Here is a 72089-nt window from a genome sequence, read left to right as displayed (position 1 = left end):
GAGCTTGAAGTATGCTTCTGGAAGATGCTGGTCCTCCTATTAACCTTGCAATGCAAAAAATGTTCACCAAATGGATGAATAGATTGAGTATTTTCTCATGTTTTATTTTCAACAGAACAGTTAAAAATGCAAGCTTTTAACAAAATCCAATAAATATTGTGAACCTGGCCCGGGCACAGACAGGCAGACATCTTGCTTTGCACAAACCACCACACGTTTATTTACAATATTTACACTTAATTGGTCACCCAGACCCCAAATAATGGTCACAAAGACCCAGTTCAGTGCACAGTACCCCAAACAGTCCTGGCCACAAATGCCTTTCTTCGGCCACCTCCACTCTCCTCTTGCTTCTTCCTCCTTCCACCCGACTCCAGCCCCGAATGAATGGAGACGGCCCCTTTTATAGATGACCCGGATGAGCACCTGGTGTTCCCGGCATTCCTCCGCCATTGCCGGTTGTCCTCCCGGCTGCTCTCCGGGCGCCGTTATAAATCTTCCGCCACACCAGGAAGTGCTGGGGCAACAGGTCCCCAAGGCACTGGGGTGCCTCCTGGCGGTGACTACGGGCCCCTACAGGGAAAGGCTTCCATGCCCTTGACCCGTGGCCCCAAAGCAACCCGTGATCCAGGCCGGGCTCTGACCCTCTTCCGGTCCCTCCTGGCGTCCCGGCCGGGTCATGGCCCCTGGCATCCCTGACAATATCTTGTAGAAAGTCACAGACACTACACTGTCCACAAGTAATTAGATTCGCTGTCCTGAGAAGTTTAAGGTCAAATGAGACATTCAGTAATTTGCATATAAACTAATTTGCTGTCATCTACATAAATATGTTTTAATCAACAATGTTTCATATTTTATGTAAGATTCTTTCTAACCAATTACACTCTGTTTACTTTTTTCTGGTAAAAGGTTTTGGTCAATCAAGACCAAACACACAAATTGTGTAAAATTCACTGTAAAACATGATGTATGGACAAAACTGGAAATGTGGGTACGCACAAAAAAATTCAGATGTATAAAACTTTCCCTTTATAAATCCCAATCATTGTGAATTTTAACCCACATGCATGAGCACACAGCACTACTCCCAGAATTTAGCCTATTTGAATATGCAAATCAATATAAATAGCTTCTTCCATTCAGTGTTTTGTTAAAAGAGAATGGTAAAAGCACATGGAAAAATTTCTGTGAATGCGAAATTGAGATCCCGCTAAGTGAAATGGAAGCAAGCAAAACATACTATTTGGCGACTTGAGCAGTGGTATAAACAACAAAAGGAAATTGATGGAGTGGCTCAGTGTAGTGGAGGCACTTAAAAGTTCAAGTTCAGGAAGCCACACAGTGCCCGAAATAAAAAAAGAGGTGGTCAGATATCAAAGTTGACTTGAAAAGGCAAGTTGCAGCCCACCATTTGAGTATCAACACCACTGAAGGTGGTAGTGGAATTTCTGCTCTCACACTCTTTGAGCAACGACCTGCTCCAATTAGTGGTGAGACTCTTATAAATGGTATTTTACCAGTGGGTGAGGGGGAGTTTTGATTTTTTTGCGCTTACCATTGTCTATACTCCATTTGAATGTTTAATAAGACAAAGAAGCAGACAGCAAATGTGGTATTACTATTAATTCTGTTTCAGACAACATTATAAAATGTGATGGCGATGATGCTGCTGTCCCGAGCCCATCTTCAGGCACCCCTGCCTTGGAAACCGCCAAGGTGAACATCTGGCCTTGTGCTGATAGATGCTATTCTGGAGTCACAAAATGCACTAGTGGATGCTGTAATAGATGTGGAGAAAGGAATTAAGGAATATGAATGCTGTACTATGTGATACTGACCACAAATTAAATGAAATGGTTAAGAAATAAATGCTGCATCTGTATACCTGTTTTTACATTCTGCTAATTACATTCAAATGAAGTTGTAACGCTATCCAATTTGGCTGATTATGTGATGGGTCAGGGTCAGGTTTACCATATCTCATTTCTTCAGGTACAGGCAAGCCACGATTGAGTGCCAAATTATGCAGCATACTATATGCTTGCATAATGCATAATGCGACACACTTTCTGTGGACTATAGGGCAGCACTATCCAAGCAGTGCCAAAGGCCCTAAGCTGCCTTGTAGTATGTTCTAACACTGCCTGAGTGGAGGTCATTATAATATTGCTCTTGTTCAGTCAGTGGGTTGGCAAGCAGGATGAGGAGCCACATCTTCAGCTGGTACCCACTGTTACCTAACTAATCGTGTTATATGGTTACATCATACAGATAATTTACAATTTTGACCGAAGGGGTAATATTACATGTCTTACCTTACTGAGAACCCAGCCTTTGCACACAACATGATTTTCAAGTTTGTTCCCAACACTACTATTCCCTGAATGCGGGCCAGAGTGGGACTCATTTTCAGCCAAGGAGTTTCATGCTTCAGACCGGCCCACTATATACAGTGTACACCAACATATTAGTTTTAAAACTCTCAGCTAACACTACCTCTACCAGAGGTGTGGGAGCTTGAGGATTATTTGCACTATCTTAGCTGTCCCTAGGATTGCGACTTTCTGGACAGAGATCTCTGAGTTTGTTCCTATATATATATATATATATATATATATATATATATATATATATATATATATATATATACTGTACATACATGTACTAAGTACTGTAAGTAGAAAATTAATTATGGTTACTCACCAACAATGACATGATGACTTGTCCGATAATGATGAGTTTAGTTTTACTGCACAACAAAGGAGAGCGTTACAGCTCTTCTAAAGGAGCCTCTTCCTTTCTTCTTCCGGCAGTCTTCAATCCAAATCCCTAAAGCAGATTCCATCAAAACTACTGCCTTATTACATCCACTTACAACTCATTTTGCACCCTGGTTAAAAGGACACTGCGGCCGTAGATCTTATATTCCTTTCCTACTTTTTAAATAAAAAGAATCGTAGCCTCATTGATGCCATAATGGCGTCCTACAGCGGTGTAGCTTTTCCCTTCCTTCAACATATCCAAAACATTTACCTTTTCGGCAATTGTTAACATCTTTCGTTGGCACTTGGGCACGGCCCCTGAAGCAGTAGCAGGAGCAGATCGTTTTGGAGCCATAATGAAGGGCTTGACTATGCACAAAGATAAACACAAAACAGCACAAAAGTTAATTCTTTACACAGCGAAACACGTTGATGCTGAATGAGCGAGACGAGACTTCCTGGTTAACGCCACAGAATCGAATTCAGTACTCTGTTGCTGAGCCATTCAGCACACAGGAACTTAACTGCGTGCTCTGATTGGTTAGCTTCTCAGCCATCTGCCAATAGCGTCCCTTGTATGAAATCAACTTGGCAAACCAAATAAGTAAGCATGTACAGGAAGTAAAAAGACCCATTGTCCGCAGAACCCGCGAAGCAGCGAAAAATCCGTGTTATATATTTAGATATGCTTACATATAAAATCCGCGATAGAGTGAAGCCGCGAAAGTCGAAGTGCGATATAGCGAGGGATTACCGTACACACAAATGGCACAGTTTTTACAGGAGGAACAGGTTTTTTTCTTTAATTCAGTATCTTGCTGTTCTGTGGAAAGATCCTCCTGACTTCCCTGTGACATTCCACTGGCTGTCCTGACAATTTTACACTGCATGGGGGACATCTTTAACTTCTCCCACTGAAATGCAAGGCTGCACAGTAATGTGTCAACTGTAGCTCTACTGTTAAACTTAAGCAGACATTTGCTTATTTCTTCCAGAGCTGAATTCGGAAGCCCATTTTCTCTCACATGAGCAAAGTTTCTAGGATACAGATGGGCAAAATATGAACAAAATTTTGCATTAGCAAAAAACCTTCTATGGATATTGTCAGTCACTCTGTCTAAAATGACATTGTGTAGGTGGTTATAGTGAAACTGAGCTAATCCTTCCTATAATGAGCTCACCTAAACACCACACAGTGACAGCAGCGCTTTATGTAGACACACTAGGCCTACCCCCTCTTGGCTCGGCTTCTGGTGGCACATAGAAACTGTAAACATTTTTATCCTAAATCAACCTTAATTAGAAAGTTTTCTGATCAGGTCAAAGCAGATTTATTTGTGATGCCAAATCATTCATAATCCCTGGGCACTTTTTATATAGGCAAATATTACAGCATATAATGCATAATAAACTTTATCACAATGTTCACTCAGAAAGTAATCCTACCTGCTCCCTTTGAAATGAAGGATTTATGGCTGCTGCTTGGTTGACTCTTCAGTATCACCAGCAGCAAATTGAGATGGAGGCTGCTGCTGAGGGGCTGGAGGACCACAAAAGTGTCTCATTTAAGCGGCATCAGTGTCACAATAAGCAGTGCTCTAAACGAAATACAGCACTGCCTGCAAATTACTGTTTAAGTTTATGAATCATGTAAATTAATTATGTGGCGTTATGGCATATAACGTAGTCTGTGTGATACAAACAAATGCTTTGCAAATTCGTAGCTTACTTACTTTTTTCACCATCTCCACTTAGACTTTTGCTCTCAAACCGAGGGTTTTTAATTAAAAAGCCACTCAGTTTGGTGCATTTGGCCGCATCATTTTCAAGTGCCTTCCATTTTTTTATTCTCGCCTTTTCAGCCCAACTTTTGCTTTTTTTTACCATCCATCTACTCTCGGGCGTCTCTCAGAGGAACGTAGCTCGGTAACTGCAGATCCTCTCTACTATAAGGCTCTGGGGTAACAGGCAATCAGCCCTACACACCAGCCTCTGTGTGATTGGCTGGTTGTGGTCACATGGCACACGTTAAAGCAGGTTACACAGTGAGTGCTGGCTGCCTGTACCTGTGAGTGCAGAAGTAGTAGGTACAGCATCGTATGTGACATGTATGTTGATTCTGATTTAACACCGGCCCTCGCGGCCCATAAACCCAGCTGGCCTGCCGGGAATTTTCCCGTTTGTCTTGATTAGCCTACCTGAATGAATGAATCATGAGTTGAGCCAGACCATCTTGCCACAACTTTAATGAGACACATTTTCACATCACTGATAATTTACACCTTAATAAGGTAAAATGCTTCCAATTTACATAAGCCAATTCATTCTCTGAAGGCGCCTTTATAGAAATGTGCGTATAGTTGACCTCTCAAATTATATTTGGAAAACCGGATTTTGCTGCAAATTGCGCAATAATGTTTGCCTGTTCAACCACAGTGCAAGGAAATCTTATATATCTGCTTGACAATAGGATAATACCATCCCATACAGCTGGCATGGCACGACTCAGCGATGACTGAAAAATACTCCATTGGTCAGCCAGTTCACATTGAAAAGGGTGGACAGAATTTGCAAAGGAGCAGGTAGAGCATGACTCCTCAAAATCTGCCTTTTTAAAGCCAGCCCCACTTCAGCACACAACTCCAATAGGATAGCTGTTGGAAATCAAAATCGACTTCCAGAAATCGAAGTCAGTCATCGGCATGGGACAAGAAATTAGTACAATCTATAAATACACACTCTTCTAATTCTTCCATATGCAATGTCTCCTAACACTAAAGCAGCCATGGTAGTTAGACTAGTTTAGCCATCCCATGCACCATTATATTGTCACAGATTGATTACAATCAAGTGAATTAAATTTGTAAATGATACACAATTAATTTTGGTGTATTTGTTAAAGCCCACTTCATGGATATGAATCTAAAAAAGAAAGGGAAACCACATAGAAACAGTAGATGTGCTTTGATGGTGGGTGCTGCCCATTTACAAAACAGAGCAGAAACGTGTGTACCCATGGTCTGAGGCTGCTGTCAAAATGTGCATAGCTTTACACCATATTTAGTTTTTATACATACCGGAGTCAGCGTGGAATATTCTTGTGCGTTTATACATGAGACCTCTGGACTACAAGATTTCATAATAGTACTTACCCTCAAGATGCCAACTGAACACCTTCTATGCTAATTTGATTAATATTTTAACTAAAACAAAGTCATTTCTGTTTTCAGACTCTTGGTGACTGTTGGCCTTGTGATATTATATTTGCATTGATATTTTATTTCTACAAGCGTCACCAAATCAGATCTCATGTATCTAATCTCATTATGGCATTAAAGTAAACTAAACATTTATGAAACTGTAATGTAACCAGATTTTCAGTTGCAGTTTCCTGACTGATGTTCTGATATTCTCCTTGAGGACTTTCTGATATTTAGTGGAATCAATTCTTCCCCGTATACTCGCCTTATATTTCCTATGCCACTAACTGCCATACATGCATAACAGATCCACACGAATACTTAATAGTTGGCAAGGTGTTCTTTTCAACAAACACTACTGCTTTTTTTCTACAAATAAATCTTTATTGCTTGAGGGCAAAGAGTTCAAATTTAACATTATCTGTCCACAGCACTTAATTCCAGGATGCCTCTCTCTTATGCAGGTGTTGTTTTGCATACTTAACACATTTTTTTGTGATGAGATAACAGGAGTGTTTCTTCTGATGGCAGTTCTATGAAGGCCACGTGCATGTAAGTAATGCAGCATAGTAGAGCGGTGCACTACAACTCCTTTCTCAGACAAACCTGCCTGTAGGTCCCTTGCAGTCATATACGATGTTTTGCTGTGCCTTCCTGCACAGTCCACGAGTTGTTCTATTTATCAGTTTTCTTCCTTTTCCAAAACTTTGTCTTAACTTCCATGGTTCTCCTGTCATTTTAATTCATTGGAATTGCTTTGACGTCATTTTATACAGTAGCCTTCCTATAGAGAAAGAGAGATTGGTTAGTTTAATTTTAAGATACTCAGTTATATACTTAGAAGAGTTCATAGCTATTTAGTATTCTAATGGCAATTTTTGACCAGAGCTAATACCTAATAAGCTAAGCCAGACCAGACCAGTTGTATTTATTATTTTTGACTTCAATATGTAATTTGGCCAGGATTGCCCCACCTTTTCCATGGAACTGTATTTTTGAGCCAAAATAATCCTGTCCAGGGTTGTGGGGTCAACATTGAGGAATTGTTTTGTTTTGGCAGAGTTCTATATTACTCTACTTTCCTCTTTTGTATTCTTTATTGTATAGACTTTAACAGAATGCCTCAAATCCCCTCAACTTACCACTGTTTATAAGGTATTGTACATTAGAACTTCTCCCCAGCTTCCCTTCTAAATTTTTAACCTCAGGCAGTTATATCGAGTAAAACAAGGGTGTTAAACTCCAGGCCTGGAGGGCCGCTGTTGCTGCAGGGTTTCATTCTAACTCTTTTCCTAATCAGTGAACTGTTTTCACTGCTAATTAACTTCTTTTAATAGAATTTAATTTTAATAGCCTTATTTTTAAGGATTCATTCCTCTGAATGTATTCCTTTCCTCATTAAATGACAGCCAAACAGAAATGAGATGTGAAACGAGCCAAGAGATGACCAGCTAAACTGGGATTTCAAACTCCAACCAATTTCACTCCAACCAATCTCTTAATGAGAAGCTGATTCTTGCCGTTAACTAAACCTGTTACTTAATTCCATGGCTTGTTGCTGCTCTTATTCTGCCACAGTGGACATTTCCAATTTCTAAGAACAAAAATGTTTTGGTGACCCAAGAGATCAACCTTACCGATACCATTGCTTTTCTTTATTTTGAGATATTGTGTGATGGGCACAGGTGAGCTGGTCATGCGATGGCTTGTTTTCTGTCTCATTATTGTTTGGCTGCTAATTAAGGAAAAAGAGAAAACTAAGGAGCCTGAGTCAAGTTAATTTAAAACTAAGGCAAAAGAAGTTAATCAACAGAAAAAAACGGCTCACTAATGAAAAAGATGGTTGAATGAAAACCTGCAGCCACTGCGGCCCTCCAGGACTGGAGTTCGACACCCATGGAGTAAAAGGACAAGCAGGAGTTAAGTTATGTATTATTGACAATATTCATAAAATAATAATAATATGGAAGCAGAGTCCATGTGAATATTGATAACCATACAACCTGATAATGCTAGATGTGTAGTTTCAGTCGGCATACAGAGTTGTACTTACTCAAAAGGCAATTCATCATTTCTAGTCAGCGTTCTTCAGGACAGGCCACATGCCAGTCTCAATATGGCCACCAAGTTGTGCTCTTCATTCTGTTGTTCTCTTCATGGCCATGGTATGAGAGAGGGAGAGGGAGACGGAGGGGTACAGCGACCAACTTTATATATTTCTGTCCAAATTCTTAAACCAATAGGGTATTGTGGTACAGAACACCAATCCCAAACAGTCAACTTTAGACCAACTGAATTCCAAACCACTCAGCCCCCAGTTGCTTTGTTTATGGCTTTGTGGAGCTGATAGACTCTCAGTCCAAACACAGTCAGCCTTGCCAAGCTGGTCTGATGCCCCATCCCTTCACTGCCTTTTTACATCTGCCCTGAAGTATTGGATACCATTAGTTTAGCTGAAGCTTGACAGCTAGGTACTTTATGGCTTTCCTGTGAGGGATGCCAAACCAGTTTGAGGTCCCCCCAACCCTGCAATAAAATTCACATCCTGAGACAGTCCTAAAGACTAATGGGGGGTGGTTAGTTAGACAAGAAAACATCGCTGTTCTCATTAAATTTGCTTTGTCTGACTTACAAATTAAATATATAAAACATTTATCGAAATATCACTCCACCACAGAGATCTTTATTTGCTTATTTTGGTTATTGTCAAGGTCGTTCTGGAACTGCTTTCTAGCACCTGTGTTAACACTGATGCTTGATGAATACAGGTTTAAACAGTAAGAATTATATACAAATGGCACTAAATCTGCACTAGTGATGGCTTCCATGTTATTAGGATTTACAAAAGCTTCTTGTTAATTAGATTTTTGCTGTCAAAGCTGACCATCAAACTCCTGAACTTGGGACTTAGTGTCACCCTTTGCAGCTGTACTTTGGACTTCCAAGCTTGCAGATTTCAGCATGTGCAGATTAGCTCTACCACATCTACCAGGCACTCCACAAACAAACAGCTTCAGCTTTATTATGGAATTGCCCACCAACATGATGAGATGGCCTACAGAGAAGAGTTTTATCTGCTGACTCAGTGGTGGCAGGACAAGAACATCACCCTTAATGTGAACAAACCCACTGAGCCGATGATAGACTTTTGGAAGCAGAACGAAGACCAGACATTCATTTACATCAGATGGGATTCTTAAGAGGGTGAGTAGGTTTGAAGTTCTTGGAGTGACAATCACTGACAGACTGAAGTGGGCATTACACATGCTTGCTATTGTCAGAAAAAGCCCACCAAACTCTTTTACTTCCTCAGATGTCTGTAGAAAGGCTAGATTTCTAACTCTGTTCTCATTATCTTTTACTGGTGCATAGTGGAATCCAAGCTTGCTTCAAGATTGCAAAGCACTGCAGATGGTGGTGATGGCAGCACAGAATAGTCCTGACACCCAGCTGCTTTTTGTTGAGGAAATATACAACACTCACTGTTTTACAATGGTAAATGTTATTATTAAAGACCTTAAGCATTTTTCACAGTGGGTCTTTCCAGTATACCCTTCTGGCAGGAAGTACAGAAACATTCACACTTGCACCAGTAGATTCAGAAAGAGACAGAGAAAGTATTTCTACCCACAGACTATACAAACACTGAACAGCCAGTCATAATAACAAATTCTGAATGTGTCCTGAAGTTTCAAGGTAAGGAAGTTATGCAGGCAGTGTGGTGTGGTGTAGTGGTTAAGGTTTTGGTCTTCAAACTTTGAGGTTGTGGGTTCAACTTCTGTTACTGTCACTGTGTGGCCTTGAGCAAGTCACTTGACCGGCCTGAGCTCCAACTGGAAAACCAAAAGAAATGCCACCAATTGTATTATAAATCGACTGGATGAAGCTGTCAGCCAAAAAAGTAAATGTAATGCTCATCAATCATAGTGCCGGAGTGTGGTGATGTGATGCAAGTTGATCATCACATGCTTCAACTGTACATGTGATAATGATGAAGCAATGAACCCATATATTATATACAACTGTGTCTATAATTTGCATTCTGTTTATGCTGTTTTTTTGTAATTTAGGCCCGTGTTTGTCTTTTTGTAAGTGTATAGAGTCATTTGTTTGTATTGTGTTACTGTCATCATTCTGAGGGGATATTTAAGTAAGAATTTCATTGTACCATATACATCTCTGTGCTCCATACTCACACTTAATGGAGCTTACAGCTGACCCCACCATCTTCTTGGTGTCCCTACCACTGGCAATTTCCTGCCTATAGGGCACCACCTCCCCACACTGAGTCTGAAGTCTAGCAATGTATGGGCAGAAAGTCTTGATTTCACATTATCAAAACACTCCAAGAGTGAAGAGTGAAGTGCTCCAACAAACTCAAAATATTTAACTGTATTCTCAAGAGCAACAGTGTTGTGAAAAACATTTGTTCTGTTATCGTATGTGATCATAGTTTGGTAAACATTGAGCTAAATGACAGGCAAAATGATAAATATTTGAGTGACAATGTCATGTGCAGTTCCTTGAATGAAAGTTTGACTTTCATGGAGTAACCAAAATGATCTTTCATGATCATAACTAACATACATTATTTAACTTTTGATTGCATTGTACAATACCTCAGCTAGAAGTTACTGGCTACCATAGCAGTATCTGATCTAATTGGAGTTTGTTTCCTTGTTTGGTCTTACTGTTACATTTGATAAAGCAGAGTAGGAGAGTCAGTGTGTTGTCATAAAAAGCATCACTAGAAATGAATTTTATGATTGGGATGGATTACTTTACAACAGGTCAAAGGTCCTTCTCTAAATAACATCCATGACTAAAGCCTGATTATCCACCCCAGCGTCATGGTGGACTGTCAGGTGCAAGACAGGAGCCAGGCCTGCACAGGCATACAGTCTATCACTGGAAACATTCATTTACTTATTTATACTGGCCACGATTTGAGTATCAAACTATTTTAACATGCACAACTTTGGGATGTGGGAACTGAAGTACAGGAGCCTGCGGTTATGGATGTAAAGAGTAATTACAGCAGCACATACTGTATACATGTATGACAAAATGTCACATAGCAAGAGCTGACAGAGAGCAGCACTAACAACTGCACCATCATGCTGCTCATCAAATAAACAGTATATAATAAATCAATGCATGAGACAAGAATTTTAAAAAAATGTCGCTGAAAAAAAAAAACATGAGGTAAAGATATTTTTCACTTAGCATCCTGTCACACCTGATTTTGTCCTCTTTGATGCAAAATGGGAAAAATATCTAGTTTCTAATCTATTCTACGTAGTCTCTAATGGTTGTGTCATCACATGTTGCAGACAATGCTTACAGCAAAGACATTTGACTGAGTGGTTGGTGATAATAAACATTGCACCATCTTGCAGGAAAGAATTCCCCAATGGGCTTCTGGAAGGGAGAGCAAGGCAGGAAGGAAGTCCATCATCATGTAGCCACAGGCTGCAACCCTCTCTGTGGCCAAATGAGATTAAAGCGAAATATAGTGTTATCTAAAAATCACAAAGATGGGGAAGTGTGCCCTCATTACTCTCCCTTCTCCTCAGACATGATGGTTTGGCAACAACACCAAGGAAATCCGTCAGATGATTTGTGGTGAATGACTCTTTTGTATGACTGTAGGCTATAACAACGAACTTTAAATCATAATGTTGCCAGTTCAATTTCTGTCCCACTGTTACTATGTGACTCTAAGCAGGTCACTTAACTTGCCATGTTCTTGTAAAAGAGAAAAAAAGTACAAAATTAAGTACGCACCATGGAACAGTAGACCTTAATGCAAACAGTGCTACAGTTAAAGATGATATACCTGAACAAGTGATACATAAAATTGGCATGATGAATTCTTTCTCATCAAAATCTCATCAAAATTACCAAAATGCAGATTTATAAACATCCCTTCATTTATCTCAACTTCAAATCAATAAAATTAGAATCAAGCATTCCAGATTAGGTGCCTATTAGTAGATAAGTAGTAGGGAATATGCAGGTTCTCTTGACTTGTGTTGTGTCATCATGCCAAGACCAAAATGTCTCTCTAAAACCTTCAGAAAGAAGGTTATGGATGAGTCTACCAAAGAAGCTGAAAAGAAATCACTAAAATTATTTGAACTCAGTTATCAATTAGAAATCAGTCATTCCACAGTGAGGAAAATCATCAAATAAGTGGCGTTGATTTTGAATGACTCCTGGTTTGTCCAGGATAGGCTGGCTCAGGAAATTCATCCTAAAAGTTGACCATTTGATATGAAAAAGAGTCTCCAAGAACCCCATAAATTAATTGCAGGGTGTGTAAGTAAATCTTAAAAAAGTTGGTGTCAGAGTACATACATCTACAATCAGAAAGAGACTGCACAAATTTGAACCTTCAAGGAAAATGTGTCAGGAAAAAGCCTTTTCTGTTCAAAATGAGCATATGAACAAGACTACAATTTGCTATTGAACATCTGGAACAATGTGCTCTTAACAGATCAATCAAAGAAAGATAGATAGATAGATAGATAGATAGATAGATAGATAGATAGATAGATAGATAGATAGATAGATAGAGTTGTTTGGCTACTGTAACAATAGGCATGTTTGGCGCAAAGTAAAGACAACATTTTATGTCAAGAACGTCATATCAACTGTGAGGCACGATAGTGGAAATGTTATAGTTTGGGGTTGCTTTCCTGCCTCTGGGTAGCTTGCACTCATCAAGTGAACTATAAATTCTGCATTATATGAAACTGTGCTTGAGCAGAATGTTAGGCCAATCGTCTGAAAGTTGAAGTAGAATCAGAAATGAACTTCCAAAATGATAATTATCCAAACTACATTAGCAAATCCTCCAAGGAATGGCTCTGAAATAATGAATAAAAGGTTATGAACTGGCCTGTCAAAGCCCTGGTTTGAGTCCCATTGAAATGTTGTAGGGCAGCGTTTCTCAACCTTTAAGTATATGCGACCCGAGTTTTCATAACAGTTTTAATTGCGCCCCCCTACGTTTTTTTGAAACCCTAATAAAATGTATTCCTATATTTTTTGCTGCCGATACACCACTACAAGTTTTATTATACCTACTTAACTTTTATCGACATTTATCTAACTCTAGATTTATTTTTCTAGTATCAGAATGTAGTTTAAGTTAATTTGTTTTGGTTTCAATAGATGTATTTTTCATATTTTCGATTCTTATTTTCTTTTCTTCACATCTTTGCACCCCCTTTTTTGTTACTTCTAACAAACCGCCATTGTAGGGGATTTGGAAGGGACAGTACATGTAAGAAAAACCACAAACATCTTGCAACTGCAGGAAATGTGCATGGAGGAGGGGTCAAAAATGTAACCAAGTCAATGTCAGAGACTGGTGGGCAGTTATGCAGAATGTCTACAAGAAGTCACTTCTGTTAAAGGGGGCAATACCAGTTTCTGAGGTCAAGGGTGGTCTACTTATTCCCCAGTATACCATTAAATGTATCAATATTTTTTCTGTATAATTGATTGAAAAGACACATTTTCCTTGTGTTTTTATTCAAGCATACAGCCTTTATCTGTAGGCGCTGTTTGCATGTAGTTCTACTGCTTCGTCTGTTCAGAAACAGTATGTTGAGAAATTTAACTGTTTACACGGGGAGTGTAAAAAAAAATTGTAGTGTCTGGTCACGTAAGTCAGACAAACATATCACAATATCCTTTTCGAATATTGCAGCATACTTTTGAGCAGGCACAATTATGTGTCTGTCTTTTCTGGGAAAAGCTGAAATAAGACTCTTCCCTACGTACAGTATATGTTTATACAGTATACAGTACATAGTAACAAAAAGAGACAAGAGATGATGGATCTTGATGAAAGGCCAACCCTGTATATTATAAATAAAATAATTTTATTACAATTTCTAATTAAATAAAGATTTATCAATGCATATTGGGATGCTCTGAAATAGAAAATAAAGCTTGGGAAGCATATTCATCTTGACAGAATTGATTCTCCTTGTTAATGTGAGATTGAGAGTAGACCATCTGTTCACATCTTGTTTGATTTTTTTCCACACTGATAGCAAAATTGTTTTGAAAAAGATATTTATATTTACTTGTGATATTCATCTGTTCTGATAAAATAAACAGATAGATGTTCAGTCTAGTATTCTGTGCTAAAGAGTTCACTGGAAAAAGCACACCTTTATTCAGATTGATTTTGAGTCAAGAAATCTTCTAAAATTCTGCTAGTGCATTAAAAACTACTGGTAAAGATGTTTGTGGGTCTGATATATATATATATATATATATATATATATATATATATATATATATATATATATATATATATATATATATATAGTACCATATCATCTGAATAAAGTGAAATTTTCTGTTCAAGTCCTTCTCTGATAATCCCCATTAGCTCTAAAGCATTTCAAAAGTGAATGGCCAATGGCTCTATAGTAGTTTGAGATCACATTGTTAATTCAGAAACAGGCTTCTGAACTGGTATAAATAAGTTTTGTCTATGCACATGTTTGAGCCAAACACAAATTTGTGCAATGTGGTGAATAGGTAGTCTCATTCAACGTTGTCAAAAGCTTTTTCTGCGTCCAAAGATAACAAGATGTTTAGTCTGTGTGATTTTATGGGTGAGTATATAATATTAAACAGATGTCAAAGGTTTGAAGCCAAGTGTCTGCCTGTAATAAATGCAGTTTGGTCTTGGGATATTACAGAAGGAAGCACTTTCTCAATCCTTCTAGCTAGAACATTGGAGCGCGTCTTAACATCATTATTCAGAAGTGAAATTGGTCTATATGATGCACATTGCAAGGTCCTTATTTTAATTTGGAAAGACAGTAATTAATATTTAGTGAAAAGTCTGAGTTAGAATTTTGTTGTCTCTAGTATCCATAAACGTTGCTAACAGTAGTGGAGCAAACTTAGTTGAATTTTTTTTTTTTATAAAATTTCACTGGATAGCCACCACAGCCTGCTGCTTTCCCACACTGGAGTAAGTTTATAGCATGCAATACTTCTGTGCGTGTCAGAGGTTAGTCCAGTTCCTCTATACTAGCAGTATCTAGCTGTGGTATTTGTTTTGCGTCAACAAATTCTTAGATTGTGTCTTATCTTCTTTAAACTGAGTAGAATATAAATATCTCAGGCATTTTTTACTAAGTTAATTTACATATGTGAAATGAAGCTGAAACTTTGTGTGATGGGCTGCCTGAAATTAATTAATTCACTGATTAATGAGTTTTTATACAAAGTAAGATGAAAATTGTTTTTATTGAAGACATACACATTCACAGATTAGCACAACAGCTATTGAAAAACATGTTTAGTGCAGCAGTCATAGGAAATGGCAGCACCTTCTGAGGAACATGCTTAGTGTTACAGACCTGGTGTTTCTATCTCATCAGATTATATAGCATTCTAAGAATTGTGAAGACTGTGAACATGCACTAAAAAGCTTGCATATTGTAATCGTTCTAATTAGCCAATAAAATGTATCATTTTTTTTTTAATTTCTCACTACATCCATAATGGCTAATGCAGTACAACACCCTGGTACTAAGAATTGTGAATTAACAAATGAGAAAACTGTCATGTATTCATGACAAGAGCTGATACCTACTCTATGTGGTTTACCAGCTAGTGTTACACACTATTATGGTTATTAAGGAATTTTTCATTCATTTTACAGGAAGCTTTAAAATTCATCTAGCATGAACAAAAGTGGAAGATCTACAGGACAGCAGTGAGACCAGCTATGTTATATGGGCTGGAGATGGTGGCACTGACCAGAAAGCAGGAGACAGAGCTGGAGGTGGCAGAGTTAAAGATGCTAAGATTTGCACTGGGTGTGACGAGGATGGATTGGATTAGAAATGAGTACATTTAGAGGGTCAGCTTAGGTTGGACGGTTGGGAGACAAAGTCAGAGAGGCGAGATTGTGTTGGTTTGAACATGTGCAGAGGAGAGATGCTGGGTATATTGGGAGAAAGATGCTAAGGATAGAGCTGCCAGGGAAGAGGAAAAGAGGAAGGCCTAAGAGAAGGTTTATGGATGTGGTGAGAGAGGACATGCAGGTGATGGGTGTAACAGAACAAGATGCAGAGGATAGAAAGATATAGAAGAAGATGATCATCCTAATGGGAGCAGCCAAAAGAAGAAGAAGAAATAGAAGTTCTCTTGTCTGAAAACATACAAAGACAGTTTTCTACCTTTTCAGCCTATGTACAGTAAGTCAACGTATTCTGTAAAAGAGAGGTTCATTGACATTAGCATTCTATGCTGAGCAAAATCAGTCATCTTAAGTCTAGTTTAGGTTTTTCATTATTTTTTGCACTTCCTCTGAATAAATAAAGCACATATAATATATGTAATGATTCCTATTATTCCCACAATATATACTGAAAAGGAAGAGAAATGTAACATTTTCAGGAATGAGAACTTTCATTATAGCATATTGTACTTTCTGATCAAATTGTTTAGCCCTTTGATAAGCAATGCAGCGTAATAGGATGGAAAGTCCTGACCAATAAAATAAACACATTTTTTGTTCCCGGATTTGTTACTTGCTCCTTTATGTGTTTGATTTGAATGTCATCTTATGTTGTTCTTTGACACTGGAGCATGAGTGATGCCTCAGACCTGAGATGTCTGACATATGGCTGTTGTATCCCTAAATAAAATCCCTACAGATTTTATTTTTTCTCCAGTCATCTGGAATTTTTTTGTTTTTTCTGTCCCCCCTGGCCATTGAACCTTACTCTTATTTGATGTTAATTAATGTTGATTTATTTAGTTTTCTTATTGTGTCTTTTATTTTTCTATTCTTTATTATGTAAAGCACTTTGAGCTACTGTTTGTATGAAAATGTTGTTGTTGCTGTACCCTGACACCTTTAAACATTTATCACACTTAGCAAATGCAACTTATTTCCTTTCTCATCACAGCTGTATGTCTGATTTTATTTTTTCGTATTTTTAGTTTTGAGAATGTTACATTATGTTATTCTAATGACTTTTTCATATTTTTCAGAGTTGGAGTCTCTCCTTTCACCTGCCTACATTGACCTGCAGTCCAACTGTATCTCTCTGTGTGAAGCTCACTGTCTGCATCATCATTGGCTTCCATATATCGTGACCAGTAGGACACTTTCCATACAAGTCCATATGCACCAAATTAATTCATTAGGTAGCAGAGATTTAGTGATGTTATAGAAGACAATAGACAAAGCCATCAACAGTAAAGATCTACAGATTCTGGGAACAGTGCTAAATTTAAAGTTCTAAACAAAACTACATTTGTACTCGGAAAATTGTAACTATCAGAGTACTCAAAAGCAAAGCCTTTCCTTACTTTTCCAACATGGTGAATGTGTATGGCGCAATGATATTGCAGGTTACGTGACACCTACACCATGTGACTAGCAACTACATAGCATCATATTGGCCAGACACACAAAATGGCAGTGCCCATGAAAGCACTAAACACAAAGTGGAGGCATCATTGAAAGAATAATCTTACAAAAAGGTAACAAATTGATGGTATTCAAATTGAAATAAAATAATTATTTTCCTACTTCTTCTTTCGGCTGCTCCCATTAGGGGTTGCCAATAAATCCATCCATCCATTATCCAACCCGCTATATCCTAACTACAGGGCCACGGGGGTCTGCTGATGCCAATCCCAGCAGGCACAGGGCGCAAGGCAGAAAACAAGCCCTGGGCAGGGCACCAGCCCACTGCAGGGCACACACACACACCAAGCACACACTAGGGACAATTTAGGATCGCCAATGCACCTAACCTGCATGTCTTTGGACTGTGGGAGGAAACCCACACAGACACGGGGAGAACATGCAAACATGCAGGGAGGACCCGCGAAGCAAACACGGATCTCCTAACTGCGAGGCAGCAGTGCTACCCACTGTGTCACCGTACTGCCTTTGCCAATAAAGAAATAATTAATAAAATAATTAATAAGTTAAAAATCAATAATGGGATAGCATTTGCACTTGACACTGTGATGGCAGACAATGCCTAAAACACTGCCAGCTGGAACTCAAAAAATAATGATTCATATTAATCCAGTAACTGAAAAAAAAGGAAAATATGTTTTGAAAGGCTCAAATTATTGTGGCCCTGCGTCATATTCCTTGTCCACCCACACCACTAGAGTGCCACTTAGATGAACTTATTCCAGAGGAAATCAGAGAGCACAAGTTTTAGACTACACTGAGGCCGTCCACGTAGAACTTTAGAGCCCTCTAGCAGCTCCTAATTCGGATGCCAAACCCAATTTTCTAACATGGAGGAACATGAAACAAACAATAAGCAGACTGGCACAGCGTGAGCTCTGTGTCTCTGCCACCGGTCTTCAGCACAGGTGGCATTGTGTCCTGCCATAGGAATACAATAAAGGCCACAAACTGTTCAGAAATTGGCATTTTTGCCAAAAGCTGATACTTAACTGGTTTTGAACAACTGATAAACAACATAAATCATTATATACTTTTTTTTTTTAATGATGATACAATTGTCATGTAATATTAGGTAAAATATTGTTAGGGATAAACAAGCAAAAAATTATGAATATCACAGCACTTTTTTTGTTATCAGCTTTACTTATTCAGATTTGTATTTAGTTCTGTTTATTTGTTTAAAATAAAATGAAGTCATTGATGGAACTTTCTGCTTCTATGCACCTTCTCTTGCCTTAGATTTTAACTGAATGTCACCGTTCAAGTGTACATACAGTATTTGCACTATAGTATATTGAGATAATTATCATTGTCTTAAATATTTGTGAGAATTATGGTTTGTGATAACAACAAGCTATTAATAAACAACCATTGAATTGCTTATGAATGTGAAGGATGTAAAGCTAAAAACATCATTTCTTAATGCTTAGAACACAAGATTAGAACCCTCACCCATCTTTGATGGTGTAGGACCGTACTTGCAACTTCTCCCCATGTCTCCCACTTCCCAAAGTCAGTTTTGTCAGCTACTTAAACTTGGCCATGTGTGAGGGAGTGTGTCTGCACGCTATACGTGGGATTCCTGCGCTGCACTGCCACTCTGTCTTGTCTCTAATGCTGCACCTAGTGGAGCTGGGCTTTGGTGACCCTGAACTGGATTAAGTAGATCTAATAGTAGAAACTTGCTTGTAATCTGTCTGTATAAACCAAAAATCGGTCCTAGGGGCCCATTGTGGCTGCAGGTTTTTGTTTCAACCCTTTTTCATAATCAGCAATAACAATTGATAACACAGATCTCATTTCATTAGCTGGCACTGTATGTTTTTCTGTTCTCTTATTCTACATTTTGAAAAGCACTGCAGCATGATTTTTACATTTATAAGACATCCATCCATTATACAACCCGCTATATCCCAACAACAGGGTCACGGGGGGTCTGCCAGAGCCAATCTCAGCCAACACAGGGCGTAAGGCAGAAACAAACCCCGGGCTGGGCGCCAGCCCACCGCAGGGTGCGCACACACACCAAATACAATTTAGAAATATTTCTATTTTTGCTACAGATTTAAATGCTTAATTCTCTTTTGTTGATTTCATTCTGCCCTTTCCCTGTGCAGTTTGTTTCCTTCCTTGTATCTTAACAAAGATAATTAAAAATGAGCAGAGCAGACACCCAGGCATATAACGCTGAATCGTGAAAGGCTGCAACTACTTTACAGTCAACAACAACAACAATATTTATTTATATAGCACATTTTCATACAAATGATGTCGCTCAAAGTGCTTTACAGGATGAAGAAAGAGAAAAAAGACAAAATATAAAAAATAAAATTAGGCAATACTAATTAACATAGAATAAAAGTAAGGCTCGATGTCCAGGGAGGACAGAAAAAAACAAAACAAACTCCGGACAGATGGAGGAAAAAAAAAACTAAATCTGCAGGGGTTCCAAGGCCACGAGACCACCCAGCCCCCTCTAAGACACTCATTTGAAAATCTAAGGTTATGATTTGTAGTGTAAGGTGAATGGTATTCTTAAAAAATCAAGGCTGGGGGGGGCTGTCAAAAGGCAGGGCCTGTTAAAGCCCATTGCGGCACTTCCTGTGTGATTTTGGGCTATACAAAAATAAACTGTAATGTAAAATAAACTGTAAAATATAGGACGGAGCGAGATTATTTATGGCTTTGTAAACCATAAGCAGTATTTTAAAGTCAATTCTAAATGACACAGGTAACCAGTGTAGTGACATCAAAACTAGAGAGATGTGCTCGGATTTTCTTTTCTTAGTTAAGATTCTAGCAGCTGCATTCTGCACTTGTTGCAAGTGATTGATGTCTTTTTTTGGTAGTCCTGAGAGGAGTGCGTTACAGTAATCTAGCTGATTGAAAACAAAAGCGTGAACTAATTTTTCAGCATCTTGTAATGTTATAAGAGATGTAACTTTTGCTCTATTTCTTAAGTGAAAAAAATGCTGTCCTAGTTATCTGATTAATATGTGATTTAAAATTCAGGTCAGAGTCAATAGTTACTCCTAAATTCTTTACCTCCATCTTGACTTTTAATCCTAATGGATTAAGTTTAATTCTAATACCCTTATTATATCCATTTTTGCTAACCACTGAAATTTTTGTTTTCTCCTTATTTAGTTTAAGAAAGTTACTACTCATCCATTCAGAATCACACTAATTAGTAAATAATAGATTAATTAAACAATTGGAACACCTGGAAAAGGAGAATGACAATAAAGATGAAAATATTGTTTAAAAGAAAATAAATATATATTTTTTCCTGTATAACTGCTTAGTACATTTTAATGCATTTTTTAACCAAACTTAGTTTTTTGATTTCTGTATTGTTTCCAAAACACAGAATCTGGGAAATAACAGTTCACTTAATTAGTCCAGGAGTCCAATTAAAAACGGAAGCTGGTTGTAATAAAAACCTGTAGCCACAAGGGGTCTCCAGGAGTCTGAGAGCCCATGGTGTAAACAGTAAGTCTCAAAACAATTTGTAGACTCTGTTATAAGATTTAAAGATGTAATCGGTCTACTTTTGTGGTTCAGAGACTGTTTATTCACAGCCCAGGACAGGAAACCACACTGGATTAACTGCCACATCAGTTTTGTTAACAGTGACCATCTATGTAATTGAAATCAAACAAATCACCAGGCCCAGATAATATTTATTCTCGTGTTCTTCAGGAGGCTAGTGAGTACATATATAAACCCTTGACACATATTTTTAGGAAGTCACTGAGCACTGGAGATTCCGAAGGACTGGAAAATGGCAAATATCATCCCATTATATAAAAAGGGTGACAGGGCAGATCCAAGCAACTATAGGCCAGTAAGCTTAACATGCATCACAGGAAAATTAATGGAAGGAATTATTAAGGATAAGATTGAGCAACACATGGCAAGGACAGGAGTTATTCTGAACAGTCAGCATGGGTTCAGAAGAGGGAGGTCATGTTTTACTAACATGTTGGAATTCTATGAGGTTGCAACAAAAGGATACGATCAAAGTGGAGCTTATGATATTATTTATCTGGACTTTCAGAAAGCATTTGATAAGGTGCCACATGAGAGGTTGGGCATCAAGTTAAAAGAAGTGGGAGTTCAGGGTGATGTTTTTAGATGGGTGCAGAATTGGCTCAGACACAGGAAGCAGAGGGTGATGGTGCGAGGAACCTCATCAGAACTGGCCGATGTTAAGAGTGGTGTTCCACAGGGGTCAGTGCTAGGGCCTCTGCTATTTTTAATATATATAAATGATTTAGATAGGAATATAAGTAACAAGCTGGTTAAGTTTGCAGATGATACCAAGATAGGTGGATTAGCAGATAATTTGGAATCCGTTATATCATTACAGAAGGACTTGGATAGCATACAGGCTTGGGCAGATTTGTGGCAGATGAAATTTAATGTCAGTAAATGTAAAGTATTACACATAGGAAGTAAATATATTAGGTTTGAATACACAATGGGTGGTCGGAAAATCAAGAGTACACCTTATGAGAAGGATTTAGGAGTCATAGTGGACTCTAAGCTATCAACTTCCAGACAGTGTTCAGAAGCCATTAAGAAGGCTAACAGAATGTTAGGTTATATAACACGATTTGTGGAGTACAAGTGGAGTACAAGTCCAAGGCTACAAAAAGGGCATAGCAGTGCTAGAAAAGGTCCAGAGAAGAGCAGCTAGGCTGACTCCAGGGCTACAGGGGTTGAATTATGAGGAAAGATTAAAAGAGCTGAGCCTTTACAGTTTAAGCAAAAGAAGAGTAAGAGGTGACATGATTGAAGTGTTTAAAATTATGAAGGGAATTAGTACAGTGGATCGAGACTGTTATTTTAAAATAAGTTCATCAAGAACACGGGGACACAGTTGGAAACTTGTTAAGGGTAAATTTCGCACAAACATTAGGAAGTTTTTCTTTACACAAAGAACGATAGACACTTGGAATAAGCTACCAAGTAGTGTGGTAGACAGTAAGATGTTAGGGACTTTCAAAACTCGACTTGATGTTTTCTTGGAGGAAACAAGTGGATAGGACTGGTGAGCTTTGTTGTGCTGAATGACCTGTTCTCGTCTAGAGTGTTCTAATGTTCTAATGTGATAGCAATAGATACTTTGTATTATCTCTAACATCAAAGTTGTAAGGTTTTTCAAGTTTGTGTTGATTCTTGTCTGGGGGAAGTCCGCACATGAAATTCCTAAATACATTTCTTTGAGTTAAAAATTCAGAAAGCTTTAGCGTGATGTGACAGCTCTTCACTTATAAATGGCATGTGCAAAATAGACATCACTCACTTTTACATCATTGCATCCTGTCATCTCTCATCATCTCAAAAAGTTTTTCCTGGTGAGGATCACAGCGACAGCAGGCCAGGTAAGCCAGCCCATCCATACAGCCCTCCATTTTCAGACATGCTTATCTTGAGAAGGTTACAGGGAAGCTGAAGACTAATTCTGCAAGCATTAGGCACAAAGCAGAAACAATCCCTGGACACGCCACCAGTCCATTGCAGGGCAAACAGACAGACACACACACACACCAACGATCACAGACAAATGTAGCAACTTCATTTCAAAATGTAAACAGAAATCTTGACTTAATTTGCAGTCATTTATTTTCCACACCTGTTTATTCCAATGCACAGTCACAAGTGACAGCAAAAAGTACAAGAAGAAAACCAGCGCCCCCTAGCTGAAATGCCTGTTTTATTGCAGGGCAGACTCAATCTTGTCAAGCTAATTTAGAGAGGCCTGATTGTCTTTATGATGTTGGAGTCAAATCTTGAACCTTTGATCTGTGAGACATCAGGCCGAATAACTGTCTAACAGCTTCAGACCTACTGTAGGTAAACACTTGGAAAATGTCATTTAATGTAGAAAAGTTCAAAGTGTTACATGTGGGTAAAAAGAATGTCAGATTGGAGACACTGTCACAAAAGAAGCAACCTCTGAAAAGGATTAAGGGGATGATGTTGATACATTATTTTCATCATCTGAACAAAATGCAGAAGCAATTAAAAATAAATGGTCAGGTTATATCAGAAAAATTAGAATACAAATCAAGGAGCATAATGCTCAGACATTTTAATGTACTAGTTAGACTGCATCTGGAGTCTAAATACAAAGAGGACTATTTCATTTATGTTAGGTAGAATGCCCAGAGGGGACTGGACGGTCCTGTGGCCTGGAACCCCTGCAGATTTTATTTTTTTTCTCCAGCCGTCTGCAGCTTTTTTTCGTTTTTTCTGTCCACCCTGGCCATCGGACCTTACTCCTTTTCAATGTTAACTAATGTTGTCTTATTTTAATTTCTTATTTTGTCTTTTATTTTTCTTTGCTTCAGTATGTAAAGCACTTTGAGCCATTTTTTGTATGAAAATGTGCTATAAAAATAAATGTTGTTGTTGTTGTTGTTGTGTGCAATTCTGGTCACCAAGCTACAAAAAAGACATCAGCATTTGAAGCTGCATAAGGAGAGTGACCAGGTGCATCCCAGGACTTAAGGACATGTCGAACTCTGATAGACTTGGAGAATTAAATCTGTTTAGTCTTAAGCAGAGAAGACCTAATTCAGGTCTTTGAAATCCTCAAAGGCATTGATAAAGTAGATCCAGGTGATTTCTTTCAGCTTAACAATGAATCACATACTCAATGACAGCAGTGGACATTAAGGAGCAGTTCATGTAGGACTGAAGCCAGGAAGCACATCTTTACTCAAAAAGTTGTGGGAATCTTGATCAAAATACTGAGACATGCAGTTGAAATCTTGACAATCTTTAAGATGTATCTGGATGAGATAGTGGGACCACTTAGCTATTAATTAAACAAAATAGCTTGATGGACTGAATGCTCTCCTCCTGTTTGTCAAATTCCTTTTGTTCTTATGATCTCTGTTAAAGTTGCTAAGTGAGGACTTTTTTTTAACTGTACTGTATTTCAGCATAGGCTTGTAAGCAAGAGGGCACTTTACAAAAATATACAGAAATGAAAATTGGATCAATTAATATTCACCTAGGCCAGGGGTCCTCAATCACGGTCCTGGAGAGCCACAGTGGCTGCAGGTTTTTGCTCCAACCCAGTTGCTTAATAAAAAGCACTTATTGCTAAAGTAACACTTCTGCTTCACTTTAGTGATTTTGAGCCCTTATTGCTTAATTTTTCTTAAACAGCTATTTTAATTGCTCCTTATTATCAATAACATGCAAATGACAAGAGAGAGCAGCATTTCTCCATTTAGCTTATTTACATTTACACCTGTGTGTATTTATCTGCACTATTGGGTTTAATTAAATACTTAGAAGAAAAATGAAGAGAAAAAAGTGAAGGACTGAGAATTACTCGTCCATTTTAGCCTTCAAATCATTTGCATGATAGAAAGGGAAAGAAAATCTAGGATATGAGAATGACCTGACATAGCAGAGTTAATTTAATTTCATAGCTTGTTAGTGCTTTATTGGCAAGAATTGCTTTCTAATTAAGCAACCAGGTCAGAACAAAAACCTGCAGCCACTGCGGCTCTCCAGGACTGGGATTGAGGACCCCTGATCTATACAGTTCATCTATATTTGAAACTTGTGAAGATATCCATAACAATACTAGATTTATAATTAACATGCAACACATGTAGACTTTAAGTGAGAGTGCACTTCGTAAGAGTAAATTGGAATTAATAATGAATTTATTGATACCCACTTGCTACCCATGATCACGCTTGTGCATCTGAGACTCACCTTCCGGGCTCATCAGAGGTAAGTACTACCACTCCGGGGCACGAGGGTCCGCTGTTGCTAGAGGTATTATATCTCTTTCACACGCATTCCAAAGAAACAGCCTAACAAGGACAACTGACTCCGCCCCTTTTGGTCCAGCCACAACAAAGCCAAGGTGCTCTCGGCAGGAGTCATCTATTTCCATAAAGAGCAGACCACAAGATGGAGCTCTAAACCTTAAAAGTAACCGCACTACAGAGACTTGAAGCAACCTTCATCCCTACCTGTCTAAATTTTTTTTTTTTTTTTTTATACTAGGCTTCATTCGCAACTCCCCACTCCGCCCATCCACCAGCAGATCTACAAAAGCCCAAATCCAACCCCCAGCCTGCACTATGTGCCAGCCACTTCAGGTCTCTGCCACTCATATTTTGAAGACGGGGGCTGAACGCACCCCAAAGAGACGCAGTCACTCCTCTCAAACCCCATCTTAAATGGTGATACAATGGGAAACAAATACAGTTTTTTTTTACCTCCTCTTTGCTTGATCAGCTGCTGGTTTGCTGCTACTGCTGCACTTCTGTCATTTCACCTATGTCCATAAATTCGATATCTTTTCGCTTTTACCTTTTCATCAATATCGCATTGAAATTTTAATTCCATTTTTGGAGTTACATCGTGACAATGCAATGTATAACTGCCCTTGAGTGAATATCGTTTCTTTCTTTCTACATGAGTCTGGCAGTAGCATTCACACAAATGAGAAATGATTTCTCTTGCAGGATTTCATTTTCACCAAACAGCAAATCTTTTAATTCGTTCGGAGAGGCCTCTTCATTGGGAAGAAACACTACTTTTTTTTCCTTGATGGCAACACGATTTAGACGATCTACAAGTCTCTGACTTAAAGTTTAAATCCGAAAAATATATTCAATCTCTTTTTGCTGTTCTGTTATTTCACCGAGTAATAATTTCCGTTTGCTTGCGCTAATGCGATCTTTGCTATTTTTTTTTGAGACTTTCAAATTTTTGTACTTCCATTTTCTCTAACCAGCTCTGCATGTGTACCGCGGCAATGTTTTTGAATTCTTTACAACGTTTTACTTTGTCATCTACTCTTTATTTCCGGCTACCGGTGTGGTTAAATCTCTTGGCACCAAGACTCGTCTCGCGGGACGTGAAAGTGTATCTCTGAGAAAATCACGTCTCGTCTCCTTCCAACCTTATAAGATTTTTTTTTATAATAGAGAAAAATATTCATTCCACTGAGCAACTGCTTATTTTTGGGACTCTGCATTTATTTAAAGGGGCTACCAGGTCATCATCCCAGTAATTATTTTGTTGTCTTTGTGTTCTCTCAGCCGATGAAATCAATTACTTTTCAAACTTGCAAACACATTCACAATGAGATCATTTACATTTAAGGGTGAATATATTGTTGGAATTTTTGTTGTAAGCACACAAAAGGCACCACACTATTATTCAGATGGTCCTTCAGCCCAGGCTGGAACGTGTCAACAATAGCTACTGAATCACGATGCTGCACTTCATAATAACAAGTAATGCATGAAACATCTTTACAGATATTGGAGTGAACATAGACAGTACCAAGTACTATTGTCACAGAAGTAAATCAATTGCTATAAAAGAATCATTTATATAGAAACTGGTCCTAAATTATAGCAATTAGAAGGTTGCATTTATCAATGGATTTCACACTTCATTAGTTCACCAATCACAATAATTCTAGTAAGCGGTGGCACAGTGGAAAGCAGTACTCCACTTTTTAATTCGAGACATGGCTGTGCTTTCCAGTCCTGGCACTACCTCTGTGTAGTTTGCCTGTGAGCTTTCTACAGGATTCTCCAACATCACAAAGATTCACATCATGTTAGCTTAGGTGGCTCCATGAGCATAGATCAAAAAAAGAAAGAAAAAGAGAGTCCAGAAGTGTTCTTGATTCTAGCTCACTGTACTTAATACCTATTATGTTTGTGAACTTTTCACTTAGTAAATGTAGCCATGATAGTCAAAAGGGATTTATATAAATAGCAATATTCACTCAATAATGGATTCATTCCTTTGTCCCGTGTAGCTACAATAGAAATAGGAAGTTGATCAAATTACACCCAAATTAGAACAACATGTGAATGTTTGTGGCAGAAGAGCCTGGGGGTGAGAGAAATGCCCAGGATGATTCACGCTTCTAGGTTTCTGTCTACTCACACCACTGCACACTTCTTTCACACGCGCTTTTTTTTTTTCTCTAAATCCAGGAAGATTGAAGCCATTTAACTCATCATGAGGAAACTGTTGGCTGCACTGACAGCTCCACCCACGCTGCGGCTTGGCTAACGCTTGCCTTTATAAAGAGGAAAGCCTTCATGGCACGGCAGCAACTGCAGACAGGCAAGCATTCCACAGAGCATCCAAGCAGCAGCTGTCTGACATTCTGGTGAGAATTCTTTTTACTTTGAAATTATTTTCATGTTTACTGATAGCTTCAAAATCAATAGGTGTTTGAGGCTACTGTAATATTGTCTTGAAAGGAATTGGGCTCGTAGTTGTTAGCATCGTCAGGGCTAGATTAACTATCTGGGTTAGTAATATGGCTTACTTTGTTTAGAATCTGGACTGATCGTCATAAGGATGCAGGTTGACATTGCTGGCAGGTAGTAAATAAATTAAACTGCATCTCTTCTGAGTGGCACAAAACTTCAATTCTGTATGACATATTTATACTGCATATATAAAGCATTCTGGCTGTTAATGAATAACAATAATAATTATAATGCATTTTATTTATGTAGCACAATTCCCATGCTCAAGGCACTTGAAAAACACTGCAAAGGATATGTGCTTGTAAACAATCATTTTTCTATATCTGAATTTGACTGTGTTGAGTATTGCAGTATATTCCATTATGTGTGAAATATTTTCTGATCATCCTTATCATGCTTAACACTACATTACTGTATGTTAAATCATATAGTGTGTGCAGATGTGACTCAGGGTGAGAGTTTTAAACTGGATGCTAGCACCGAAGAACTCCAGTAGGGAAGGCGAAGTGTGACAAACTGTGTAGTGGGGAACAAAATACAGAGATGGAGTGGTTGCATGACCTAAAAAGCACATACTGTAGATTTGGTAAGATAAGCAACAGAAAGGAAGATCATGAGTGTGAGGTGAGAGAGGTAGATAAAGATATGGGGGAGAAGTAAGGGATGAGACTGGAACAGTGGTAAGTAGTGGAGTCATTCACTGAGGGTAGATCAAGATGAAAATGGTGATATCATCCAGGGGAATCATGGCAGAAAAGCTTGTAGAAAGAGAAGTGATGAGACCTGGAGAGCTTTTATTTAAGGTAAAAGTTATCAATCCAAAGGTTTGCAGAATAGTATAAGATTTGGATTACAAAATGGACATTCAAAGAGGCAGATTAAGATAGATAGATAGATAGATAGATAGATAGATAGATAGATAGATAGATAGATAGATAGAACTTTATATTTTCCCCAGGGAATATGTGGCTTTTTACAGAAGCTCTTTAACTAAATAAATACACACATATATATGTTCACACTATAGTCTGAATACACACCGGAAAGACTAAACACAAAGAAAATTTAAAAGGAAAGCAAACTTCTGACTTGGCAGTCACATCTCAGTGAGGCACTATTCAGACGCATTGCTGCTGGTATAAAGGAGCCCCCAAAGTGTTTCTTGACACATTTCTGATGAATAATTTGTTGGCTGAAAGCCCTCAGTGTTAGCGTGTCAGAGAGAGGATATGCAGCATTGTTCATAATGGCACTCAGGTGTGTTTTCATTCTCTCCTTTGCCAAGACCTCCGGGGGTCCACAGTGTATCTTTGCCCTTTTTATTATCTTGTTGGTTCAGTGGTCCACTCTTGAAGTGATGTTACCAGCCCAGTAGACCACAGCTTAGAAACTCACTCTGGCCATCACAGAGTTATAGAAGATGTGAAGGATGTCACTTCCCACATTAAAGGAATGTGGTCTCCTAAGATTCTAGATCAAGATGCTAAAAGCTTTCCCATCCATGACATTATCTTCTATATGAGGGTCAACAAGAGATGGATCTAATGTACATTTCCCATACACTATCTAGTTTGTGCAGAAGCTGACACAGGGCACACAACGTTAATAAGTGAAAGACGACTCTCCAAGCGCAAAAACTTACTATCTTGTTTATTACCCTCTGCAGATTTTCTTGGCTCCGTTTTGACAGCAAGGCTCAAGCTTGTCTTTCATGACTGTCATTAGCAGGCCCAGCTTATGGCTTTTACACATTTAATTACTAGGTGTCATCAATGAGCCATCCCATCTGTCTACTCCAAACCTTTTTACGAGTCATTTGATTCATTTACTCTAAACCAAACTGTCAGCATTTTGTAAAGAAAGCGTAAAGAAGTGTTACTCAGTTTTAGAGGTGTGCTATAATTCTGTGACATCAAAACAAGGGAAAACCTGCATAGTTAAATGCTTAATGAATCCACAAAAATGCAGGGTTTACACTTTCAGACAATTAAATTAGCATTTTGGAAAGCAGTAGGTGTCACAGGCATGTCAAACGGTTAAGGCACTACTTATTACTACCTGAGAGTGAGAAGCCCTTTGAGACTGACAGGAGCACAGATACAGGGTTCGAGAACACAAATACAGTATGAGGTTTCCAGCAATGGAAAAGAGATATTGTATGTTAGGCTCATGGGCTCGAATAGCTAATATAGAATAGTTAACCCCAGTGTGGCGCGGCACGGTGGCGCAGTGGTAGCGCTGCTGCCTCGCAGTTAGGAGACCCGGGTCCTCCCTGCGTGGAGTTTGCATGTTCTCCCCGTGTCTGCGTGGGTTTCCTCCCACAATCCAAAGACATGCAGGTTAGGTTGATTGGCGATTCTAATTTGGCCCTAGTGTGTGCTTGGTGTTTGTGTGTGTCCTGCGGTGGGTTGGCACCCTGCCCAGGATTGGTTCGTGCCCTGTGTTGGCTGGGATTGGCTCCAGCAGACCCTGTGTTCGGATTCAGTGGGTTAGAAAATGGATGGATGGATAACCCCAGTGTGTGTGCTGAAGGAAACGAGCTTGTTAACCAATTCTATTACGTGTGTCTCTTTCTGACCTCCCAGTTAATACCTATGCAGGTACAGCCACAAAGGTCTTTAACTTTTCTGTCTGGTGTTATCATCACTTTTCCTTTCTGGGAAACTGGACTGGGGTTGAGACACACTGGGCATGATGGCATAAAGAAATAATCTTTAATTGAGAAAGGGGTTTGGTAGAGCAATGGAGTGTGGGAGCCATTGAAGGGAGCACATCATCTACATTTTTAATTCTGTACCATCCATTCCTGTATTTATGTGTATGACTAGTGAAGTACTGCCTGTACATTGTAACCAGGGTTTTATTATGAATTATTTACTTGCACTTCTTTAGAAGTCTCCAAGAGTTAAGAGAAAGCCTCATCTGTGCTTCTTGTGTTAGTTTTCTGGCTGAATGGACATTATTTGGGGCATATAAGTCAAACACCACAGCACTGCTAATAATAAGCAATCGCTGCGACATTGGCCTCGCTCGGGAAAGCTTTGACAATTTTCACACATTCTCATGCACAACGCATGGCTGATTTAAGCATTGAAATTCTAGTCATCTTTTTTTTTTTTTTAATAATTTAGTAAATTTACATAGGATGTGAACTATTTGTCCTTAATTGCCATACTTAAACATACTTTGTTGGATCAAAAATGTCTGTTATTAGACAAATTTGATATCATTATGCTTTCTGAACATTTGAAAAGAATTAATCTATGTTACTTTAATTATTATTTATATTAAAAAATACTGTACTGTAATATTTAATGTAGTAAATATTTATAGTTTTAAACCCATCCATCCTTTTTCAGACCTGCATAATTCAATTAAGGATTAAATCACAATATCATATGGGGTGGGGGCATCCTGGGAAAAGGCCAAGAAGGATCAGCTGCACCTAACATAACTTTCTCAGACCAACTCAATCCACTTCAGGGTCACAGGGGACAGAGTCTGTCTGGACAGAATCAGGCACAACTTGTCAAGCAACCCTGGGTGACGTTCCAAAGCATTGCAGAGCGCACTCCCACGAGGCCTGTTTAGGGCTGACAGTTATTCTAACTATGTGCCTTTGGGATGAAAACTTCATGTAGACGTAGGGAGAACATACAAAGCAAGCCACCCAGGATTCAGACCCTGTCCCTGAAGCTGTGAAATAAAGGTGCTACCTGCTGAGCTAAACAGCAGTGAATATCATTCAGTAAAAGAAAAATGGATCTGCTATTGATATTTGCACTCTCACTCAGACACAGGCAAAATGTACAAGCTATAGAGCTAAAGACCTTTACTATTACATTTCTTTATCTTTTTACTTTTTTTTCTATTTTTCTCTATTTCACTGATCACTTCTACCACTTTCTTTTACATGCATTTCTATTACTCTTTAATTTAATATTGTTTTTTTTTTGTATCAGTATACTGCTGCTGGATTATGTGAATTTCCCCTTGGGATTAATAAAGTATCTATCTATCTATCTATCTATCTATCTATCTATCTATCTATCTATCTATCTATCTATCTATCTATCTATCTATTCCACTAACATTTAAATATTGTCATTGGGTCTTGCTATGATGAAGAATACTACATTTATCAAATAAAATCATTAGCGTGCAGCATTATTAACATAAAGTAATACATAATAACATACATATATTAAATACATCTGAAACATAATGAGAGATTGGCATGGAGCATCAGAGGAGCTGAAAGATGTTGCTAAGGTGAAAGTGGCCAGGTTGGTGTGTTGCTATTGTGATCCCCCCTATGAGAGAAAATGATGACCACAATAATGATGATGATTTGAAATCTGTAGTTTGATTTCCTTAAAGTCTTGTGAAATATTCTATATTCATTAACTCTTTGCGGGCTGAATATTTTTTCCAAAAAAACACTTTCTGAAAAGCAATGGTTTCACACAGAAATCAACATAAAACGTCTGTTGCTGCATGCTGTCGCAGCCAGTTTGACAAGAATGTGCGGTAGGCTTGCTGCCAAGCTGTCTTCACATAGCTGAGGCATTGCAATCTAGTTTCTACCTCTTATCATTGTTAAGTGGCACTCCTCCCTGGCGAACATTGCCATAGGCGTATCAGCTACATGAACCCGTTCAGCGCCATGATTAGCTGGGGACCAGTCAACTGAAGCTGGAACCTCACATTCGTTTTCGATCACTTGTAGCAAAATCAGAGTCCGACAAGTCATAGTCCAGTTCAGAGATAATTGGCAAAACGTCGTCTACGCAGTAGTTTGATTTATGCATTCACTTTCTCTTGCTAGATGTCAGTGCCATTTTTTCTGTTGTTTGCGCTTTGCTGCTCACAGGAGGGCAGGAAATCTTGGTCAAACCAATGAAGTTAACTTTCCTTCTAGCAACGAGAGTCCAGCTAAAACATAACAGTTGGTTTTGTCACAGTTTACAGTCGATTGCCATTGTCAACTCCTCCTATTGACAAAAGTCGACCTCAGCCCTGAAAGAGTTAAACACTAACTCTCTACCCTTCAACAATGAACAATTTAACTGTGAATATTAAAGGTGCCTTATGTTGAGAGTGTACTGCTTGTAGATTTTCAAATTTCTATTTCTGTGTTTGTTGAGATAAATGTTTCTGGAGCATCCTAACATATTTAAACCAGCAATGAAAGTGTGTGTGACATTCTCAGACTGTTGAAGCCAGTTGACAGTGGCCATCCTAGCAGCACCGGGTGCAAGGCAGAAACCAGTCTGGATAGGGAGCCCGTCTATCGCTAGGCTCACTTACACTTAAAAATGCTGCTTAGCCTAACCCACATGTTTTTGGGGATGTGGGGAGAAAACTCCACACAGACAGCAATGGCAAGAAACAAGATTCACACCCACACCCGTGAAGTAAAGGTGCTAACCACTGTGCCAACTTCTTTATCTTTGCAAACTTTTTGATGCATGCACTAATATATGCACTAGACTAGGAAAGAAAGAAAGAAAGAAAGAAAGAAAGAAAGAAAGAAAGAAAGAAAGAAAGAAAGAAAGAAAGAAAACAACTCCTTGGGTGTTGCCTCACTGTAATGGCATGCAGTTTTGTGGGAGTAATTACACACTAATCTGAAAGCTGGAAACGCGGCATTGAGGAGTACCATGTGAGGCAATGTGATTTCAAAGCAAAGTTCATAATTTGCTTGCATGGATCTCAGGGCTCTAGATTATGAACTTTTAACTTTTAGCAGCTGCCAATTGCCTCTAAAAAGTAAAGTGAGTTGAATCCAGCACTGTGTTTTCATTGCGCCATTTCAGTTTGATCTCTGAATGTGACCGAGAGAGATGAAAGGTGTCAGTGTCTTGTATTAAGTGAAACTGCAGAATGCTCGTCCATTCCCCACTGCAGCAGCAGGGATCTGTTAGCCACTTTTCTGGAGTATATCCACATGCTGCCATGGGGAGAGTGACCAACTACTGTAATTCCCACGGTGTGAGCAGACTATGGCAGTCCTTTTGTCATGACTTATAATTATAACTTTGGGCTTTACTACTTGTCTAGACCATGATGTTACTCACCTTGAAATATTCTGCTAATACTAGTCTATCCAGCTTTAGCTGAGACAGACGTAGAGGCGTGCTATAAGGTGCTCCTTGTGCTCAATACGTTAAATTGTTGCATGCAGAGTAGACATCTCTGCTCATCGAGTTCATAATGTATTAATGTCGTAATGTTCATAATGTAACAATGCTTGCAATTGTTAGATATGTGGAATTATAGCTATTAAATGTATGACCCCGCCAACTGGTCTTTTTACTCTGAATTTTAAAAGTCAAAGCTGCCGCTTGTACTAAAATTCACAATAGGAATAATAACCCAGTGGTAAGTGTGGAGAAGACCACGCTGTTATGCAGGCTGTGTGGTGGACTGGCTAATGTTTCAGATTTTAAACCCCATGGTTATCTGATTTTGTTCCTGCCTGTGCCTTACTGGGTGACCCCAAGCAGGTCGCTTAACCAGGCTGTGCTCCAAATGTTCAATAAATTTGAAACTCATAATAATTTATCCTGACCTTGCAAGTTTTCTGGAATAAAGACATCAGCCAAATGACAAATAGTAATTTATCAGTCTGCAGTTTCCAAAATGCCTGCGCGATCTGCATATCATTTACGAGTGCCTTCATTTGTAAATCATTCTTATGGAAACAATGCTATTTGTGGTGTACCTTCATTTAAACCTCAAAACTTAGTTTATGTGGCACCGGCTGACTAAGAGATGTGGGAAAAATATGTACATGCCTACATTCTCAAACCTGCTTAATCCAATTAAGGGTCATTTATGGCCGGATCCCATCCCAGCAGCACTAGGCACAAAGCAGGAGATGAACCTGGACAAGTGCCATACACACTAACCCACACTGAAGATAATTGAGAATTCCTCAAATAACCCAAACTACATGTTTTTGTGGATATGTGAGAAAAACTGGAATATCCAGAGGAAAAACTAAACAGAGAGTAAAATTACTGGCAAACCCCACAGAGACAAAAATGGGGTGCAGTATTTGAACCCAGCACACTGGATCAGTCTTACCACTTTAATCATCACTGGGTTACTGTTAGATCAAATGGGAAAGTAATTAATAATAATAACTGGAAATGACCACAAAAGTCTTACAGGTATGCAGCCTACAGAGTACAAATGGAAAATATGGCTCAGTATCTTTTCACAGTGCATTAACCTTAGAGAAATAAGCACACATGCTGACAACTTCTTCAAGAAATTTCTAACAGGATGTTTTTTGGTAAGATTAGCCTCTTTGCTACAAATAATTTTTTGTTTATGCGCAAACAAAAAGTAGGCAGCATGATGGCTGAGTTTGAATGCTTGTCTGCGTGGAGTTTGCACATTCTCCCTGTGTGTCAGTTGGGTTTTCCTTTGTATAGTCTGGTTTTCTCCTTTCACATTCCAAGTACATGCATTTTAGAATATTTAACAACTACAAAATGGCCCAGAATGAGTAAGATGGCTTGAGTGCACTGCAAAAAATGCCTCCCAGAAAATAAAACAAATATGGTTTTTAAGAAGTTGATGTCTAGCAAAATAATAGGCAAAAGAATAAAATAACAGGCCCAATTATGTACCAATGTGGCAAGAAATTTTGACGTGGTAAAACCAATTAGAACATTAATAGGAAATAAAAGATTTTGAATGTTAACACATCTTAAGTAGATAAAAAGAAAGCATATCCTGGTTTGCTCCTCATTACTGTTGATAATAGGTTTTTTTCTCTTGAAAATCTTGAAATTTGACTTAATATAAAAGTCAGATCATCTTGATTTAAGCAAAATAATTTTGCATGCTCAATGCTAGATGAGATGTTTAACCACCTGTGGCAAAATATGAGATATCTTCCCTCAAAATAAAGAAACGTATACTGGTTAAAATATGTGCGTCCAGGTTTGGGTCGCCAAGATATGCCAAAGTTGTTTTATGATGGTTTTAGGTCACCAGATAAATGTAAAAGACACACTTTTGACTGGCTGTACTTCAACATGGGCTTCTTAATGGCTGTAAATTCATTTTACTAATATCAGACTTTTTCTTTGTCAGAAATACCATAAAAGGAAGAAGAAAACAAGAAACATGTCAAAAATGAACTTCCTCCTTCTTCTAGTGACTTTTTCATTGTTCAGCTTTACTTTGGAAGCTGTAAGTATTGAAAAAAAAATGTTTTGAAAAAAATGTGCTAAAGTAAGGAATATGAGGTCAGAGTCACACTTAGCAGTACTTCCTCAAACAAAAACAATTTCCTCTTGGTTTTCTAAATTGAGATAATAGACTGAGATGCACTTTACTCCTTAATATTTAAAATGATAAGATTGTGCTGAGCCTCCTGGGGTCGATTGCAAGCTTTAACATAAATCTTTTCAGAATTGTTCCTTAATCTCTGTTGAGAGATTGTCCTAAAGAATCGGCGAACCTTCACAAATTGAAGTGGGACGTGCGTGCATACAAATGTATCTAACACATGAATAAGAGATGGGTACACAAATGTGTAATATTAAAATTAAAAATAATACCAACATATTGTAGACTCAGACAAAGCATCTTTAAATCTCTCAGGTCTCCTTTTCTCTCCAGCATTTAGGTTTTACCTCCTTAAGTCAAGTTCACAGGCTCACAGTAGACTTTGCTCTTCACTCGATTGGATTTCTTAGTGAATGCTTTTTACCCCAGCTGTCAACCAGTTACCCCTACATTATTTTATTCCTTTATTTTAATTATATCTGGTCTTGCAATTGATAGATGGCACAGTGGTTAGTGCAGCTGCCTCACAGGTTCAAATTCTATACCCTGTCCTATTTGTGGACTTTGCACATTCTTCCAGTTTCTAGCTGGTTTTTCTCTGGGCGCTTGAGGTCTTCGCCCCACTGCCCAGCATGTGCATGTTAAATTGTTTGGCTATTCTAAATTGGCCAAGTGGGAATTGGTCGTGCAGTGGGCTAATGTCCACTCCAGGGCAGGATCCTGCCTTGTACCCAGTGTTGCCTGAGATAAGCTTCCTCGATCCCGAAACGGATTATGCACATCCATAAATGTTATATTATGTGCAGTTCACCGTACCTTGCCTCTCTGCTCATGACAGACCATAACAATTCATTCAAGGCACAGAAATATTGTCATGTCATGTTCTAAACAGATCAAGGGCACAATTTGGGCTGGAGTCTATCCCAGCTAGCATAGGCAGAAAACAAATTAGGGCGGAGTGGTGGCTCTGAGGCTAAGGATCTGTGCTGGTATCCCAAAGGTTGCCGGTTCGAATCCTCGTCACTGTCAAAAGAGATCCTACTCTGCTGGCCCAGTGTCTCCAGTTCACCCATTGGTGAAAACATGCAAACTCCCCATAGGGAGGACCAGGGATGCGAACTCTAGTCCCCATACTGCAAGGTAGCAAAGGTAAATCCTGTGCACTGTTAAACAAAATAACAAGCGTGAGTAACATCTTCACAGATGCTTGTCTGTGATCAAAGGTGAAAGGTGGAAGGCTCAGGAGCTCCAGGGGCAAACAACAACATTTATTTATATAGCACATTTTCATACAAAAAGTAGCTCAAAGTGCTTTACATACTGAAGAAAAGAAAAATAAAAGACAAAATAAGAAATTAAAATAAGACAACATTAGTTAACATAGAAAAGGAGTAAGGTCCGATGGCCAGGGTGGACAGAAAAAACAGGAAAAAAACTCCAGATGGCTGGAGAAAAAAAAATTAAAATCTGCAGGGGTTCCAGGCCACGGGACCGCCCAGTCCCCTCTGGGCATGATGCCATGTGGCCTCAATATGTAGATTTCTGACTCTGCAGAGGGCACAAGCGTTATAAGACAGCGTCATCCCTTGACTTGGGGTGGAATTACAAGTCAATATACCATGAAGTTTTCTCCCAGACATGCATTTGTGACACCACTTTAAATAAATACAAGAAGTGTATTTCAATATTTACTACTTAATATTATTTAAAATATCTGCCATTATGTGAAATTTATTAATGCCTGTTTTTTTCTCTCATTATAGAAATCAAGATCGAAATCAAAAGCAGGTAATGATTTCCTTTTTAAAATTCTTTGTTACCGGTGACAACTTCTGTTATTATGTCAGACAGTAGAACTGCAAAAATAATTTGAAAGTCCTTTTAACTGACAAGGGGTTAAAAAAGAATGATCAGGTTGCAAACCAATATGGTGGTGCAGTTGGTTAGCCCTGGTGTCTCACAGCTCCAGGGCCTGACAATGTGGAGTTGGTGCAGGCCCTCCTTGCTTGGGTCAGATGTTCCACTTTCCTCACACTTATTGATGACTCTAAACTGAGATTGACTTCAATTTGAACCCAATCTGCTGGAGCTGTAAGGCAGCAGTGCTAACCAGAACAAGATGGCTGGGATGGACAGCTACTGCTTATGTAGTGAAGTAACAGGCTCAAGCATTACTTTCAAGCACCATCTAGTGAATTTGTTCTTGTCATTGTATTGCAATAAAAGTACACTAATAAGAAATTTCTGAAACCAGATAAGACTGGAAGTATTAATGTGGGGTGTAAGATCACATGTATCTGAATAAAGACCAAAGTTAAGAGCCAAATGTAGATTTTACTAAAATACCCATCTGATGCAACCGTGTCTCCGAAACAAAGTGACATCAAATATTAAGTTTAACAAAACTGCTTGACCTGTAACATTTATAGAGTATTTGATCTTATGTTTTATAGGTTGTGTTTGTTTAAATGGAGGAACATGTCTCCAGTACTACTTCTCCAGTGAAAAGTGTCGATGTCCCAGGCATTTCAAGGGGGATCATTGTGAAATAGGTATCCACTTAACTCTTCCATGTGGTGCTCTTGTTACATTTCCTTAATAGTCTCCTGAAATCTCTAGCATTTTTAATGTAAAATGTTTTCAAACAATGTTTGTGGTTAAACAAATGCACAGCCCATATACACTTAAGTATTCTCAAGTTGGCCAAAACACACATTTAACTAAGTCAAACTCTTTCATTTCTTTTCATGACTGAAATTTGGTTCTGGAAGCAAATCCAGATTTAGGTTCCCACAGACCCCTGGTTGACTTGGCTCCTTAACACAGAGTTGATCATACTTTTAGCAATGCAGCAGACAGACACCGGGAGTTTAAACCAGCATGGCACTTCGCATGCTTCAATTGGGCGTGAGACCCCTTGGTCCCCCTTGGTCATTTTGACTCGCAGATACTTGGTTATTTCATCGGGCAAAGATGTGTATTGGTGACAAGGCCCCTCACAGGCATGTACAAAAATGTATTTAATTGTATCATAAATGTTGTAAGTCACCTTGACTAAAGGTGTCAGCCAAATAAGTAAAAGTAAGTCTTGGTAGTTTGCTCCAGATTCTCATAACTTTAGAATAAACAAGGGCTTTCTGACTTCAATCCTAAATGCATTGTTGTCTTCAAGTGCGTGATTCACCATCCATCCATCCATTATCCAACCCACTATATCCTAACTACAGGGTCACGGGGGTCAGCTGGAGCCAATCCCAGCCAACACAGGGCGCAAGGCAGGAAGCAAACCCCGGGCAGGGTACCATCCCACCGCAGGGCAAACACACACCAAGCACACACTGGAGACAATTTAGAATCGCCAATGCACCTAACCTGCATGTCTTTGGACTGTGGGAGGAAACCGGAGTACATGGAGGAATCCCACGAGACACGGGGAGAACATGCAAACTCCACGCAGGGAGGACCCACGTGATTCACCATTAAGTTGAAATATTTTAGCTGGATCTACTTTATCAATCAATGCCTTTTAGATGTTTAAGGATCTGGATTAGGTTTCCACATTTGCTCCTCTGCTTGAGACTAAACAGGTTTAATTCCCTGAGTCTGTCAGAGTACAATATACCCTTAAGTCCTTAGAAATGCATGGAAATGAATTGAGTTTACTTAAGTACTGTAGTATAGATGAAAGTGACATGAAATCCCCTTCCTTGTTTCCATCTTCTCTTAATGCTGACTGTGTCTTTTTAGAAACCAGAGCAACATGCTATAATGGTAGTGGCGTTCACTACAGAGGAACTCACTCAAGAACTGAAACTGGAATGGAGTGTCTTGACTGGAGTTCTCGATATCTTGACTACCACTACAATGCTTTTCAGACTGACGCATTGAAACTGGGACTTGGTAAACACAATTACTGCAGGTAAATAGAAAAGTATGCAGACTGTTTGTGAGTGTATTATGTCGGGACAACAATGTGGAGTTTTATACAATAATCTAAACATATGTGTTATGTAACTGAAGGCAACACAGCAATGCAAGTTTGGGAAGCCAAAGCACATAGAGCAGGAGTGTCCAACTCTGGTCCTGGTGGGCCACAGTGGCTGCAGGTTTTCATTCTAACTCTTTTCCTAATCAGCGAGTAGTTTCCATTGCTAATTAACTCTTTTCCCTTCATTTTAATTGTCTTGTTTTTAAGGATTCAGTCCTCCGAATTGATTTGTTTCTTTGTTAAATGGCAGCCAAAAAAAATAAGATGTGAAACGAGCCAACAGATGACCAGCTAAATAACAACGTCAAGCTACAGCAATTTCACTCCGACCAGTTTCTTAATGAGAAGCCTATTCTTGCTGTTAACTAAAGCCATTATTGAATATTATGACTTGTTGCTGCTCTCATTCTGCCACAGCAGACTGTTGATTCTCTGCTTTTTCTAAGACCACCGTCAAGATGTTTTGGTGACCTGAGCAGACCAACATGACAGAAACCTTTACAGTACCTTTCTTTATTTTCAGATTAGCTGGTCTTGTGACGGCTTGTTTTGTGTCTCATTATTGTTTGGCTGCTCATTAAGGAAAAAGAAACAACTAAGGGGTCTTAGTCACGTCAATTCAAACTAAGGCAAAACAAGTTAAACAGCAGCAAAAACGGCTCACTAGTTAAGGAGATGGTTAGAATGAAAAATTGCAGCCGCTGTGGCCCACAAGGACCGGAGTTGGACACCCCTGCCATACAGTATTAGCTGCACTTGACACAAGGCAAGAAACAGCCCAAGCAAACAGGCCACCAGCCAACTGTAGGACCAACTCACCCAAGGGGCATTTCGCAATTGCCAAACCTTTGTGCATTAGAGAGGAAAATCTGCACCACCACATATAAAATATGAAAACTCCAGATGAACAACATCCAGGCATGGGATTCCACCCAAAAAGGCTGAATCTGTAAGGCAGTAGTGCCAACCTGAGTTTGTGTCTCTCGTTCAGTACGTACAGTAGAACTAACCTGAAGAACTGTTTCATATTTAAATGAAAATAAAAAATGTGCAAGAATGAAAGGTTTAAGCAGTGTAATTACTATATTTGTGTTAAGATGAATACTTCAGATTAGAAATGTCATTTGAGTATTCTTCATGTAACATTAATAGGCACAGCCAATCAATCAAGGAGGCGTGAGACATATTTGGGTGCTCTCCAGTTTAATACTATCAATGCTCATTTGAAGCTCAAAAGTATTAGAAAGGATATCATTTGTTTAGGTAGATGAAAGCGGTCAAACGCACCTCAAACAAAGCAAATCCAAATACGCTAATAGACGGCTTTTGTGTTTATTGAGCCACAGAAACTCTGAAGGAGGGAATCTAATTATAGTCTGGTTGTTAACGCCATGCACTATGACGCACATTTAATCTTCTTTTAGCTTTACTGACAACTCTTTGTGGCTAACTAAAATGAGGCCTGGAACATTCATCTCTTTGCTGACATGAGCAAAAATTGAGATTGTGACAAAATATCAGATTCCTCCACTCTACCATCTAAGAAATATAATACAATGTGAATGAAAGGCCACTGGAGTTTAGAATGTTTTCTTTTGTTTTGCCATTTTTTTCTCCACTCCCTTGCTTTTGGTTTGTTGACGTCTTGTTCTGAGTTGTCTTTTCATTCCTACTTCTTTACTCTAAACTTTGTCAGTTTAAACCCTCAGGTGTTTCTTTAACTCCGTCTGGAGTTCCCAGAGAGCACCAGATTAGCCCCTTGCATGGTTCACTTTTTTCAGCTGTAATCTTTGGCTCTCTTTTGTACTTCCCCAATTTTTGTAAGGGTTGTGATTAATTGACCATTTAGAGTTATTGGGATTTTATCTTTTTTATAGTTTTTTTTTTTAGTTTAGTTTAAGTATTTCGATTTTGGATTTTTTTAATTTGATGGCCTTGACTAAGTTACTTTTTCTGAAACACTTCAAAATTATTTCAGCTCTTTCAATGTTTTCTTTGTATTGACTTTCATATTTGATTTAGATTTTTTAGATAAGAAGCCATATTTTGCTTTATTCATTTTTTATTTAATATAATTAATTATTGAGGTATGGTGTTGGCAAGGTGTTTTGGTGGTTTAGACTTGCTGTTTGGGAAATTCATAACAAACAGGTCTAACTACACAGTTTGTGCAGAAATAAGCTACTTAATACTTACTGTCTGCTGTGGAGAAAAGCTTGTCTACCCATATTTAATAACTTTCAACAGAAATCAATACACTGGATAATAAACAATAAGTAGTTGGTCCACTTTTTGTAGCTGTGGTCTCTGTTCAGCTCCACAGCTCAGACCAGGGTGGGCTCTAGGCAGTACTTTTATTCAGGTTCAAGATGAAGGCTGTCACATCTACTTAGCGCAATAAAATATGAGACACAAGGTCTCCTGATAGACCTTGGGAGGTGAAAACACACGTTAGGAATGATAGTTGAGCACAGGCATGGGTCATTACCAAGATGGAAAAAGATGGTGCTATCAAAACGCTAAACTTGAAACAAAAGTCGAAAAATGAGTCAAAGAGCCTATAACTAGGGCCCACTTGGATTTGAAGCTAATTGTGGTGAAGAACTTGGAAAGAATTGAAATAAGCTAAACTTGTAAATTTGAAACTCGTAATATACCGAAGCAAATAACATAACACCCAGCAATACCACAAAGACAACAAAGGGTAAAAAATGGAGCAGTTCAGAATAAATCCTTACTGATTTTATAAAGTCACCTAGCGATTTAGGTAAGGCCACAGCAATTAGCTACAGCAAAGGCTTGTCCTTGTACTCTCTTAGGTACACGAAACAGAAAAAGAACAAATAAGTAAAAAATAAAAAAAAAATAAAACAGGACAAGGGAAAAGGTGGGACCAGGGATGAAGACAGCAGCCAAGCAGCCAAACATAACGTAGATACCGCAAACACACCCACAGCTCTGCTTATGTAGAGCATGTGTCAGTACACGTGGCTGCTGAGTACCCTTATGAACTTATTAATAATAATATTTATGGCCTTATTAATATTTGAACCTTATTGTTATGACCTTGCTAATATTACTTACACCCTTATCATCTGTAAATGTGTTCTATAAACTGTTTAATTTAGTGACTTTTTGTTGAATACAAAATGTAAAGACAGAGGCGTTTAAGACCTCAAACCAAACTGGATTGCCATATTGCCACTAGAAACCCCATGGTGAAAAGAAGGAACCTGAATATTTCCATTGTACAATGTCTTCTTAGTAGAATTTCTTAACAAGCAGCTTGCTGTATATTTCACAAAAAAACATGGCATTTCTTTTGCAGGAATCCTGACATGAGCAAGAAACCTTGGTGTTATGTCAAAAAGCGATGGCAGGTCGTTCGTGGTTTCTGCTCAGTGGAACCTTGTGAAACAAAACTAAGTAAGTGGTTACTGTGGAATTATAGATCAATGGTCTCAAGTCTTCATTTCATTTCATAGATGTTTAAGATTAGATAGCTACCATTTACTGTGATCGACTGACATCTTATTTGGTTTCTGCTGTACAACCAATGCTTCCAGATATGGCTCTGCTTCCCTCTGTTATAAAACGTGAAAGATCAGAAAGTGGATGGATAGATGTAGAATATCGCACTCTATAGTGACATTTTGACAAGACTTGGTGCCCCTCAAATGGTAGGCGAGGAACAAACGAAGCAAACACCCAACCTTTATTTAATGTTTATAGGCCGTTGTTGTCATGTGTACAGAGTACAGTGAAATTCTTACTTGAATGTGCTACTCAACATGCAACACGTCACCACTCTCTAGTTCCATGATAAAGGAGTGTAACAGCCTTACCTTGAAACTTCTGTCTTCCTGACCTGAAAAATCTCAGAACACACATTCAGATTGTTACTTGAGCATCAAGTAACCACAGAGGGCAGCAGAATGCTCATAGTGATCATCACTGATTAATCGCTCTATATTTTTACATATCCGTCAATCCATCCATGTTCGCTCTATCGATTACAGGACTGCAGGGAGCTTTATAATCATACCATGGTAATGTAAACAATTATTTGTTTATTTCATTAAATGAGATAACTGAGTGGATAAGACCATAAATGTAGAGACAAGGTGTCTTGTAAAGATTAGTTGATGTGGGAGGACGTGGAGCCATACGATCTGGAAGGACCTTGGAGATGAACTGCTGCGTTTCAAATGCAGTGGAGCCAGTTATGGTGGTGTGGACGTCTAGTTGAGGGAATTCCTGCTGGAGATGCGTTACAGTTGATCTGGGGAAGCCATTCATCTGGAGGAATATGGGAATTTGTTTGTCAGATTAAGGAAGACTCCATTTGGCTCTGATCAGCTTCTTACCTCCACCAGAAAACATAAAACAATTTCATAAACACTTACTACCAAAGCGGTTAATATGACGACTGAAACCTATTTCAGCAGCTCTGGGTATAAAGCAGAAAATAGTTATGGACGGAGCACTGGTCCATCACAAGACCCAGTCACATACACCCCCACACTGGGCCAATTTAGAATTACCATTTAATTCAACTAGCAAAACCAGAGAACCCAAAAGAAAAGCCATGCAGACAAGGAGAGAATGTGCAGAAAGGCAACAGCTAGGCATGGGATTTTAACCCTGGATGTTGGAGCCATGAGGCACTAATTGTACGAAAATACAGTTTGGGGAATGATTTGTTTAAAGAGCAGGCATTCTGTTTCTAAGCAGGGTGAATTACCAGAATGGTTATTGGCTTGAATCCACTTCTCCAGCAGTCAGCACTTTTACTGATTTTTCTCTCTCTTGCTTTCCCGACAGCATCTACATGCGGCCAGAGAGAACAGCAACAGTTTAAGATAGTCGGAGGCAATGTCGCCACCATCAAATCCCACCCTTGGATGGCTGCCATCTATCACCACAAGAGGCAGGAGTATTTTCTGTGTGGTGGGAGCCTGATCAGCCCCTGCTGGGTCTTGACTGCCGCTCACTGTTTTCCTCCCGAGTAAGTATTAATTAAATAAAAATGTATGTGCTTGGCACCTTAAAACTGGCTAGTCTGATATCTGTATGTATGCTACCAATCGATCGACCGCTCTTATAGAGTGTCCTTCTTAGTGTGAATTTATCAATACATCCTTGAGAATGTCTTCTTTTTGTGGTTTTAGGTTTAAAGTCTATAAACAGTAAGTTATTATAGACACTGTAACTGTAAACTCTCTGTAAAATATTGTAGAATAGAGTCATGTGTTAGATATTGTGGCATTATGCAGACAAGTTTTTTTAATGTTTTAATGTTAAAATCAAATGATCAAGCTCCTCATAAATCTTGGTCTTGCCAAAAAGATACATGACAATAAAAAAATAAATCAAAACATTAACGGTGTATGAGAAACACATTGGTTTGAGCTACTCTTAAACATGTGAAAAAAATCAAATGGCTTAAGCTTGCTATACCACATCCAACATTCAGTGTTATCTCAATAAAAACCATATAAAGATCCAGCTCCTCTAATAAAGGCCCCTGGGGGATTTTTAAAAGGTGAGCCTACAACAGCAGAGTGGCCACAGGGGTATGACAGTGGGGAGCAACGTGTTATAATTTGCATTTTTCTTTACATTTTTGGGCCTTTCCTGAGATTTTTTTTTGGAAATATATAATTGGGTGGCATCCCGGCCAGGAGTGAACCCTTACCCGTTCCTTACTCGGCCTGGAGGCCAGTGCAAAAGGAAAGTCTGGGGGATGATGACTGGTGAATATTTTCTCCCCCAATACACTAGATGTCACCAACCCTGGGCTTCAGTACCCATTCAGATACCCACAGGGCATGCTGGGAAGTCAAATCTCAGCGTATAACCCTGTTGGTTTCCGTGGCCAGGGGGTGCTGCAGGGGTTTACAATCCCAGCTTCTTGGAATTTCTGTCTGACCCAGAAATGCTTCTAATGGACCATTTCCAAGCAACAGAAGTTCACCCAGGTCTGAGATTAAAGGAGCTACTCCACTTTACCTCGATGAATCAGATTCGGGAGGCAGCGGCCGACACTCATTAGTAGGGCAGAAGCAGTATGAGAATATTGTGGTTGGACTTGTGTGTTTTTGGCTGTATTCATTAAAGAGTGCAGGTGAGAAATAAAAATCCTTTATTTGAAACTGGAATTGCATTGAGTGACATTGTGTCTGTGGTTTGGGACCCTGTGGCATCTCCTTGTGGTCACAACTTATGTAGTTAGAGCTGTTTTAAAGGATTTTAATTATAACTTCAATTTAAATCCAGAAAGCAGTATTAAAAATTTGAATTCCTTCATTTTCCATAATGCAATTTTGTTTATCACAGATACCACCATTTTGTGGTGTGGCCTTGTTAGGTGTTAGGAAGTGAACAGCTAGTGACGTCATGGGGTCACGGGTTTAAAAGTCATGACAGATACTTATTCATCCAAGTTTATGGAAAACTAATGTTTAGCATGTCTTTATTTAGTTAGTGTTCTTCGTAAAATTACCTCTGCTCTATGTATTTTCAAGCAGGGTTTTGATTTTTGCTTGATAACAGTGTATATTTGAGTTATTGGTTGTATTTTGATTTACTGCCAATCATTACCCTCTATGCATATCTGAGCACAAGGGCAGAGTCAGCTCATCATGCAGAAGCAGAGACTGGACAGAAATATGCCGTTAAGACTTTCATTAATGTACTTCAGGGTGGTGGCAACCAATTTAAACTTTTCCAGCCATTCATTTTGCAATCTGCTCATACATTGCAGGGCTACGGTGAGCCAATGTCTCTTCTGGACAGACTTGGCACAATGTAGAAGGAGGTGACAGCCAATCACAGGGACACACACACACACACCCCCATGACTAGACCAGACGAGTGTGGAATCACAACTTAGACTAACCTGCACACCTCTTTTACATTGCATATGATCACCTTTGGATAGTGAATTTAATGCAACACCTACGTCAATTGTATATAACATTTGTCTGAATTGAACAGCACATAAAGAATCTTTACAGTTTTGAAGCTTGGGCACAATTGCCTACATGTATTTTCTTTGATAACAGACAGGTAAAGTGGCTTCCTTAGGATCACATAACAAGCCAGAAGTAGGAATTTAATTGATAACCTCCATCCATCCATCCATCCATCCTCTTCCGCTTATCCGAGGTCGGGTCGCGGGGGTAGCAGCTTAAGCAGATAACAATTGATAACCTTAATGTTTAAAATGTAACACCACTAGGCCACAGGTGCATTCTGGTGTGTGGTACCCTTACTGTCTGTATAATGTTAAGCTTTTTTAACTTTTATATTCATATTCTAACTTTTGCACTTTCTTTAGACGTAAAGTCAATGTTTCTAAAGCTAAACATCTTGTTTTCTTCTCAGCGCGGCAACAAAGGCTCATCAATATGTCGTCTATTTGGGAAAGAACGCCCTGAATGAAAGCGACCCTCTGACAGAGCAAAGATATGGAGCTGAGAAGATCATTCTTCACTCGCAGTTTGATGAACAGAAAGGTTTTAATAATGACATAGGTAAGATGAAATTCAGCTCTCGATAGAAGAAGTGTGAAGGGGAGGATTGTTTTCAGCACACACGGTTTTAGGTGGGTGTGCTTCATAAAAGCAAAAAATGAAAAGAACTCATCAGGCTTGCTTGGTTAGTTCCTTGGTGGGGGAGTCTTCCTCCACATTTGTACTGCTGGGGATTATTATTCATATTCTTCAGTATATTGCTCATGTTGATTTACTAGGTCACTACAAATATGCTCAACTGTAAGTAGAGAGGTGGCTCTTGGGTAAAACATACATGCACCAGGAATCATGAACTTTCTAGAATGAGTATTGGTATTCAGAGAAATTGTAGAAACCCTTATGATACTTCCAACAAGAGGTTGACACTAAATCCAGTTGGCTTTGTTTAGGTGGAAAGTGCAGTAGCACAACATAACATTGTTTCATCCAGCTCAGAATCGCAAAAGTCTATCCTATCAATAGTGGATGCAAGACAGGAAACAACTCTGGATGGGATCCATCTTGAGATCTGCTCATGCACAATTCTGAATCATTACTTTAGCTAGCCTGCACATCTTTGAGCATGTGGGAGGAAAATAACAATACCTGGAGGAAAACCCTTGAAAATTCCTCATGGACAACAACTAGCGGTGGGACTCAAATCCATGACACTTGATCCACAAAGCAGTAGCACTAATTACTGCCCTACCATGCTGTGCTAGGTGTAGCAAATTCCTAAGTTAAAGGATTGAGCCCAAAGGAGAACCAAGACATGTGGAAGTGATATGGAGAGCTCACTCTATACTGGAGGAAACTTTCAGCCTCCCACAGTGACAGTCATATTTTTATTAAGGCAGAGTCACAAATACAGTTGGTTGGTTTGAGTGTTTGTGTTGCTCCTTCTGCATAGCCAAAAGACTTAATGGTTGTGTTTACCATCACAACAGTTGTATTCTCATAATTTGTGGTAACCACTGGAATCCCACAACAGTATATACTGAAATCTATCATCCAACTGTCACAGGTTTTACTGGCCAGATGGGATTTTTCCAATGGAAAACAGCCCATAGAGTACAAAAAAGTTTCAAAACTAGCAAAAGACGAAACATCTTTGGTTTTTACCATCATACTGTACTGTGATTTGGTGTGATTGGAGAGCCACTGCACAGGGGCAGCCTCATCATATATTGCTGGGCAAGGAAAAATGAGTTCATGTTGCACCAACTCGGCTCCCACATCCCAGAATTAGTTGTGCAGGTTAGGTTCAGGGGCACAGCATCCTCATTTGGTATCAAGAGACAGCATGGATTGATGGAGAACCCTGACCACAAAAGTGGTGTCAAGGAGTGAGAATGGCCAGACACAGAGACTAGGAGGCATCTGTGTGGTTTTCATGGGTGCTCAGGCCTCTCCCAGCTGCATCATGGAGGGGATACAGCAGCATACAACAGAATCAGGTGTCAGGAGACAAAGGTGTGTAACCTCAGAAGTAATAGAAGACCTTAATTTGCTGGTTAAGTTAATGGTCAGGAGATGACGTGGGGTAAATGCAATGAAATGTACAAGAGGGATAAGGATAACTTCTGGAGATGAGAAGGGAACATTCATGAATTTCACTGAGTGGCACATAAGAGCCTTCTTAGTCAGGCTCAGTGGGTCAACGGGGTTTGCTCTGTTCATTTTGTTTTACTTCTTTGTTTCTTTCCTCCTCTTTGTTCATCACTGCCTTTCATAAAAAATAAATCCTACCTTTTTACACTTGGTGGCCTTATGGGAGAAAAATGTAATTACACTGAAAGAGAAATAGATTCCTGTGATGGCCTGGTGTCCTGTCCAGGGCTAAAAGCTGATATGCACCCTGGCTCTGACCACCGTGACCTAGAATTACATGAAGCAAGTACAAGAATGAGTTGAGCTTTCAGAATGCTGTGTTATATTTAGAGACACTGGAGTTTCATTAAAACAGTCACAAACTGAGCAGTGTACAAGCTCTTGACTGATTAATAGCACTTATATTGAGAACTCTCCAAGCAAAAATCCTTCTTTTAAAATGACTTTTCATTTGTTTTTCTCTTTGACAGCCCTAATTAAAATCCAGTGTTCAAAGGAAACCAGCACAGTGAAGACAGTCTGCTTGCCTCCTCCTAACCAGAAGCTGCCAGTGGGCTTTACTTGTGAAATTGCTGGATATGGAAAGCAGGGTCAATGTAAGACAACAACCCAGTTTGTGCCTTTGTATTGTCATTGTAATAGACTGTGTCCTTATGGATGTGGCATTCGTTGGTAACGCTTTAGAATCAAGACTAACTAGGCATGTCTGTTAGTCAATTAGTGCTAAGTAAGACGATCTCAATGGAAGCTTTGTTTGGCGTTAATAAGAGTTACAAAGCACCACTTACATGAAGTGAGGGTCTACTTATATGGCATCTCTTAGTTACTTATTGCTATGCCACAAGACCTGAACAAAAGCTTTCTGTTATTTTGCAATAAATGGCAAAGAGGTGCATTATGGACAGCATCTTAGATCCCTATTCTAAATAGCTACCATGTTCTTAGATACATTAATAGGTCAAAGGTATTTTCTAGTTTTTAAAGTTTATATATATATATATATATATATTGTGGCAGTAGGGGGCAGTAGTGCACCCTCGAACCCTCAGGTACAACTCCGGAGACCAGGTAATAGTCCAAGAATCTTTTATTTTCTTCCAGTGCACCAAGCACCTACCACACTCCTCACAAATCTCTTTAAACACGCACAATAACCTCTCCTCCTCGCCCAGACACTTTGCTCCTCTCCCACCCAGCACAGCTCAGTGTCTGGACTGAGGCACCGTCCTTTTATAGGCCCCGACCCGGAGGTGTTCCTGTCCCAGCAGTCTATTATTCCTTCCGGGTCAGGGCAATCAGTCTATTACTTCAACCCGGGAGCACGCCATACCTTCCTGTCACGTGACCGTGACGTACTCCCGGGTCATAAGGCACAACAGAGCCCATAAGTCCCCCCACAGCGACTCCTGGTGGCGCCCAAGGTATCCAGCAGGGCTGTGTATAAACACCACAGAGTCCATAAGGCCCTGCTGGACCTCGGGCACGATCCCGCTGTCGGGAGAGCTCCTCCTGTCGGCCTGGGGGTGCGGACCGGCCTCGGAAGCCGGCAGTCTTCCACAGTTCCCCCCCCTTAGTGACGACTTCTGGGGCGGAGCGTCCGGCCCCGAGAGGGACGTCCTCCTCCAGGAGGGCGTCCATCCGGCCTTGAATCGCTTGTCCCTGTCCACGAGCGAACCTTGGAGGGACGGTGTACTTCCTGTCTCCCCGGGGACAATAGCGCCTCTCGTGGCCCAGTCGCCGGCAATTATAGCACCGACGGAGTCCTCCTGGCTGTTCCCCTCTGCGGGACCAAAAACATCTCGGGAACTCCGTCAGCGTCGTCTCCGCCCTTCACCTGCCAGGGAAGTCATCATGGCCGCCTGGCGGCCCTCAAGCCTTCCTTCCATCCTGTTGGGAGACCCACCATTCCTTTTGGGGATCTCCGCAATGTGGGCTTGCGCTCAGCCTGAGGCCCTCCATGGGAAGAGGAGAGCCTCTGTGCTGTCTGCACACCCGCTACCTTCCGCTTACTGGGAGTCGGCGTCATTTGCACCGTCCGCACCGATGAACAGCACTATTCAGCTGCACCGGCACGAGCGGCGCATCCCCCGGCACTCCTACCACCGGCGCTACCCCGCACTTAAGACCGGTCGGGTCCTGGTGAGCCGTACTGCCCCGGAAAGCCACGCCACGCGCATGCCCCGGGCTGTTTGCTCCAGTCCCCGACCATTCGGTCATCGTACCCCAGTCTCTTGTCGGGCACACAGTGCTTTGGCACGCGCTACTCATTCTCCGCGGTGCCTGATCGCACTGTGTCCCCTTACTCTCGACACGGGAGGGACTCACCTGTACTCCGCATCGATCATCTCCGAGCTTCCGGCGCAGCCTGCACGAAATCCTTCAGCGCCTTTACAGGTGCTGCTGCCGTCGCTCCTAGTTCCTCCACTCGTTCTTTTAGGTCTTCGACACCCTGCAAGAAGCGGTGCAGGGGCTCGAGGTATTTCGAGACCCGTAAGTCCAAACAGTTAGTTACTACGGCCGGCTGCATTTTCGCTTCGCGTTGTGCTTACCTTCCGGCCGGAACCAATGAGCACGCCGCCCCAGGCACGTGTTCCGCTGGGTCGCGCAAAGGCCCTGGGAGTTGGAGTCCTCCGAGGGACGGCTGGCTACTACAAGCCGGCTGCGGTCTGCCTTTTCCTTTACCGCGGCAGACTCGTCAGCCACAACCCGTCCCTCTTTGTCGGTGGCTTTTTGTTTCGGCGGCGCTTCGCCCGCCTTCCCCTCCCCTTCGAGGAGGCTCGGACCCGTTAGGGGACGACCGGCCTCGTCGGCGGACTCCGGGTTTCCTCCACCGTCCCGACATCCCCCGCGGGTGACCAGTCTGTTGTCGCCGACAGCGGCTGTCTCTAGCCGTCTTTCACCGCGACTTGCCTTCTGGGAGCCGCGGCCATTTTGCCGAGGCATGAGGCCGTCGTCCAAGACGCCGCTGCAATCCTCCCGCGGACGTCTGCAAAACAGGATAAAACAAAGACAGGGCGTCGGGCGGTTTACCTGCAGCCGCCTCCGTAACGGAATGCGGCACCCCCGGACCGTCTAAGGAGTACGATGCGCTCGGCATTTGTCCGTGTCCCGGTCCCGCGCCCGGGTTTGTTTGGCCCGTATCAGCGCTTTGTCTTCCTCGCTCCGGTCAGGAGGGTCCAGGACATCGCGGCGTCCGTCATGCCCTGCAGGCGGCTGGGACTGACCTTCTTTTTTCCCGTTTTCTTTCCCATGGCCCTGTAGAGCGGGATAGCACGCACTGTTGCGCTTCCTTGGCAGCGGGTGGTGTTGTGCACCTCCGTGTAAAATGGGGAATCGACCGAGGGTTGTCTGCCCACACGAAATTTGTTTTTATGCAGGTCCTCTGCCAACAGGCGGCCAGAGAATCCTGCCGACTACGCCAGTGTGGCAGTAGGGGCAGTAGTGCACCCTCGAACCCTCAGGTACAACTCCGGAGACCAGGTAATAGTCCAAGAATCTTTTATTTTCTTCCAGTGCACCAAGCACCTACCACACTCCTCACAAATCTCTTTAAACACGCACAATAACCTCTCCTCCTCGCCCAGACACTTTGCTCCTCTCCCACCCAGCACAGCTCAGTGTCTGGACTGAGGCACCGTCCTTTTATAGGCCCCGACCCGGAGGTGTTCCTGTCCCAGCAGTCTATTATTCCTTCGGGTCAGGGCAATCAGTCTATTACTTCAACCGGGAGCACGCCATACCTTCCTGTCACGTGACCGTGGCGTACTCCCGGTCATAAGGCACAACAGAGCCCATAAGTCCCCACAGCGACTCCTGGTGGCCCAAGGTATCCAGCAGGGCTGTGTATAAACACCACAGAGTCCATAAGGCCCTGCTGGACCTCGGGGCACGATCCCGCTGTCGGGAGAGCTCCTCCTGTCGGCCTGGGGGTGCGGACCGGCCTCGGAAGCCGGCAGTCTTCCACAATGTATATATATATATATATATATATATATATATATATATATATATATATATATATATATAAATAAAACAGTTTGATATGAACTGTCTATGTCAAAACTCATTATTTCAGTTGAGCGTAGTGGCCTAACTGTTTTTTATCTACATATAATATGAAAAGCCTTTTCACCTTTTCATGAACAATATTTTCATTATAATAAACTATTGATTCTTTCCACAAATCCAATGCTATGTCAATATACACTATTTTATCTGGGCAGGAAAATAATCTCTTCATTTAATGCATTATGTTTTGACCGCTATTCAAAACTAGATCAATTCTACTTTGAAGCTCACAAAAGAAAATGAATCTGAATTTGGATTAGAATATAATTACAAAACTGATCCTGAAACATTTTATCTATTTACCCATTGATCCATCCATTAAATATTTAATCCGATTCATTGAATAATGGAATCTATGCTGATAGGATTGGATGCAAGGCATGGATGAAATCCTGGTCAGGTTGCCAGTCTGGTTGCTTTCACTCATATGGTGCCAATGTAGAGTTGTCTATTAAAATTGCAGTCTTTATTTTATATGGTGCCTCTCTATAGTGAGCACCATCCCAGAATACTTCCTAATGGTACACAGGCAGGCTAGGTGACTTGTCCAGTGTCACAGAATGGGTCAGAGGCAGGAATTAAACTTGCAGCCATGGGATTTACATTTTAGTTCCTTATAGTCTTTGTCTATATTTTATAGCATTCAAACCTTTTTTCAATCTGCATAATCCATTTGAGGATTACACCGTAATCTTAAATGGGTAAGGGGGCATTCTGAGCAGAATCCAAGAAGGAGCACAACTTTTTCAAACCCACCACTTAGGATCAGAGCTGGCAGATTTTGTCCTGGCAGCATCATGCACAAGTCATGAACCAACACTGCATGGAGTGCCAAACTATTGCAGAGCAAACTCACACTAGGCCAGTTTAGAGATGACAGTTAACCCAACATACATGTCTTTGAAAACCCACGCAGTTGTGCAGCAAACATGCAAAGTCCATACAGACAGTCAGTCCCCAGGCTTGTGTTTGAACTCAGGACTGTATCAGTCCCTCGCCTGAGTATATTCTTAATATATTTATCAAGTTCATTACCATAGTAACTAACTGCCACAAGTGTGCCCTGGCAAGCAGTGCCAGTTCCTGCATTGTAAGTCTTGCATTATGTGACAAAACTACTGCTCCTGCTAGTGATGGGACAGGCTGTGTCTCTGAATGGCTTTGAATAACAAGAACAAAGGAACTTGCACAGTGCTGTTATTACTGTATCTTTATTGTCTTCAATTGTTTCTTTTTCATTTTAAATGTATATCTCCTACTGCTTCTAAAGTTTTAATTTTATTGTCCTTCTGAGCTTACAAGCTTTATAGAGCAACATGTGAAGGTGCATGATGTTAGTGGGGTCATAAAGGGGGCCTGCAAATTAGTTAAAACTAGCCAACCCGCACCATATGCCATATAATCAGGCCAGTTTTTTAATGATTTTTAAGCACAGGGAGAAAATTAACATTTGAAGAACCGGTAATGTAATAAATCAGCAAGAAAAGCAACATTGTAACAATGCACCGAACGAACCAACACACAATCGTCCGTGACTGAATTTCTCGTTCAGTATGCACTGCCTGCTCTTGTGCCCACCTCAAACTCGGCATTTGAGTCGTTGTCATCTTTGCACAGTCCAGATGCACCTGTGACTCACGTAGACTTTTCATTGCTCTGTGCGGCTGTGGCTGCTTTTCTATATATAATCCACCAAGACACCCGACCACAGTAGTAGCGAAGTGGGGCTTCGTTGTTCCCTTTGCATGGTTTTTCATGGTGGACGCGGTCGGTTGTCGAAACCGAAAAGAATAATGAAGAGTCAACATGGCTCAGACGTGCATGTGGACTCCTGGCACAGACGAAAGGGACTAACTGGGTGGTCGGTGAGTTTTTGCGTCCGGGCACATGGGCAGGCAGTGTAAATGCCTAGAGAGCGAGGGTAGACTCGGACCGGTGAAAAAGGAGTGTTGGTGGGCAGGGAAATGTCTTTCGTGTTCCTGCAGGAGCATCTAAGAAGACGCATGTTTGTCACGGATGCGAATCTGTATGTAGCGTGTAAAACAGTTTGCTATGGTGCACGCGGTCATGCGTCGTAACCAAAAACTCATTTTTTAAAGACTGCTTACTTCATTGTGTTTTAACCCCAGTTGTAAAGGATTGTTTTAAGGATCCCATGGGATACCCCTCACAAACTGTTTTACACGCTGCATATGACGATTCACCTCCGCAAGAAACATGCCTCTATGAACAGTCAACGTGGCTTGGAGATGCATGTGGCCTCTACGATAGACAAATATAAATGACGCCATTTTTTCTGTGTCGTCGCGTCCGAGTAGGTGGGCATGGCTGTGCGAGTTGTCGTCATATCCAATGGTCTTGGAGTTGGTTAGCGTCGCTCCTTCCTGCGTGCGCCATAGGTGTCTTACTTGTCGGCGGCTTAGTGAATCCACGCCCCTTCTGGCGTGCTTTCCATGGTTGTCTTGCCTTAGTGAATTATATATATAGATACTTCCTGTAGTCTGCTGGAAAGGACGCACAAGACATTTTCTATTTTACTGAAAAAAAGAGATAAAAAGACCACTGCTTACTGGGCTATACAACAGTCAACACCATTGTGACGTGTATAATATGTCTTTGTCTAGATTCCTGGGAGTATTCCAAACTTTTGAGAGACGCATCAGTGGAGCTGATCTCGCAAAGCACTTGCAACCAGTACTACACCACTGGGATAACAGATAACATGTTCTGCGCTGGCAGTCCTAGCTGGAAGACTGACGCCTGCCAGGTAAGCTCTCTAAAATATCTGTGAAAACAGAAAGCCCAATTTCAATAGCTATAGAGAAACTGGGGTCAGAATCTATGAACTAACCCTGGTGCCGGCACTAGGCCATCCCAGGACCACTCATGCACACAGGCACATTCACACAGGGCCAGTTTAGGAGAACAGTAATTGAATTTATCAAATACAGTACTTCTGTGGCAACAAAACTGGAATATTCAAAATATGAGGACATGGGCAGAACATGCAGACTCCAGGAAGATGGCAATTTGGTGCAGAGTTCAAACCAAAGACTGTTGAAGCAGGCACCCCAGCCCCAAAGAAGGCACTCAGAGTCTCAGGACAGGCAGCAGAATCAAGATTTATTTTATGGCGCACATACAGACTCATTTCAGATGCAATGAGCGAGCAACCGTGGGCAGCTCTTACATTTATTACGGTTCTTATCACACAAACCATTATTCATCCTCATCTGACTCCTAACATTCCCCTGCTCTCGTTGTGCCCCATCATTATTTCTCAGCTGAGGGGGTGTCAGACCCCTCTCTGTCCATCATGTCTATCTGACAAGGCCTGCCCGTACTCCCTACTAGCTCAGCACTTGCTACCATTATTTACAGCCAAAGAGTTCCTTTTCAGCTCTGCTGCCCGTCTAACCTTTGGCTTATGAACTACTGGTGGTTTCAAGCTCATACAGGAAAACCAAAAATATGTAGGCCTAAGTCTTTTTAATCCTAACTCTTAGATATTAATGCTTAGTGAAATATAATACTTACTTTCCTCATGTCCCTATAATACTTTTCTAATATGTAGAGATTACCAATGTCAAGAATACATTTTTCTATAAAATCCAAGAGTCTTGACCACTAGCTACTGTGTAACCCCATAAAAATGACTTACAAAAATCTGAGTTGAAAGGCTATGAAAAAAGGGTACTTTAAAAAGAGGTAACCTTTTGTGACACCAACAACAACGTTTTCGCACTCCTTTGTACTCTAAATAAAGAATCTGGAAACACTTTAGTGTGGGTACGGCAAAAATGCACCCATTAGCTTTATGTAACAAGTCTTTAACAGGCACTCCTTTGGATCCTCTTAACACTTACAAAGCATCAGTGAAGTATTTATTCATCTCTGCAACGCGACTTACTAGCAAACCTTCATTTTGGAGTGGTCCTAGGTGGCTTAACTGAGACGCTTTTCTCTTGATATTACATTTTAAGCATCAGATTCCTTCATTTTACCATCATGTCAATATGCCACACTGCACAGGAACAAATAACCTGTCTGCGGATGTTTTACAAGTGTTATAAAGACCAAAAGAAGCCTTGTCTTGTAACATAACCATAAATGAGTAATAAATGCATTTTTGCGGTATGTAAACTAAAGTGTTTTCCAGAACTTTGTAGAATGGTTGGTTTTGCACCATCTAAACTGCCAACATAAGGATGTGAAGAGAAATGTAACTGTCTCGTTTTTATTCAATGCAGGGAGACTCAGGAGGACCATTAACTTGCGAAGTGCAGGGACAAATGTTTCTCTATGGCATTATTAGCTGGGGTGATGGATGTGCCATCGAGAGAAAACCTGGGGTCTACACTCAGGTTACCAAGTATAATCAGTGGATTGCAGACAACACTGGAGTGGCAGCATTCAGCACAGGAGTGATGTACCCAGAGAAATGATCTGCTTGAACTGGAGGGATGTGCACAGAAATGAAGTGACAGGGCCTGAAATGGTGCCACGCAACCTTATCTGCTGTACTGTAAGGCTGGGATGGAATATTCAGTAGCATCAATCTCAGTGTAAGAGATGGCCTCCTAAAGACATACAAACAATATACCCACCGCATTTTTATATTTAATGAAAGGCTTTCAAAAACATGGCGTTAGTGCTAACTAAGTAATACGTCAACATGTACTGCAACAGAACTGAGCGGGAGGTGAGCTCATTGTGGGCATTGCTTTACGTCCACCTTTAACAGGGTGCCATGGCTGACCGAACCATTTAATAATGTCAGCTAGCTCCAGACTTCGGCCAGTAAGATGGGTTTCCATTATTTATTTTCTTACCTATTTATCTTTGTCATTTTTGTATTTATGTATTTATTTGGCCAGTCTGAATTCATAATTTGTAAATCTTAAAATGTCTTTATTTATCGCAAGTATTTAAATGAAGTGTTTGGAGTCTTATTTCAGAGGCTTGTTTTTACCAGGGAGTCCGATCCCTCAGTGAGGGATTCATATTTCTAGATCTGCAAACTTATCTCTGTAAACAAACGTACATAATTAGTGTATATAATACTCAAATCAGTGGGTCATGAATGTTATTTTAGTCCCTTTTCTGCTATTACAAGTTAACAACATGTTGTTAGTCCAAAAGAAATCAGAATAAAGAAACATCCAGCAGTACATTTGTACCATTCTGGCTGGCAAGTGTGAAATTTATTTTTTTGACTATACATTTCCAGTACAAAAAATTGTTGGCATAGATTCCTGTTATTTAATGGCATTTACCCTCACTGTATTTTTTTAATATGTTAAAAATGGCTTCCCTTTTTTATCATTTATTCATTTTACAATTTGTAATGAATTTTACTTAGGGCATTATGTAAAATGTTATATTACTTACCAATTTATACCTGAATTACTATTTATTAACTTTTAAAATGAAGGCTGGTACTTCAGTATTTTCTTTGAATTTAAATGTAAAACACTGTAAAAATATAACTTTTACATATGGGTGGGGGTCTATTGGCAGATCACCTTTGCTGAAGTTGTAAATTGGTGAGTGTTCTGAAAACTGCTAATTAACATTAAATAAAAGCTGAGTTGAAACAGTTTATTGTTGATTGTTTTAATATAACTCCCCGTGGCATCACTTTCTGAACCCACTTATCCAGGTCTTTGTCATGGTGAGTAGTGCCCACCAGCATTGGGTACAACGCAGGAACCAATCCAGGGGTGAGATTTATAAAACTTGCATATGTGCCGAAAATCATCTGAAATGTGCGTACACAACCTTCTGTGCAAAACAGGATTTATAAAAGAAAAGTTAACAAGAGAACATGCATATACTTACGATATCTCAGAACTATGGATATTCAACATTCCGGAGGACGTGGGAAACGACGACACCCTTGAACAAGTAATGAAACACAACCAAACCAGCCTAAACCTTAGTGAATACGTCCTCTTTGAGTTTCAGTAGAAGAAAACACGCCTTCCGTGTTTCTGATGCATGTATGAAACAAAACGGATCTGGAAATCCTCATTTTATTGTGTATTCCTGATGCTATTTTTCTTGAGGTAGAGATATATTTGATGACTCGCATGTACAATAATCCATATCACCGAGCTGTTATTATAACGTGCTTTGAGGTAACAGACTTATTAAACCTTAAAAGTGATGAATACGATGTACACACTCTGTTGTATTGGCCTTTTAAGGGGCTCAATGTTGCATATTTGCACTGAAGAACTTACTTGGGTTTTTCTTCACTTTATATCAGCTTCCTGTTATCACTTCTCAGGATTAGAAATCAATGCAAAATTTTATTATCAAAAATGACAGCAAGTAAAAACATCAACCTAATTCAGTCCCTGTGTATAGAAAGCTATGCAACTCTTCTATTCCACCCGCGGGTTTAAACGTTAACATTATACAAAGTTATTGTCTGTTTTTACCATTTTTATCACTCTTTAATTTAATATTGCTTTTTATCAGTATGCTGCTGCTGGAGTATGTGAATTTCCCCTTCGGATTAATAAAGTATCTATCTATCTATCTATCTATCTATCTATCTATCTATCTATCTATCTATCTATCTAGCATGTATTATATAGTTTATCTGTCTATCTATCTATCTATCTATCTATCTATCTATCTATCTATCTATCTATCTATCTATCTAGCATGTATTATATAGTTTGTCTATCTATCTATCTATCTATCTATCTATCTATCTATCTATCTATCTATCTATCTATCTAGCATGTATTATATAGTTTATCTATCTATCTATCTATCTATCTATCTATCTATCTATCTATCTATCTGTCTGTCTGTCTGTCTGTCTGTCTGTCTGTAATAATAATAATAATAATAATTCATTACATATCTATCTATCTATCTATCTATCTATCTAAATCTCACGCCCTGCAGCCTCATCATAGCCTAACGGTTTGACACAACGTGACTTAATGGGCACTGCTCAACCATGCTGTAAATTTTCACATACAAAGCGAATGAGCCAGCAGGATTTTTTTGTCCATGAAGATGGCAGGCTTATGAGCTGACTTAGACTTCCAAGAGCAACTCTCTTGAAACTATTTGCTTAAATTGGTCCCAGCATTTAAAAAACAGACTGTCCCAAATCCCTCTCTACCTGTTCACATCCAAGTTTTAACAATAAATGGCTTTCCAGAAAAAGTCACCCACCAGAAGAAATAGGCCGACAGGCCAGGAATGTTTCAACTTCAGCTCAAAAATGCCCGCTGTGTTAAAAGTCATTAACTAACTGGCAAGGCACTACGTTTAGTTTCTGTATGGTGTGGGTGCACAGATCAACATAAAAACGCAATTTGCAGCAGTTTCTGGTTCTCCTAAAGTAATCGGTGTAATTGACTGAACTTTTATTATAATAAGGGCATCTAGTGAGAATGATGCTGCTTAATATGGAAGTGTTCTACTAACTAAGTCATCCATGATGCCAAGATGAGACTGCTCTGGCCTAATGCCACTTAATAAGGCATGCCCAATTACAGATGCCATTTGCAGATTGAAATCAGAGACAGCAGATTTGCTTTTTTATCCTCCCGTTGCAGTCATGCATTCTCACTCACTCTGCCGGTGACAGGCAATCCACTTCTTCTCCTGGGATCAGATCTTTTTTTATTTTTGTTTTTTAGTATTTTTTTGGCTAATTTCATGGCAGCAGTAAAATGCTCTGCCTTTCAACATATGTGTGCTTGTTGGTGACACCCACACTTAGGCCACCAAATAAAAGCTCATTGCGTGCCCACTACTTTATTATACGGTCTTCATAGTTTTTGTCTCTCTTCTCTTGACACCATTGTCTCACTTACAGGTAAATCTGCTCATTACAAAGTATTCATTAGGTTGATTAGCATGGTCCATATGTGCTTGTTTTAGGGTGGCAACCAGGCAAAGCTCAAGGTGCATTACAAGATAATTACAAACTTTAAATTGCATATAAATATGCATGGATTTATATATCCATTTTTTTTTCTTTTCATTTTCCCGTTTTTTTGGCATACCCATATTTTCAGTCAAAATTTCATAAAGAGACCTCTGGACATTGGCATCAGTCGAGTGTGTAGCAATGCTAATATACATGGTGTTGTGAAACCCTGTGTAGTGGGAATTGGCCCCATGCTACACTTTGGGCTCTTGTAGTTTCTGGATTAAACATATAGACTGTGAGAGCAGAGAAACGCACACACAAATTTATAAAAGTGAAGAGTTCCTTATTTATAGCTGCTTCAAACAAAAAGGTGCAAAAGCTAAATTCAAATCAAAACAATGTCATATCATTAAAAAAAACCCAGGCCTACTGACACACACACACAGTAAAATATAATAAAAATAACAAACAGCAAATATTAACAAAAATGCATTTCTTTCCATTCCACCTGGGCCTACCAAAAATCAGGAAATGTAAAGAAATCAAAAAGCTATTTTCATCAAAGAAAATAAAAACAGTATGAAAGGGCATTAACACTCGCTCACCATTCCTCCTTCACTATGCACGTTGATCTGAAAGTTTGCAAGAAACCAAACCTGGTCATAAGATGACCTCTAGTGTCCGCTCCCCAGTTTTATATGTTGAAAGGGGACTATGGCAGCCAATCCTCACTGTTATTCCTCCAATCAGGGAGACACGTAGTGTCACTGCAAACACTGTGCTTCCCCTTCCTCCCAGAACTTATTCGTCAGTGAAAGCCAGAGGACCATACGTCACCAAAGGTCTACACCAGCAGTTTCAGGACAGAAATTCCATTATGGCTTGTCTAGACCAGTAGTTTGGTAATAAACATTTATAGGTCATCACAAATCAAATTGATTGACACACTAACCACATCAAACCCAAACTCTAACAAAACTAACTCCTAACATTAACTAACCCCTAACCTTACCCATTTATCCTACATGCTAACCATACTAACCCATAACTTTAACTTTCATCCAATAACTGCTGGCATAGGTCTGTGGTGATGTTTGGTGCTCTGGCACTGAAGTTGGATATTAGTGAGGCATCAACTGGCACACGATCCGTAAGAAACTAGAGATTCAAGACACCACCTCGTCCTCCCCCCTCGATGGCCATTGAAAAAACACAAGTAACGCTATACATAGTGATTCTGCTATACTGTGACAAGCAACTATCACTTTTCTTAGCAAGTTACACCACAGGTGTACTAGGAATAATCTAGAGCTCCAAAAAGTGCATTACACAATTGAGAAGGCAGCAAAAGAATATGAAGCAAGTGACGCATACAAGCATATTCATAAGTGCAGCAACTGCGGAAACAAAGCACAGCGTGAACCGTAAGTTAAAATCAAGTTTATAGACACGCTGTCGCTGGTGTTTGTCATGCCTACGACGAATACGATATTCGTGAGATACAAGTTTAATGAGAAGACACGAGGTATAAATGAGACTTTGGATCACCTTGTAATGGAGATAAAATTGCTGTAGCGAGAAACTTTTAAGTGCCGGGTCTTTGCTAAAATTAAATAAAGCCATGGACATCGCAACATCACACAAGAGAGCAGCTCACGTGAACTGACTGTGAACGCAGTACGTAGAGAACAAGCAAGAGCTCCAAAGAGCGCTGAACAAAAAACGCATTACACAATTGAGAAGGCAGCAAAAGAATATGAAGCGAGTGACGCATACAAGCATATTCGTAAGTGCAGCTACTGCGGAAACAAAGCACAGTGTAAACCTTAAGTTTAAATTAAGTTCATAGACACACTGCTGCTGGCGTTTGTCATGCCTATGACGAATACGATATTCACGAGATACAAGTTTAATGAGAGGACGCAGGGTATAAACAAGACTTTTGATCACTTTGTAACTAAGTTAAAATTGCTGGTGAAGGGCTGTGCTTATGCAAACGAATAGAAAGCAAATGTTACGCTATTTTTAAAATGTTTCCTTTTCTTTTTCATAACTTCTTTAACACACTTCTTCTCTGCTGCGAAGTGCGGGTATTTTGCTAGTTAAATTATATTATGCATTGTTTATCCATCCATCCATCCATTATCCAACCCGCTATACCCTAACTACAGGGTCACGAGGGTCTGCTGGAGCCAATACTGGTCAACACAGGGCGCAAGACAGGAAACTAACCCCAGGCAGAGCGCCAGCCCACCGCAGGGCATGCATTGTTTATTTTAAAATAATTTAATTTAATATATTGGATAACTAGAAATTAATATTTATACAGAATGGCGGGTGGCTGGGGGCTGTGCCCAGCCAGGATGCCGAGAAGGACCACGAGAGGGCAGCCGCCCTGGTTTGTATGGGGGCCACGGGAACTGAACATGGAAGCTCAACCCTATAGGAGCCCGTAGTCACCGCCAGTGGTGCCTGGAAGACTGTCAAGCCCTGGATGTCAGCACTTCCGACACACCTGGAGGTGCTGGCAAAAGAATTACCAGGGACACCCAGAGTGCTTCTGGGTGCTCATGCGGCACTTTCGCCACACCAGGAAGTGTCGCAGGAAGCTCATCAGGAGGCACCTGGAGCACGTCTGGGTGGGCATAAAGCCATCAGCCAGAGTCAGGTGGAAGAGGATGAAGCTCGGAGGAGAGGAGTGGAGGCGGTGAAGACAGGACTTTGGAGAGGCCTGGACTTGAGGGTGTGTGGTGCAGGGGCACTGGGTTGTGTGTGGGACTGATTATTTGTACATAGTGTAAATAAATGTGTTGTGGGTTTTGAACCATCGGTGTCTGCCTGTCTATGCCGAGGCTGATCTTCCACAACAATATAATTCATTTTGTAGCTTATTTTGAGACAAATATGAATGTACTGTGGCGGATGGCAGGGGGCCTTGCCCGGTTGGGACGTTTCCACACTGGGAGCACTGGGGAAGTAAGTGTGGCCAAAGCATTACCTCCCCCGGAACGTTAGATGGCAGCCCCTCTAGGTTGCAGCGGTGCCTCGAAATCCAGCAGGGCTTCATGGGAGTTGGAGTCTGGTACAGCTGTGTTGGAATCCACAGGTGCCACCAGGGGGTGCTACAATTACTGCTGAGCCCTGGAGAGCAAATCTTCTGCCACACCCAGAGGTGCTGCTGGCAACACATCATCAGACACCTGGAGCACTTCTGGGGGCCCTGCAGTATATAAGGGGCCAGCAGACAACATTCCGGGAGCCAGAGTCGGGAGGAGGAGGACAAAGTTTGTTGGAGAGAGAGAGTGGAGGAGAAAAAGAAAGAGAGAGAGAGAGATAAAGAAGAAGAAAAGAAAGGAAGAAAAGGTAAAGTGTGTTGGTGCTTGTTAGGATCCTAAATAATGATAAATCACGTGAGCTTTTGGTACTTGTGTCCTTAGCGTCTATCTGTGTCGAGGCTGATTCTTCACAGAACACAATGCATATATCATAGTAATTTTTAAAATGTATGGAAGAGCTTTTCAAATTTTAAGAAGTTAGGTGTGCTTGTTTAGTTTAGATTCATCAATTTTTTTTTAAGATTTGATATGCCAAGATTTCTAAGCAAATTCTTCTAAATCTGTTCAGGGTACATACCATTTATAGACAATGTCTCATTTGGCATTTCCAATATACTGTATTATAAATACATTTTGAATTCATGGCAAAAGCAATGTTGTTAAAAGTTCAAGAATATGTTAAATGACTGCAAACAGGAAATTATTTGGAATTAAGAGAGTCATTACTATAGTGACTGTAAAAGCCATTCCATACTAAAATGAAATATGCATTATGTGTCAAAAAGCATTGGTCCAATGTATGTGGAATGCAGTGAATCAATCTGGAAATTACTCTAAAATCAGAATGAGGGAATGATTTACTAATGCAGAACGGGGCTCACTTGGGGTCACTAGTAACAAGTAACTCTAATGACTAGCAACACAAAGTGCTCTGCACTTTGGCAAACAGACAAAGAATGATGTTTAGTGTTACATCCAGCCCACCACTGAGCAACTGCTCGTACCGTGTGGCATTTGTCCACTGCTGGTGTCATAGAAGAACCCAGACATCAGAGGCAGTGCTGATGGCATGCAGGGATTCCTTACATCAGTCTGCAATTCTTCTGCTGGAAAACGGCACCTGGCATGACAGCTAAAACAGCCCACTCAGTGGATGACATAATCTTCCCCATGCATCATTACACAGTCTGATTGCTCATTCAAGCAGCAGAGGATATTGGCTTTTAGGGGTGATGACAGCCCACCTGTTGCTATGGCAGTGTGCCATTTGACTGTGCATCATACAACAATGCATTCATCATCTTTTTGTGTTGACCTGATTGTCATCAGCACCGGGAAACAAATACGACCCACTACCAAGATAACTTGACTCCCGTCCCCCAGAGTTTTAAAACACATAGAGGAAAAAGTAAAAGAAAGCGATCAGTCCATTAAAGGACCCCGTCAATATGGAAGGTTAGACTCAGTAAGATTATCAGTCAATTTTTTTAGCCCCCTTTTGTCTTCCAGGTCAATATCTGGCCATCAATGTATTATTAGTGTCCAATTTCATTTTTCAGCTTGCGGTTGGGTGAAAAAATGTGGGAACTCCTACTTCTAGCTTTTATACTCGGAGTCAATTTTTAGACCATATTGGACACAGTCTGGATTTCTGTATGACTGACTCCTCAAAGTCACATTAATATTTAAAGATAACCTGATTTAACATTACAGAATTAGAGCAATTTGCTCAACAAGCGTGCAAATTCTGTTCACCTAATTTCTCCACAATAACATTGAGTCAAGATTTGAAGGTCCCTACAATCCCACCCTCCACCTCACTACATGGTCAATTATCCCATGGGTTTATGTTTCTGTGATAAAGACAAACCTTCTAACAACTTTCCGCCTGTGTCCGCAAGTTCTTGGTGAAGTATTATTTTAAAGTAACAGATAGGATTTCCTGCACTAATTCACTTCAAAATTCTAAACAGTTTAGCCATACCAAGTCTTAATCTATGTTGCTTACACTGAAGATGCCCTTTAGTCTCTCCTCATAGCTCATACCTCTTAGTGCTGGAATCAGCCTAGTACATCTCGTCTGAACTTTCTCTAGCACTGCTATGATTTTAATATGGAAACCAAAACAACAAAGACGAGGCCTTATTAGGCAGTTGCATAACCTAAATGACTTTTTTCAACACAGTTGTATTCCTTCTCAAACATGGTACATATGCATTTGCCATGTGAAATTGTTTCCAAAGTCCAGTCCAAAAATATCTTGTCCACACTGGCACTTTACAGTGGAGCCCTAAAACTTACTGAATATATCCTCTGTCAGTAATAATAAAAAAGTATATACCTTCTGAGGCGGCACGGTGGGCAGTAAGGAGAACTGGGTTCACTTCCTGGGTCCTCCCTGCGTGGAGTTTGCATGTTCTCCCCGTGTCTGCATGGGTTTTCTCCCACAGTCCAAAGACATGCAGGTTAGGTGCATTGGTGATCCTAAATTGTCCCTAGTGTGTGCTTGGTGCGTGGGTGTGCCCTGTGCTGGGCTGGCACCCTGCCTGGGGATTTGTTCCTGCTTTGTGCCCTGTGCTAGCTGGGATTGGCTGCAGGTGACCCTGTGTTAGGATATAGCGGGTTGGAAAATGACAGACTGACTGATGACTATATAATTTCCATGTTACCAACACATGTTTGTGACAACAAAAGGGAGCTGGAAATAATAATTTTATCGCATATTCCTGGTACCATTTTTCTCAAGTTAAGGATATGTCTGCTATTCACTTATGTGAGTTCCTACATATATACTGTAAGATAAAACACAGAAAACAGGTGAAGAGTTGGGGCACCATGCGAACCCCATATACTTAGCAGCCTGGAATTACAAAAAGAAATAATAATAAATTATCTTTTCAGAGACAGGTCTTCTATCAATCCCTCTCCAGATGACACCAGTTTTCACTTTGGAAGACAGGAAGCGGGGGGTTCAGGTAATTGTGAACCGGAAGTGACGTCATTGGTGTTGCGACTGTCAATCACTGCTTCTGCAGAGGGAGGAAGAGAAGAGACAACAAAGGCAACAATGCCAGCTTCTGGATGGGAGTGTAGTTATATTTATATGAGCCATGAAGTTGTCTCCCAACCGTACGTGTGTCAAGATACGGAAGTAAACCAAAACAAAACCAATCACATGGTATAAACAATATGCTGTGATTTGGTCTTTCGAGAGGAACCACACTCGCAGGAGGTGAAAGGCTGTTGTGGAAGACTACAAGTGCTGAGGTAGTGCACAGAGCTTGTTTTTATTTCAAAATGAGTGAATCTCATAATATTGGTGTTTTTTTGTTCATAATTTACATGTATAAGCTTTTTTTACAATGTGCATGTAATTGCAAGATCTGGATGAATACTCTGCAGCTATCCTGGCTTAAAAAAACATGTGTATTCATTAAGTTTTAAGGCTTTTGTTTTCCATCTGTACCAGTGTATTTTTTTAACTTATAGAAAATGCTGGACTTTGGACACCCTCTAATTTATAGGGCCGAGGGCAGTTCCTGAAAGCAATTAGCAGGTGGACCCACTCCTTAGAGTACAACCCACAAAACACATGGAACATAGCTGAGGTGTTGAGACTTACACACAAGCAATTGCAAATGAACACAAATAAACTTAATACATACATAAAAAAACAAAAATGAGCAAAGACGACATAAAACATGGATTTGAAGCCATGACAGCCACTGGAATGTGTATTGGGACAGTTTTTACCTTAGATTGCCCTTGATGGCATCTCCTTTATTCCTTGTGTGCTCTATGAAACTTCATGTACTTAACAGAACATTTTTTTTTGACAATAAATCTTTCATTTTATAAAGATTCTATGTGACGCTTTTTGTATCTAGTGTCACAAATAATTAAACCAAGAAGTCAAAGAAAGGTTTGGGGCAGCCACCCATATATTCTCCCTGGCTGCAAATGGGTTATGATATATTGCACTGATGTGCACAAGTTGGAGTCCAACACAGAACTGATTAAGTGGTTGTAAGTTGGAGGTTTAAAGGCCAAAACAGGACATGATGTAATCAAAGGGGCCAGAAATGGAAAGGTTCTCCTCCATGGGTTCTGGACCGGAAGTAACGTCATCAGAAGGGCCAGCCCGGAAATGGCATCATCAGGACCAGGCGGAATTTCCCGTGAACGGCCTGCAGGACAATGAGAAAATGAGTCAGCACACTCCGCTACCCGCTGGTCTGGCGTGGCATTACTGTCTTTCAGGCCCTTTAGCTGCCTCCCATGCACACGTGTGTGACACTAACCAGGGTTTTTTGAATGGATTTCCCCCTCCAGTGGGCATTTTTAAATGTATTATTTGAACTCTTTAGTGCTTTAAGGCTTTAAGTGTTAACATAATGAAAATAACATTTCAGTGGACCTTACAAGAAGAGATGTTGAGGTCAATAAACCTGAAATGGGCTACAAAAGAATTTTGTAAGATCTCAGTCAACAACCTAAGAAAAATCTAAGAAACTGAATACTATAAAAATTTCCTGCTTCAGAAATTCAGTACCATTTTATTGAATACCTTACAGAGATCACTGGACATGCATATGCTTCATGTGACAAAGAAACCCAGAGCAAGCAGATTAGTGGATCCCAACTGATTTTCCAGTTCACAATATACCACCATATGGTCAATTGAGGCCTGGGTATATTATAGATAACCTGAGTCAAGATATGGTTTGAATTTCACCATGTATGGTCAGTGGTCGAGTTCCATTTCTTTATCTGAAACTTTAATTCTGTTACATTAATGAAGTAATTTCCATTAGCAATGTAGTTGTAGAAGAATAAGATGAAAGAAGAACACATTGCATTTATATAGTGCTTTTTGTGGACAGAGGGGAGAGCCACTTCAACTACCACCAATATGCAGCATCCCCCTGGATGATGCGATGGCAGCCGTGTTGTGCCAGTATGCTCAACACACATTAGTTATCAGTTGCCGAAGGGGTGAGAGCACAGGAAATGTGCCAGAATGACCAGGGGGCCAGAATGATGGGCAATTTATACAGGACATTGGGAAACACCATACCCTTTACAAAAGATAGCAGGGATCTTTTATGACCATAGAGAGTCAGGAAATCAGTTTTACGTCTCATGCCATTTTTTAGCACAGTGTCCCCGTCACTGCACTGCGGTCCATATTGATACCACAGGGTAAGCACCTCCTGCTGGTCTAACTGGCACATCTTCCAGCAGTAAGTCAAGCTTTTCCTAGATAGTCTCCCATGCAAGTACTGGCTGGGCCTGAACATGCTAAGCTTCAGGTGGCTGACCACTTCAGAAGTGCAGGTGGTATGCCTGATATGGACACTTTACTGCTGCAGCAATCACATCTCAGTTTCAATTATTTAAAATCAAGGTTTTGCGCATGCTTCCTGTAAGATATTAATTCCAAAAAAAAGAAAAAAAGAAAAATGAAGGATTTCAGGATTCTGAGTTTTGTTTTGACCTTTTCAGAACGAGTTCACCTAATCATTTGGTGTCTGTCTGTATAAAGTTGCAATATCTCAGCCTAATGACTCCAAACCTCTGCCACTCTGGGCTCAAAACAATGAATGTCATTTATTTTCTAAAACATGTCTGTCAATCAGAAAAACGCAAACATAAAAGTATTAAATCAACAAAAACACTATGCCTCATTTCATAATTTGAAGGTCCTTTAATATCAGATGGGCTGGCTTGTTCATTTGGCCAGTTTAACAGGGCACCTCCACACCCAAAATCTCACTCAAACTTTTTTCAGCACTCTGAACACACACAAAACTCTCTACAACTTGAGACATCTGACTCAATGGGCTACTGGTAGAGAGCAGCATTTAAATCTAGCCCTTGGATTGCTCTGAGCTATGTGTGTCAGAAGTCCCACAAGGACCTCTTATCAAAACTCCAAATACCTCTGCATCCCTGACCTCCAGCTGATTATTAAAATGCCAGGCACTCTTGGCAGCCCTAGTATCTCCTGCCCACAATAATATGAAACAGGGTTCCACATGTTCTGTGTTCATGAGCCCTCTGTGTCAACTTTATAATTTAGGAGAACTCTATTTAGCTTCTGCAACATTCCCCTTTAGCCTCTCTCTGACATCACTGCCTTTTAAATATAGGGTATGTGGCACATTGCCCCTGGCAACCTTTCACCCATACTGGCACATAAAGAAATTCTTTATTTCTCAGTACGGGGTACTCTTACAATTGTCAGACCCAAGTTGTTTCTCTGCTCTACACCTTATGCCAGTTCTCTCCCCAAGGTAACTTGTCACACAAGGCATTTGAAATATCTGAGGGTAGCATGACACCACATGCCTTGGGTCTTCCAAGGGAATGCGGGAAATGACAGCAGAGGTGAACAGTTTACAGTCCCAGAGTGAAGTGTGCTCAGAATCCGCAGACAGAAAGTGGAAAATCCTTTTTTTGGCAGGGTCAGTAATTCATAACCAATAATTAAACAGCAAGCCCTCGCTTGACTGGAATACAAGTGGTTCTGGAAAATCAAAGGAGGGTGTAAAGAGTGCAGCTGCATAGTTGGTGACAGAGCAGTTTCCAGTGAGTGTCAGTAATCATATTGAGATTTGACCATAAAGATTTTAAGCTGTGTAGGCATGCACTTGTTTTCACATTTTTTGAATAGCTTTCTAGTTTTTCAATCATTCTTACATGACGTAGTGAGGGACCAACCTTAAACTGAGCCGTAACTAAAGGATTATCAAAGTCATTGGAAAAATTGTGCTAGCAGAACACCTGCTGGTTTCTCATGTGGTGCATCACCAAAAATGCATGGAAATCAATAAGCCTCGTCCCACACGAGAAGGCGCAAAAATAAGTGACTGTGAAGGAGTATTCAGATTACAGTGTGGTGGGAGAAGGAAAGGGTCAGGACTGAAAACTTTCTCTTACTTGTCATATGGATTGCTCCTTGTCGAAATATCTGAACGTGTTTTTAAATGCGATCCATGACAATTCCTTTCCAAAAATGTATAGAATTATATCTACCAGGAGGCTCAGGATTCACACTTTTGTTTACAAAGCTTAAGTTTCTGGTCAGTTTTAAATTCTTCTGTGACTATAATTTATAAATTCCATACATACATTTCCTAAACAATTTCCAATCTAGAGGTGAACAAAATGAAATAGATTTAAAACACCCTAATGTTCCTAACAATTTTGTCAGCAACTATAATTTCACCTAAATTCTTTCAATAGCCTTCAAAAGGAGGTACGGTTAACTAAGATTGGCTCCATTATCCATGCTACCAAGAACTGAAAAAGCATCAAAGGTGGAATTGTGAGCTTATATACAGCTTGCAATGATTAATTCAAGAAAACAGAAATTAAGATGCAAAATATTAAGAAAAATCCCACTCTTGTTTTCAAATGGACTTAATTTTATTGAATTTACCCATTTTATGAAGAGCTACGGCTTATGAACCACAATTAAGCTGAATTTTCATGATCATGAAGGCCTAGTCTCGGACAGTTTTCAAATGCACACCAGTAGCACTCGCACCCGATTATCCTCAAAGTTATTCCAAATCCACCTCGTGGCAACCTGCAGAACAGAGCAAAGACCTTCACTGCAGCCATCACAATGGGGCTTGACTAAAGTTTAACTCCACCCATGTCCCTCTAGAGACCATGCTTTTGGGTCCCACCACACATTCAAGAAAGAATTGCTCATCATAATTTTTTTGACTCAAACTGATAATGCCATAAGCTATAAATACATTGCCCATGAACTTTGTCAAGTATTAAAAAATATTCAATTATTCAAAAAAAGAGGACAAGAAAAGTAAGACAGGACAAAAACATTTTTGACAGAAACGCAAAATCTAAAGAAGAGCAAATCCAA

At 40.1% G+C, this 72089-nt stretch overlaps 1 protein-coding gene across 1 annotated transcript; it reads left to right on the top strand.

The window, feature by feature from the left end:
• The first annotated feature begins 27399 nt into the window (after nucleotides 1-27399).
• LOC120541706 (urokinase-type plasminogen activator-like) lies at nucleotides 27400-58835 on the top strand. The gene is made up of 11 exons (XM_039773591.1): nucleotides 27400-27633; nucleotides 35852-35950; nucleotides 37813-37837; nucleotides 38503-38601; nucleotides 39797-39968; nucleotides 43366-43463; nucleotides 44862-45045; nucleotides 47427-47575; nucleotides 49636-49761; nucleotides 55858-56000; nucleotides 57484-58835. Exons 2-11 carry the CDS (start codon nucleotides 35885-35887, stop codon nucleotides 57676-57678), a joined length of 1257 nt encoding a protein of 418 aa, XP_039629525.1. The 5' UTR covers nucleotides 27400-27633; nucleotides 35852-35884; the 3' UTR covers nucleotides 57679-58835.
• The last annotated feature ends 13254 nt before the right edge of the window (nucleotides 58836-72089 follow it).

The sequence above is a fragment of the Polypterus senegalus genome, chromosome 1, assembly GCF_016835505.1.
Source record: "Polypterus senegalus isolate Bchr_013 chromosome 1, ASM1683550v1, whole genome shotgun sequence".
Taxonomy (NCBI): Eukaryota; Metazoa; Chordata; class Cladistia; order Polypteriformes; family Polypteridae; genus Polypterus; species Polypterus senegalus.
The sequence above is the reverse complement of the archived record's forward strand: the minus strand, read 5'-3'. Positions and strand labels throughout refer to the sequence as shown.

Excerpts from the sequence above, each read along its gene's own strand:
- LOC120541706 (XM_039773591.1), top strand. The coding sequence starts at position 35,885 with ATGTCAAAAATGAACTTCCTCCTTCTTCTAGTGACTTTTTCATTGTTC. Across the intron at positions 39,969-43,365 it reads GGTAAACACAATTACTGCAG|GAATCCTGACATGAGCAAGA; the intron begins GTAAATAGAAAA and ends TTTCTTTTGCAG. Across the intron at positions 56,001-57,483 it reads GGAAGACTGACGCCTGCCAG|GGAGACTCAGGAGGACCATT; the intron begins GTAAGCTCTCTA and ends TATTCAATGCAG.